At 37.0% G+C, this 60963-nt stretch overlaps 6 protein-coding genes, 1 non-coding gene and 1 pseudogene across 22 annotated transcripts; 4 read left to right on the top strand and 4 right to left on the bottom strand.

The window, feature by feature from the left end:
• The first annotated feature begins 3821 nt into the window (after positions 1 to 3821).
• Positions 3822 to 11376, top strand: LOC147551995 (Tetratricopeptide repeat (TPR)-like superfamily protein). Of its 9 annotated transcripts, none has more exons than XM_086672103.1 (6): positions 3825 to 6283; positions 6646 to 6751; positions 7402 to 7536; positions 8106 to 8174; positions 8266 to 8335; positions 9609 to 11206. In XM_086672103.1, exon 1 carries the CDS (start codon positions 4123 to 4125, stop codon positions 6094 to 6096), a length of 1974 nt encoding a protein of 657 aa, XP_086528229.1. In that variant the 5' UTR covers positions 3825 to 4122; the 3' UTR covers positions 6097 to 6283; positions 6646 to 6751; positions 7402 to 7536; positions 8106 to 8174; positions 8266 to 8335; positions 9609 to 11206. The 9 variants fall into 9 exon arrangements, with proteins under 9 accessions (XP_086528226.1, XP_086528228.1, XP_086528227.1 ...); XM_086672109.1 differs by having other exon boundaries at positions 8248 to 8335; positions 9609 to 9897; XM_086672107.1 differs by lacking the exon at positions 9609 to 11206 and adding an exon at positions 8516 to 8729 and having other exon boundaries at positions 8248 to 8335.
• Positions 9092 to 14402, bottom strand: LOC147551996 (transcription factor TGA1-like). 2 transcript variants are annotated; one of them, XM_086672112.1, is made up of 8 exons: positions 13941 to 14402; positions 12942 to 13113; positions 12786 to 12860; positions 12002 to 12061; positions 11779 to 11920; positions 10750 to 11021; positions 10412 to 10636; positions 9092 to 9735 (listed from the first exon to the last, which is right to left on the bottom strand). In XM_086672112.1, exons 2-8 carry the CDS (start codon positions 13107 to 13109, stop codon positions 9583 to 9585), a joined length of 1095 nt encoding a protein of 364 aa, XP_086528238.1. In that variant the 5' UTR covers positions 13110 to 13113; positions 13941 to 14402; the 3' UTR covers positions 9092 to 9582. The 2 variants fall into 2 exon arrangements, with proteins under 2 accessions (XP_086528238.1, XP_086528237.1); XM_086672111.1 differs by having other exon boundaries at positions 12942 to 13153; positions 13941 to 14229.
• Positions 14403 to 30606: 16204 nt separating this feature from the next.
• Positions 30607 to 34479, top strand: LOC147551997 (uncharacterized). 4 transcript variants are annotated; one of them, XM_086664921.1, is made up of 4 exons: positions 30664 to 31031; positions 31420 to 31549; positions 33752 to 34237; positions 34318 to 34479. In XM_086664921.1, the coding sequence occupies exons 2-3, from the start codon at positions 31451 to 31453 to the stop codon at positions 34214 to 34216; spliced, it is 564 nt and encodes a 187-aa protein (XP_086521047.1). In that variant the 5' UTR covers positions 30664 to 31031; positions 31420 to 31450; the 3' UTR covers positions 34217 to 34237; positions 34318 to 34479. The 4 variants fall into 4 exon arrangements, with proteins under 4 accessions (XP_086521046.1, XP_086521047.1, XP_086521045.1 ...); XM_086664919.1 differs by having other exon boundaries at positions 30748 to 31030; positions 31412 to 31549; XM_086664920.1 differs by having other exon boundaries at positions 30607 to 31031; positions 33752 to 34479.
• A 1951-nt stretch (positions 34480 to 36430) lies between these two features.
• LOC147551998 (uncharacterized) lies at positions 36431 to 41858 on the top strand. 2 transcript variants are annotated; one of them, XM_086664922.1, is made up of 8 exons: positions 36431 to 36509; positions 37229 to 37579; positions 37997 to 38082; positions 38475 to 38621; positions 38719 to 38827; positions 40360 to 40483; positions 40708 to 40978; positions 41410 to 41858. In XM_086664922.1, the coding sequence occupies exons 2-8, from the start codon at positions 37456 to 37458 to the stop codon at positions 41515 to 41517; spliced, it is 969 nt and encodes a 322-aa protein (XP_086521048.1). In that variant the 5' UTR covers positions 36431 to 36509; positions 37229 to 37455; the 3' UTR covers positions 41518 to 41858. The 2 variants fall into 2 exon arrangements, with proteins under 2 accessions (XP_086521048.1, XP_086521049.1); XM_086664923.1 differs by having other exon boundaries at positions 36441 to 36509; positions 37184 to 37579.
• On the bottom strand, positions 39619 to 39721 carry LOC147551999 (U6 spliceosomal RNA). Its single transcript, XR_015239110.1, has one exon. It is a non-coding gene; the product is annotated as a U6 spliceosomal RNA (small nuclear RNA).
• On the bottom strand, positions 39723 to 39813 carry LOC147552000 (U6 spliceosomal RNA; annotated as a pseudogene).
• Positions 41859 to 42464: 606 nt separating the features above from the next.
• On the bottom strand, positions 42465 to 54145 carry LOC147552001 (uncharacterized). Of its 3 annotated transcripts, none has more exons than XM_086664926.1 (13): positions 53733 to 54145; positions 53470 to 53557; positions 52552 to 52651; positions 52391 to 52464; positions 52157 to 52228; positions 49961 to 50038; positions 49292 to 49416; positions 49042 to 49114; positions 48887 to 48948; positions 48431 to 48811; positions 46787 to 46883; positions 43171 to 43387; positions 42465 to 42695 (listed from the first exon to the last, which is right to left on the bottom strand). In XM_086664926.1, the coding sequence occupies exons 1-12, from the start codon at positions 53813 to 53815 to the stop codon at positions 43187 to 43189; spliced, it is 1434 nt and encodes a 477-aa protein (XP_086521052.1). In that variant the 5' UTR covers positions 53816 to 54145; the 3' UTR covers positions 42465 to 42695; positions 43171 to 43186. The 3 variants fall into 3 exon arrangements, with proteins under 3 accessions (XP_086521052.1, XP_086521051.1, XP_086521053.1); XM_086664925.1 differs by having other exon boundaries at positions 46781 to 46883; XM_086664927.1 differs by lacking the exons at positions 52552 to 52651; positions 53733 to 54145 and having other exon boundaries at positions 46781 to 46883; positions 52391 to 52510; positions 53470 to 53553.
• On the top strand, positions 53760 to 57562 carry LOC147552002 (eukaryotic translation initiation factor 3 subunit D-like). Its single transcript, XM_086664924.1, has 2 exons — positions 53760 to 56033; positions 57256 to 57562. The coding sequence occupies exon 1, from the start codon at positions 54330 to 54332 to the stop codon at positions 56028 to 56030; it is 1701 nt and encodes a 566-aa protein (XP_086521050.1). The 5' UTR covers positions 53760 to 54329; the 3' UTR covers positions 56031 to 56033; positions 57256 to 57562.
• Positions 57563 to 60963: the final 3401 nt, after the last annotated feature.

A 60963-nucleotide genomic window follows, 5' to 3' on the forward strand; every position in this document is an offset into this window, starting at 1 on the left:
TGAACAATCAACTCAATCACCTACTAGAATCATTAGCAATTGAAGAAACTAATAATGAGGGGGTACATTAATGGAAGAGCTTGGTGGTTAAGAAGCTTCATTAATGGAAGAGTTTAATATTGAAGAACCCAACTACAACTCTTCATTGGACTCATATAACAACTTAGATTTCTAAGTCAACATTTTCTCCTCACTTTTATGAACAACACAGATTTTCGGTCAAATAATGCTTCAAACGATGAACATTTTCGGAGACGTTTTTTATCGAACAATTTTTGGTAAAAAAAAACAAAAACTATAAGCAAAATATGACAATAAAAAAAGATGAATTTTCGGCAGGAAAGACGTTTTTTATCAAACAATTTTCAGTGAAAAACAACAAAAACTATAAGCAACATATGGCAGCAAAAAAAAAGATAGATTTTCGGCAGGAACCACCGAATTTAAACCCAAATTTTTCGGCAAAGAGTTAACAAAAAATGTGGCAACAAAATTTCATCTTCTTCTATGACAAGATTTCTTTGAAAACTACCTAAAGAACTAAAGAGAAATCTACTTCCATGAGTATATAAATCTATAACATTTCTTTGAAAACTACCTAAAAGAAGCCATGAAATCCTAATACATCAAGATAAAAGTTGAAAGAATGGCTTTAAAATTTTTTTGAGGGAAGAGATCAAGGGTTTTAGATGGAGGGAAGGACCTATCTGTAAAATAGGGGTCTAATTTTAAATACCTAATAAGATGTGACGAAGTCAAACTATTTGTAAATAGCAACAAGTGTATCTACAAATAGTCAGCTCTCTAAATAGCTCTTAGTAGCTCTGTAAATAGCAACGACTTACTTTTATTTCTCACCACCTCTCTCTAGATCTTTCATTGTTCCTCTCTCAATCTCTCACTGTTTCTCTCCACCCCCCTTCTCACACATACACAGTTTTGTCGAAGGGAGGTGTTCCTTCGCCAGAACCAGACTTAAGGAGGATTCTTGGGGAAATCCTCCTTGAAGATTTCGTGGACGTGAAACATTTCGTCCTAACGAAATTAGAGTTCTACAGAAGTCGTAAGTAACGAGAGAGAATGTGAGGGAAGAAAGAAGGAGAAACAGAAACAAACAAATTATCTACAGAGGCATGTGTCTACGACGAGAAAGATGAAAGAGATCTACTATGAGAGAGAGTGAGCGATCTAGAGAGATACGACAGACAAATAAACAGAGAGAGGAAAAAAAAGCAGATCATGAAGAAAACAAAGTTCAAGAAAGTAAAATTTTGAGGCAAAAAATAACAGAGTAGTTTAAAGGCGCCCCTAGAAATGTTATAGGTGCCACCCTCAAGGCAAATTTGAAAGATAGTTTATGAAGGAAGGAGGCGTCTATAACACTTACGGGAGGCTCCTATAAAACTTCTCAAAATAATATTCCCCTTAAGTTAATCTTGATTGATATTTATGCCCCAGAGATTCTTTTTTTTTTTTTTGCCTAGAATCCCCACAATTTCGTAATTTTATAATTGATTGCGAGTGATTTGTGAGTGGTTGTGATCCTTATCGTAACTAGTTTAGAAAAAGGTTACAACGGGTTGCAAAAATATTGAAACTATTTGGAAAATGGTTATAAAAACTATTAAATATTTAGCCAATCAAAATAAAAGTATTTGAACTTTTTCCAAACAAATGTAAAGGAGATAATGGTTGTGGACGTGCCAGGTGTTGGTTGGGACATCCTAAAATATCCTAAATGTGTGTGTAATTGGTTTGAGACATTTTAAATGTCATGAAATATTTGTCTCATTCGTTTAAAATATCTCAAATGTCCTGAAATGTGTATTATTTGTTTGAGACATTTCAAATGTCCGAACAAAATTTCGAAATTTCCTAATAGTCTGAAATTAATAACGGAGAAACCTTTATTAGCAACAGTTACCTATTGAGCAGCCATACATCGTCGAAGGAGGAAATTTGGGACATCATAGATGGAATGAAGGTTGGTAAAGCGTCAAGAGTAGACGGCTTTTCAACAATGTTTTATAAGAAGAGTTGGAAGGTGATATGAGAGGACATTAGAGACCAAATAAGACGTATCTTCGAGATTGGCAAGTTACTAGTTAATCTTAATCACACTTTTCTTGTTCTTATTCCTAAAGTACATGCACCAAAATCACCATTTGATTTCAGACCGATCTCACTTTGCGATTTATTTCATAGAATGGTAGCAAAAAAAACTTAATAATCGGTTAAGGGCGTTATTAGAAAATATTATTTCGCATGTTCAGAATGCATTTGTTCTAGGGAGACAGATTATTGTTACCATTATTATTGCACAAGAGATTTCTTATTCTATTTCTCTTACTACGACAAAGGAAAGGGCGTTTACAATGAAGGTTGATATGGCGAAAGCCTATCATAGAATAGAGTGGATTTTCTTAGTATAGTCTCGAAGAAATATAGGATTATTACAAACACACACAAACTTATCATGCATTGTGTGAATTCCGGATCTTTCTCTATATTATTAAATGGAAGACGAAGAGATTTTTTTCTATAGCAAAAGGGGACTTTAGCAAGGATGTCCATTGAGCCTATATTTATTTTTTCTGTGCTCTTGAAACACTAACAAGTTTAATATCTCATCTCGAAAGACGTGATTTGTATTGTGGTCTTAAGGTGAACAGGTATGCTCCAAGTATAAGTCATCTCATGTTCGTAGATAACTTATTTTTTTCTTGGGAAAGCTTATGATTATAATGTGGAGCAATTCATGAAGGGATTCTAGACTTATATGCTGGATGTTCGGAACAACTAATGAATTTTCACAAATCGATTTTAGTAGCAATTGTGAGAAAGACATAAGGAAAAAAGGCTTTATATTTATTAGGTGTAAAGGAGATGAAACAAGATGAGGTCTATTGTCCGCCACTCTTTGGTGGAGACACCTCTCTTAAGTCCATGAGGTCGTAGGTTCGGGTATCAAGTATAGTTCTGCATCCAAGTATGAATCATTTTTTTATTTGTTTGTTTATGGAATCAACTCATTTATTCTTTCATATTTCAGTAGATTGTTAATATTATATTTTATATTAATCAAATATCGATATATGTATACTTGTATTTGGTCTTAATAATGTCTACAAATCTGTATTTGGTCTTAGTTATAAATCTTGTATAGATTTGTATTTGATTTACATTGAAGAAAAACACAATCTTAAGAAAGATGAACCATAGTGGATCTTGAAACAAGAGATATGAACATTGAAGTGTTTGGTACAAGAACGTTACAATACAGAAAACATTAAATCTTACAAACTAGATGACAATAAGAGATGATAAACGAAGAATGATGAGAGGAAAAGATGAAAATCCAATTGATTTCTCTCTTCGTGACTCCATTATCTTGTCAATTGTGCTTCACTTATTGAGTACTTGATAGATAAACAGAGACTCAAAGAGAAACGAGATAGAGAGAGAAAGATTAAGTAGAGTGAAAGAAATAGAAGAAAGTGAAACACCAGTAGATTAACAAAATGACAGAAAGAGAAGTGAAAAGGCAAGAGTTTAGTGGGGACGTGGGGTATATATGCTAGGTACTGGTGGATTTATTTACCCTAGGTCTAACGGATGACGAATAGTTTAGAGATCCCTCGTCTAACGACATTGTTCTCTCCGCCTTATTAAAGATTTGAAGTGGATTTCTTCTTTTGGACTTCGTAATGGACCACAAACGAATGGGTATGTATAGGCACCTTTCGGGCTTGCCCTATCAGACTCGGGTGTGGGCGTAACTTCGAGCAAGGGTTTTAACCCAAGTCCGGCCACCAAATTTCATTGGGTCGGCTCGAGATCTACCCACACTGGGTAGCGGGTGTCCGTGGTCAGTCTTGGGCTCGGGTATCTGGCCGGCGGACAACATTCCCATCCCTAATCTGGACACATTCAATTTCGCGCGCCAAACATATCTCATAAGATTTTCTCAACATCTTTGTATCTGTCCGAGAGAGCTTGAACTTCTGAAATAGACAACAGAGAGGAGGAGCCGAGTAACTAGGGTTTTATCTTAACCGGTAAAAATTGTCTTCCATTTGATCCTATTTCCTGTAAAAATTGAAAGCTTTTGGAATTTGTGACATGGTTAGCACCACAACTACTAAAACCCTAAACCGGTTTTTAGATATTTCCACAGTTACTCAATGGAACACTCTAATCAGAACTACTGTAAATGAAAACTCCCCTCATAAAGCTCTCCTTCTATTCCGCCAAATGAAGCAATCCGGCTATGAACCTAACAATCTAACATTTTCTTTCATAGCTAAAGCATCTGCCAAGCTTTCTAACATCAAATTCTCTGAAATCATTCATACCCATGTCTTAAAGTCGTGTTTTTGGTCTGATATCTTTGTACAGACTTCTATGATGGATATGTACATGAAATGCGACCAATTAGGATGTGCTACAAAGTTGTTTGATAGAATGTCTGAACGAGATGTTGCTTCTTGGAATGTCATGATTAATGGGTTTGCTCAATTGGGTCGTTTTGATAAAGTTGTAAATCTTTTCAGTCAAATGAGATTAATGGGGTTTCGACCTGATTCTATTACGGTTATAGGCTTGACACAATCAAATTATAATGAGAATGGTTTGAATTCGGTAAGAGTCATTCATTGCTTTGGGATTCAAATTGGGATAGGAGATGATGTTTCAGTTGCCAATACTTGGATTTCTGCTTATACTAAGTGCAATGATTTGATATCGGCTGAAAAGCTGTTTGAGGAGATTCCTAGTGGCATTAGAACTGTAATTTCATGGAATTCTTTGATAGCTGGATATGCTCATCTTGAGAGATTCTTTGAGGCATTCAGTTTATACCAACTAATGTGTCGTAATGGAATTAGACCGGACTTGAGTACCATTATTAGTTTAACTTCTTCATTTGTTCACCCTGAAGCGATTTTACAAGGTAAACAGATCCATTCTCACGGTATCAAGATGGGATGCGATACCGATGTTTGTTTGATTAACACCCTCATTTCTATGTACTCTAAGTGTGGAGATATTAGATCTGCTCGATACTTGTTTAACACTATGGAGAGAAGAACTTGTGTTTCCTGGACAGCGATGATTAATGGGTACGTTGAGAAAGGGGATATAGAGGAGGCACTTGAATTATATCACGCCATGGAAGAAAGTAGCGAGAAACCTGATTTAGTTACTATGGTTGCTATGCTATCTGCTTGTGGTCAAACAGGAAATCTTGAACTTGGAATGTGGATTAATAAGTATATGATTTTGAATAACTTCGAAAGGAATGTGATGGTTTGTAACACATTGATAGATATGTACTCAAAATGTGGAAGTATGGAAGATGCCCGTGAAATCTTTAAATCCATGCCTGAGAGATCAATTGTGTCTTGGACAACTATAATTTCAGGATGTGCTTTGAATGGCGAATTTAGAGAAGCTTTGGATCTTTTCCATGAAATGGTGGGTTTGGGTATTAAACCAAATCATATAACATTTCTAGCTGTCCTTCAAGCTTGTACTCATGCAGGGTTTCTCGACAAAGGGTGTGAGTATTTTGATTTGATGACAAAAGTTTATAAAACAATCCCTAGATTAGAACATTATGCTTGTATGGCTGATCTTCTTGGACGAAAGGGAAAGCTAAAAGAGGCATTGGAGTTTATTCAAAACATGCCTGTTGAACCTGATGCTGGTGTTTGGGGTGCTATGCTTGGTTCTTGTAAAATTCATAATGAGACAGAATTAGGTGAAGTTGCGGCTCGTCGACTTTTTGAGATGGAGCCCGAAACTGCTGTTTCTTATGTGGGTATGGCTAATATTTATGCTTCAGAAGGAAAATGGGAAGATGTTGCTAAAATACGTAAATTGATGAAATCCAACAAATTGAAAAAATCACCAGGTCGAAGTATTGCTCAAGTGAATGGAAAGGCTCACGTATTTACGGTTGAGGATCGATTTCATCCGGAAGGCTTACTAATATATGAAGTTTTAGATGGTTTATCTTTGCAGTTGAAGGAAGAAGTATTGCAACCATATCCATATAAAATAGAGTTACAAGTTCTTGCAAACCACGAAACTTGAAGATAGTTCTGACACGAATCGTTACGTACTTGGATTGATTTGCAAGTACTTCCAAAGTGTAATACTCAATTTGTATTTGATGTGTTACATCAAAGGAGGCCTTTCTTACATAGGGTGTAGATATCTGTTATGATATTTCAGACATGGGTTACTTAAGTTGTACATAATACCAACTGTAATCCTGAAGGTAGGCACACCTTGAATTCGATTTCACAAGGAAGTTGTTAATATTATGTAAACTCAAATTTATTAGTAGATTAATTAAGTAATTAGTGGGTCTATTAGTGGTAAGGTATTTTCTTTAGTGGGATTAATGGCTAAGTTAGTGGGGTTAATAAATAAGTTACAGGGATTATGTTAGTAGTGGTCGTAGTTAGTGGGCAAATTTTGGTCTATATATAGACCAGTCTTTGTAGTTTATTTTTCCATCAAGTTAAGTGAAGTATCAAAGTGAAGTTTAATCTTCTTAATTCTTCTTTGTCTGTGCAAAATTAAATTTCCTTCATTATTCGGAAATTGAAGTCTTTTAATTTCTAACAAAATATGTAGGCTATCTTCAAGTCTTCACTTGGAATTGGAAGGGTATTCTTGCAGCAAAATTACAAGGATATATTAATGACTCCGAAGTTATGAGGCTAATTTTAAGGTCCTCCAGGTACTAACTGATAATCACACGGTTACTTTTATAAAGATCAATAATATGCTTAACAGTGGTTTTGGTTGAGTTTCTGTTCTAGTGATTGGAGTTCAGAAGTTAATTTTGTTTTAGGGCTACAAACTTTATTGCACTAGATATTCTTACTTTGTTAACAATCTCATTTACAGATAATGTTTATGTTGCTTTTCTCCTAGGAATGGATACTTGAGACATCTTGTTTGAATTCGGAAAGTAGTAATGCCTGCGCATTTTAGCACGGACTTAACTGCACCCCATAACATCATAATTGGACCTCAGACACAAATTTTCGCTTTTGTTTCACTGGAACTCAAAATGAAAAACATATAGGATATCCGCATTGATAAAATTTAGTATATTTTATTATTGAATGCCAGCCCCGTTTTGTATCAAACACTTCTTTTTACTGAATTTTGATGGCTTGTATTTGTAGCACAAAATTTGCAATTAGGATGCATGCATCGCATGGCTCAAAAGTAAAGAGAGTAAAAATCACAAAATGAATGTAGTCATAAGGTACAATAGTAGAATAATCTGTGTTTCAAATAGCACTTTGAGAGAAAGAAATCATTCAACCACATTAGAAATGCATGGTTGTAATTCGAGTCATTTTTTTTCTATCTATATAGATTCCGAAGACTTTGAAGGCAGCACCCCCCTTTTCATACTTGCTCGCCACCACCTTGCTCTCAATTAGTCTCATCTTTGATGTTCATCCCAATCATTTCGTTCTTCTAACCACAAATTCACATCTTGTCTCTATGGTGAGCTTTTTGGTTAGTTGATAACATCGGTTACTTTTTTTGTCATTATATTTCTACGTCTAATCTCACTTCTGTTGAATTCACTCCTCTTGTTTACTTTCTTCTGTTCAAGCAATAGTAGTGAGCAGAACTTACTATTGACCTAATGTGGATTGAACTGGAATAGGCAACTACTTTGGCCTTGAACAAATTTATCACAGGCATCATTGTGGATTTTTCTAGTTCTTTAAAATCTAACTACTAGAATCAGTTTGTTTTTCATGGTTAGAGCTTCTTATTAGATGATAGGTGGGTAATTCTGGGACCTGTACTTAACGTTTAAACTTTCAATATTTGCTCGGTTGAACTGTGGTACTCTCAAGAATGTCGATGATAAATGTCCAACAGAGTTCATATGCCAATTTCAGCATGACTCATCTTTTATTTGAATTGGCTAGTGACTGTACTAGTAGTACATTGGTGATAATCGACATTGACTTAAATGCAACAGTTGGATTTATATGGTAAGTTCTCTTTACTTAGTTTTGTTTATGAGATATATTAACTTGTTAAATTTGAGTCTTTTCCAGGTCCGTTGTCCGGTGATTGTTTTTTGCATTCTTCTAGTTCTTTCATGCCGAAACTCCCCACTAAAATAGGTATTACACTGTGTCTGATCTTCTAATTTAATGTTTTTGGGTAATTGAGGGGATTTGTAACTTGAAATACCAGCCTTGCCTGGTTGTATAGGAAGTAATTTTTCAAAGTCACAACCAGACTAAAGCCATGGTTCTACATCCTCTATTTGCTTATACGATCGGTGAGTTTGTATCTTCTTGTTATCGTTTCTTTTGATCTGATAATGTTATGCTGAATTAATCATAAACATGATTTCCTTGTTGCATTACATATTCTGAAACTGGTCATATTGGAAAGGTTTTATAAGCTAAGAAGCTTAAAACTTCAGAACCATCTGCCTGTCTAATGGTTTTCTTGTCAGATTGATATTAAAGGTTGCTGGAACTAGGCTTAAAGCCATATCAGGTAGAGTACTTGGTTGGATAAATCAGCCTAATTGAAGGCAGGAAACTTACACTGATCTCAGAAATGAAATGGGTAGAAAGTGGTTTAGGTTTGTTAATAGATATATACAAGCCTTGGTTATGCTGTCTGAAGACTTTATGATAGTAAAAAGAATTTTGGTTTTACTGGTCTAGCTGGATTATCGATATTCTTGATTGTGGTAATTTGGCGATCTTGACGAGTGGAGGTTCACATGGTTCAAGAGTTGGAATATGTATTAGATATGGTTGCTCCGTCAATAGTATTTACACACGTAAATGTTTCCCTTGGCTTCAAAAAAAAAAAAAAAAAGTATTACACACACGTATGCATCTCGTTGTTTTGAGCTTGTTATATTCCTTTAGGTGAAATAAATAGAGAACCTCGTCTTGTTTAATCACTGAACGCTATCAAGTCTTACATATTGTACCTACCTTCGACCTTGAATCCCTCAACCTAGTTATATCTAAATGAAGTGACTAGTGAATACAAGTGCTTTACACGACTATCCATATGAAGAAAAAAAAATCAAAAGAAGAATTTTTTCCCAATTACATTACAATATGTTTTTTTTTTTTTTTTTTTTTTTGTTGAAGGCATTACAATATGTTACTCTCTTGATACAAACCCAAAACAAAATGCAGACAAATCACCACATTACCAATTTTATACACACAAGTGCATACTCTTTCCTAGTTAAATATCAGAACCCATGATTTCAACCATATCCCCTTTTTTAGCAAGATACCATACAATTGTGCATCTAGGGTCAATTATACCTAAATAGAAAGAGCAAAAGCAAGAAAAAGATTTATATATACAATTCCCTATCTGAGGAAAAAAAAAAGCTTCAAAAATTTCAGCAGCATTATTTCATGTTCTTTAGATCTGAATAACCTAGGGTGACTTTGATAAGACAACTATGCTTTATTTGCTGCTCAAGTTCTACGTGTTCCCGTGATTATATTCCAAAATATTCTATGATTTATTTTCTCTTTTATGAAATTATGCTGGTTCACGTGGTCGTGCAGCCCAGAGGGAGCTCAATGCTCGAAGTCTTTGGAAGTAATCTCCTAAAGCAAGTAAACCTCGAGCTGCCTGACGAGTCGTTAATATACGAAGCATTTGTTGCAGGGTCTGCTGACGAAGATGATCGGCCTATATCCAGATTATAAACATCAATTATCAGTCTCTTCGATCAACGTGGACCTCATTTACTGGTATATATGAAAAATCAATAAATTCATTCAGATATTGATAAAGAGCTTCTTCTCTCTTGGGTGCAAGTACTAGTAAACAATAATCAATTTATTCTGGAAAGTACCCGAAACGAACTAGGGTAATCCTTGATGATTCTGTAAGACTGTAACATTGCGGCCGATAGATTAAAGGTAAGACAATTCCAAGGGTTACTGGGTTAGTACAAGTGTTGTTACGAGACTGTGCTTTATTTTGGCCAATCTAAGAGGAAGCGTTGGCTCTCCTATGTCTTAAGTCTTAACAGGGAATTAATTGCTAATCCTCTAAGGAATTGATCTATAGTAGCTGCTATAAAAAGAGCTTGAGACTCCCCACACGAAGATAGGAACACCTGACCAAGCTTGAACTGGCATGTCCCGGAATCAGCTCCGACATTTTCATCTCTTCAATCAAAATTGACCGCTTATGCTATTTGTCCCACATAGACTTTTTAACTAATGGAAGGAAAAATTCTTGAAGTGAAGGAATAACCAAGAAACGTCTCATGAAAAAGAATGCAAACAGAGCCGTCACCTAAGATTCAGAATGTAAGTGTGCATGGCGGACTTATTGATAGCAGGAGGAAATAAGATACCTGGTTCGCAAAGCTCACAAGAGCTTCCAACTTCCCAATAGAGGCAGCCATTTGCGACATATAATTTGTACCCAATAAATCATATGCCAGAGAATCAGCAACATTCTCCTGGAGCTTATTCATTCCTTGCGAGAGTGCCTCCTCGGCTTGCTGAGATGATTGTTGTAGACTGCACACGTTCACAAATTGTTGCTCCGACAATGGATCCAATTGTGGGGTGAGAACCTATATGGATCGCATATTAGAAGCTCAATACCAGAACAAGCGTTAATGGCTTCTTATAAGGGTATATCTATTGGTGGACTCTTAAAAAGCACAGGTTGCATAGAAAAGCTCACTTTTAAAAGCTCTGATGGTCGAAACCCTCCAATCCACTGAAAAAAACGCTCAGCTGAAGTTTTCCACATGCCCGACATCAAGTAAAAGATGTCAGCCTTTGCAGCAGCCGATTTCATGCGGAAAAGATCATTATAGTGATTCATCACGCCATCAACAAGAATCCGAAGCTCTATATCAGCTATATTAGCTTGCAAGGCTGTTCTTAGTTCACGAATTTGTTTGTTTTGTTCTTCAATCCAATGGCCATACTCCATTTCAAATGTCGCAATCCCTACAAGAAATTACCAGTAAGGATTAGTATAAGAAAACAAGAAAATCAAAGTTCAAGAAAGCAATAACGTGGAAAAGAATAATTTCAAGGCTGAAAACTATCATAAGAAGTCATATGTCGCAAACCCTCCTTAGTCGATTTCTATATAAAGGTTAAGCTCTCTTGGTATTTCATTTATTAAACCCACTCGACTGTTAGTTTCTCTCTTTCTTTTCAGTTTCTTTACCATTCTTCGTATTTCAAATCTTTTGCCTAGTATCCCATCTAACAATATCAGGAACTTATGTATTGCAATAAGTCGAAAGACTCGAAACAAGACATAGATTGTTTGAATTGTAAATTCCACAACAATTGAGAAGTCACAAGTGTCGAATATTCTCAAGGATCTCAACGTAAAAAAACCTGCACTATCTCAAATTCAGTTGTTGAAAAAGAGAAAATGTAGGAACCCGGATGTTTCTATATAACACAACTTGTTGGTTTTCATTAAATGGCAAACACAAGGTTTTCCAAGGTGTGCTTCATAGACAGCCCAATGAGATGACCGACTAAACAGAACTTCGAGAGAGAAGAGGTAAAATGATACCCATTTGACGCAGGGGAAAATATGATACGAAGCTAGAGGGACAACTAAATCTTATGTACCAATAAAATTTCTCAGCTACAGAGAAATTTAGAAAAGATGAATTTTTTTTACTCAACAAGACTTGTAGAAGTAGAATACTTTTAGTAGCAACTGGCACATTTAGCAACGTACCTGAGTTAACAGGTCCAGCAAACCCTAGATGACTACTATCTAAGCCACCGCCAAGGTATGTACCCTGCTGTCTAGCACGCTCTAGGTCTTGCTCTATTTGTGACAGCTTTAAACGACTCGTTTCAAGTTGTTGGACATATGCCTACAAGCGAAATTCAAAATCAATATCCAAATCTGAAAATGAAGCTCCCCTTTTGGTTGATATCTAGTTGCTCCTTCCTACCTTTTTACGTAGACGACTTTTCCGTGCAGCTTCTCGATTTTGAGCAAGACGCCTTAATACCTGTACATGATTTCATGCATTTATAAGGAAACTGATTTTCATAGCAAGGGGGAAAAACCAGGGAACCTAGCTCCCAGACTGGATAACACCAAAACTGAAACCAACAAATCTGTCTTGAGCCATGGGCTTGTTAGCCTAGTAGAGGTTGTGCAACAACCCCTCCGATACCCAGAAGGTCGTGGGATTGATCCCTGGGAGTTGGGATTTACCCACCTGATTTTCCTAGTACATTAAAGGTATAGGTATAGATAAAAGTAAAAATAGTATGTTATGTCATTTAGGGAACCGGTATCCTGAACTTTAGGGTCGTCACCACTCACCAATATGTCGTGTCGTTTCCGTGACAGTTTATGTGAATTGTGATGCATCAATGTAATACGATCTAGTGCTGACTAAACATGTTATGCTGATAACGCAGTGATATATATAACGATCCTTCAAAATAACGTGAATACAAAATAAAACTGCCTAGGCAGAGAAAATGTTACTGCCAGTGTATGATACTGGCGTATTAGAACGACAGACGAAGAAAGAGGACAGACATTAGCTTATCATAATAAAAATCAAGGATGTCACTACTGCTTGTCGAGGGGAAAGGACCTAAGAAGAGACTAGAGAGGTAACATAGATCCTAAAACAAAACGCACTCCTCCTCAAGGAAATTATCGTTGGATAATAGCTTAAAAAGAAACCAAGGCACGCAACAAATATACCAGGTGTGTACCTTCTCAATAGGTTTGCTCGATTCCTGATCATATTTCTTCGACGATCCTACTGTTCCTTGAGATGTGTCATCAGACTGGAGAAATTGAACAAGATTTAGCATAGACACATTTATATATATAATAAGTATGTTGGCCCTTACTACTTGGATGCTCACCTTGTTGCTGTCCTGATTTTTGTCGACCTCTATAATAATGGATGCACCTGTATTTGGACCACTATGAGCGGCTCTATAGGATTCTGCCCACATGACCTGGTGGGGTGGTTCGTACATGCCCATCCTTCTTGAAGTGGCAAACTGTGTTGATGGAGAGCTCATACTCATAGAACTGCAAACATAATATGTGAACTTATTTGATGAATTTGAGTCTGCAGCATGTCAAAAACTATCTCTATAAAAACTATGTGAACCCTATGAAACTACAAATATAAAACATAATAACCCGTCGAAGTAGAAAGGAAGAACTAATATTGCTTGAAACATTTTCAACATTTATATCTATCATCTGCCTTATATTCATTTGGTCCCTATAGATTTATCGGCAACTTATAAAACGGAGTTTATTGAGATATGAGACTGATCAATGCGACATGGGGCTGAATCTCAGTGGATCGTGGCAACAAGACCACTCTGCCACTTACAATACCCCATTGCATAATTAAGTCGTTTGCAAAGGATTCTACCCGCTGCCCATATCATTTATATCTTTCAATATCTTGGACTCATCTTGATCGTCGGATTTTTTCATCTTGATCTGTCTCATATCTCAATAGAGTTACTATTATCTGGATACCTTTTCAATATCTCTCTCCTAATTCAAGAACCTATTATTGCCAGCATTCGTTTATTGGTCTAAGATAGAATTAGACTACCTTTCACATCTAAACAAACAAAATAAGCCTTCTCCTTGATAATGAAAAATCAGCAAAACTTATTTGATTCATCAAATTTCTAGTTTTTATGTTTTATTCTGTCAACCAAAACATCTTTATACCCCTTTAATGAATCCATAACTCAATCAAGTAAAAAATATCAATAAAAACCAATAAATTCAATAACAAAAAACACAAGTAAAACTTGATAATTTGGTAGCTTAAAGATCATCATCAAATATGGAATTGAAACCAAGAAACTCTTGGAGAAATAATATGATACCTTTAAGTTAGTAGGAGAAGAACTTCCAGTTTAAATCTCAAGTAATCAGCCATTCAAGCAAATCCAACAATCTCAAAACTTCCTACTAAAAGTTATTAAAATCCTTGTTATACAAAGTATAATTATTTTTAAAAAAACAAAAAAAAATTTGTTTGTCTTGGGAAATCCCCCAAACAATAAACACTCTTTTGACTTGAGAGAGAGAATCAATACAAAACTGAAGATCAGGATAGAAAATTTAGATAGATAGAGAGGGGGAGAGAGAGATTATAAAAAAAAAAAAGTGAATAATAACAAGGGGGTTTGGGGTTACACTTCTACCACACCATCTACAGTCAACCAATTAAACTTTTGTCATACTTCCACTTAATTCTTCTATTTTTTTTTTATTTTAAAAAAAATGGAAGTGCACACCAGGTCACTCCACTGTCTATTATCTCCCTCAACGTTAGCACCACCTGTATATTTTAACCTTCGCCACCTACCTTCTTACTTCTACCCCCACCACTGGTATCAGTTCCAGTCGTGATATTTGACATTTGATACATCGTAGATGTGATAAGTTCGATAACCGTCCACTCAAACACTAACAAGATCGGGCCTATAGCCCAACAAGATAATGATCTGAAGTCCAACAACCTTATTTATACCTTCATAATACCAACTCAAGTAACCAAATATTCTACCTTCTCTGGGATTCGAACCTGAGACCTTCAGGACTTTCTAGAGTTTATGTCAATAACGTGGAATCACTTGGTCTACCAACTGTTTATGTTAATTTAATCAAAATCAAATGCGTGCATGAGAAGAAAAATTTTGGAATTCGAAAATGTTACAAAACTAACTTAATAACTTTTTGAGTCATAGTTAACTATTTTGTCATATTTTTCACTAATTTAAAGGAAGAGGAATTCTACTAGAATTTGAATTTCCGCTCTCTCTCACTCTCTAACAAACCTAAACTGGTTTTTCTACATTGCAACCTAAATCTGGGTTTTGAGGAAATTGATTAGGTTTTTTTGATAGCTCAACAAAAAAAAAATCTGGGTTTTGAGGAAATTGATTAGGTTTTAGTGATCTTCGTTGAACCCATAGATCAGAATTTTCGGTCTCTCACAATTGAAGGATGAGTTGCTCATTCTATTTCTCGTTGTCATTTTGAGGCCCTCAATTACTTCAACACATGCATGAATTTGCAGCAACAACGGGTAACTTGTAACCAAAAAAGTTGTGTGTACCTGTGTTGATTGTTGAGGCTATCTAGGATTAAAAAATAGTTGTGAGTCAAGCCTTAACGCTAACTATGATTAAAAAAAGAAAATATGCGTGAGAAATTTAATGTTTCCTTTACACACTACACTATACTCATATGTAGTAAAAAGCTCTGACAAGTGATGGGTTTCAACATTTTTGTTAGTTTGAACTTCAAAGTTTAAATAAGTATTAAGTTAGTTCCTATTCGGCCCCTTGCATTGTGATCAGCTTCTTTTATGGCCTCCTATTTTCTATAAATTCAAATATGACCCATTTTTTTGAAGTAAATGTCTTAAATACCCTTCCTTTAATATTTTCTCAAAATAATATTAAAAAGAAAATATAAATTCCACCTCACTTCCCTCTCCACCACTTATCTCTCTTCAACTCACCTCTCTCTCTCTCTTCAACTCACCTCTCTCTCTCTCTTCAACTCACCTCTCTCTCTCTTTTTCGGCCGGAGACCTTCATCGGAGAAAAGAGTGGTGAGTTGGAGAAGAGAGTAGTGAGTTGGAGAGAGAGAGAGAGAGAGAGAGAGGTGAGTTGAAGAGAGAGAGAGGGGTAAGTTGGAGAGAGATAAGTAGCGAAGAGGGAAGTGAGGTGGAAATTATGTTTTCTTTTAATATTATTTTGAAAAAATATTTAAAGGAAGTGTAGTTAGGACATTTTCATAAAAATAGGGGGTCATACTTGAATTTACAGAAAATAGTGAGCCATAAAAGAAGCTGGTCATAAAATAGGGGGCCAAATAGAAATTAACTCATAAATATTTGCTCCTCTGTTAGTTTTTTTTTTTTTTTTGTTAAGAAGCCTCCTCTATTAGTTAGTAACAGGACTTTAGCAATGGAATGATAATAAAATAGTTTTGTGGGAGAAGAAAGTATGAAAATTAAATTATTATCCAAAAGGTTAAATCCAAGATTTAAATTATTGAAAATACTTGACTTCCAATATAAAACTCTTTTTATTCTGATTAAAAGTTTGAGCACCTACCTATTCGATATATGGAAGGGTTGCTTTTCATTATTTTTGTCTTGATTTGTTCATTAAACTAACATAGAAAAGGACTTTAAAAGGCCAATCTAGCATTTGGCTCTTGGGATGTATTCCAACCAACATTATCTTTTTTTTTTTTTTTTTTGTTGAACTCCAACCAGCATTATCTCATTTTGGGTTTCTTAAAGAATTTCCTCAATGCAAATTCAAGTTGAACCTTTAAGATGACTACTTAATTGTCCCCTTTAAGATAAACTCTAATTGTCCAATTTTAAATGTTTAAACTAACACAAATCAAGTCTTCAGATATCTTTAAATACTAAATACTATTTTTTAACAAATTAAAATGATCATATCACACAATGAAGAAAACAATTTTTTCGATTTGCATTGAAGATACAAAAAATATAGAATGTCTCAATTTTGTCACATAAAATTGAGAATCTTAATTGAGACCTGAAAACAAAACTACTAAACTTTTTTATGCGATTTGAACTAGAGATGCTCCTAGATCTATAGAATATAAAACAGAATCAAATATTAAAGTACCTGGTTTAATGTGTAAGTGAGCCTTTTCACTCGTAAAATACGTGGCTCTATTTATTAGACCACTCTTTCTCTCCTCACTTATTGGTTTTTAATTGCTTGTTTCGGCCTATATCCAGTATAATGTTTTTCTTTCTTCTTTTGCAGAAAGATTTTAGCGTTTTTCTCAAAATCAGTTCTTGTTTGCTTTAAAGATGTAAAGAGAAGGAGTCACGATTACCGTTAAGATGTCGTTTGGCAACACAAAAATTAATTATTTATTTGTTTATTTAAGTTGCAAGATAATAAAATTAATCCAGTAACGTAAAAATGTTCGACTTCAGTTGAGTTAAAAATTGATTTTCTTTTAAAGTTTATACATCTTGCTTTTGACTTTAAAGTTAAGTTACTTAAGTTCAACAAATTTGCTTAACCAACTTTTTTCTTATTTACTTTCGTTGCAACACAACAAAACTTCCACCACACTTCCACCGCCATAATCACCATCACAACTAAATCTCAAGCACACTTTTACCACCACCACTACCACGCCAACACCACCACAACAACCGCCTCATTTCCATCATTTTGCGCCCAGCACCACGCCCATCACACTTGATTATCTTAACCAAAATAGAGTAACATGAGGTGACGATGTTCTTGAGGATTTACCAACATACATTTTCTTTCAGCACAGAGGAGGTAGCAGAGATAGGCGCCTATGTGATCTCCTATAAATTAAATCAGAAGCAAGAACACTAAGCGATCTAGCAAAAGAAGCGGAATTTCGCCCCGAAATAACATGCAAAGATCGCCAAACAAGTGAAGAATGGTTGGGCCTGTGACGCCCCGTGTTCCGAGACACGGTTTGCCCGGCAGTTTATAAAAGAAACTAAGTCTCAGTCTCGCTTAAACAGAGTTTCTAAAATAAACCAAAGCCAACACACTTATCTCTGTTATCAAACAAATAAAATGAAGCAGCGGAAATCTAATAAGAAATCATAGTTTTTGAAAACGAACTAAAAGTCAAAAAGACGAGACTAAATTTCGGCAGAGTTTCCTCTGTAAATTGAGTCTATAAAACCTGTAAAACCTGCCAAAACATACATATATACATGCACATAAACTCATATCACGACAAAACAAACTACAAACCCCAAACATCTCGCACCTACTATATACTACAGTGATACATATATATTCTTCGTTCTGATAATATACATAACTTCAAAATATACAAAAAACAAATCGATCTCACATCACCAGTTGCTCACAAGCAAGATTAGATCGATCTGGAACTATAGTACCTGAACAAAAACAAATGAAGGAGTGAGATAACTCGAAAGTTAGCTCAGTAGGATACCTAGACATCCTACCCGCACCACACATCAACATTTTAATAAAACAATAGTTTAGGTGATACAATAGTACAAATAGATATTATGCACATCAAGCAAGGCAATACAGCAAGATAATTTTTCTAGCTTACCAAGATCACGACTGAATACGCCCTCAGTCGGGGTCACCTACTATTCGGCTAGGAAGAACCGTTAGGCCTTTGTTAGTACGTAGGCAGGCGGCGCCTTATCGAACAGTTGACTACTGCAGTGTACACATGGATCCACGTAATACCCCGGTAAGAGCTTCCGTAACTCTCCCTTCGTCATCATCGCCCATCGGGCTAACTTGTGATCTCAATACGCATCGAATAATAAATCCCACTCAAACAACGATACGCTTAGAATATGCTATGACTTACCCAGACGACTATAAGAGTATCGTCGTGAAGTAGAGCCATATACCCACGGCGATACAATTATCTCGTCTTGAGGCGCGTCCTACCTCCGGCCAGATCTGACGCTCCCTCGCAAGGTAACTCATTAACCATTCGAAGAATACCCAAACATATGCATGAACCTATAATAATATTAAATGATCTGAGTGACTCCCAAAGCTACAAGAACAGAGCTCTCCTAACAGGTAACATCCACCAAAGGAGAAGAGCGTTCTCGCATCTCAAGGTAGGGTAAACCCTGTTTAAAGCCAAGCTTTTACAAGTTTCCACTTACAGGGATTAAGTATTTTCTTATTACGAAAACTCGGGTAAGCACCCTATTTCATTTCGGTGAAAATGTTGTAAGTATCAATCACATATCATACAGAATTCAAACCACAAACACCAGTGGCTTAGCAGAATAAATAAACAAACATGGCACTGGTCAGTCCCCTAATCACTCCAAGGGTCGGAATACCCCAACTCCCAATCTCTCTCGGACCCCATTCCGGGTAAACAAGAATGGTCGTTACCAAACGGCTGGCCACACGCACCGAGTGTAACCCTTAACATGAATTCATGGCTAATCCATAACAGAAATATAAACAAGGGGACCAACCAATGCCCGACGTCAAACAATCAATACACGTAACACAGATCAAGCGATTCCGCCTCCATGTTATACACGCAGCTCAAGCGATTCCGCCACCACGTGTTTACAATTCACACAAAACGATCACACAGATCAAGCGATCCCGCCTCTATGTGATTATTTTTCAGAAAAACCAATTTGTTTTGAAAAGAAATACATCCATAACATATAGCACACCACTACATTCATATCATACCATATCATATCATAAATTGAACTAGAAAACCATAAAGAGAAGAAAATGGCTATATATATATAATGGTGAAACGGGGAATACCCGTGCTCCAAGTAAGATTCATAGGATCCTACCTCAGATGTAGTACACTTCCGGTTCGTTGTCGTCCACCTGAGATTCGGACTCCTCGGGTCTCTCTTCTACGTAGTATTCGCTTCCTGCTGAAAGTACAAGGAACAAGACGGTCAATTGATAGTCAGAAAACTGTCTGAGGAGATCTTGCAAACTAAGAAGACAATATATCTGAAGAACCCATAAACGATATAACATTCATTACTTAGCTTGCGTCCTAAACCATTGGACGATTCCATAAAGTCTATTATGTGATTCCGAGGTCACAAGAGTCACCTTCACTCTGACAACACGAATATCTTATTCACACCCTTAATATACAAATCCAACCTATATTAGGTTCCGTTATAAACCAAACTATTCCGAAGTTGTTCCTTGTAACGAAATCGACTATACCGAGTACTTTCGACCATTTAAAAACTTTCGTTGTCATACTCAATTAAGTTGAATCATATATCGCTTAAAGTATATTTATGCCCTTAACATGTTCTATCGGTTCTCTTTGCTAAAATCCGAATGAACCGTATCCAAAATGCATAAACACACAAAGTAGTCTTAATTGCGCACTGCGCACTCAAACAAACAATACTCTTTAGTCCTTAATCCGATTCAACTGATTCTTAAGTTTTCGGAAAGTTAACTTCACTCCTAGCGTTTCATTCTCAGGTGTCTTCTCCTAATTACGACTAAAACATACCGGAAAAACGTAAAAGATACGCAGCAGTGCATCAGTTTTACTGCTCGTATGCTGCATACTCTAACCATCATATCATCCTCATCCGAACTCCGAATAATCATTATAATATGTTTCTGGAATCGGAACGAGACGAGCTATAATATATATGAAGACTCGAAATTCTTCCGAAGCCTCTACGACTGCCTAAACACTCAAAAACAGTAGCAGTTATGTTCTTAATTTACTGTTTTCATCAAGTCTCAACCTATTCATCCACTTGATTCTTCATACATAACTTCATAACTCTTTAAGTTAACTAACATCATAGAATCACACATAAAGGTAAGGAAATACCCTTAAAAATTCATTATACAATCATAGGGATCAAAATTCCTTACCTTGATTCCAATAAAATTGATTTAGATAGTTTCCTCTTGATTAGTCTCTTGTAATTCCTCCTCAATTCACCAAGTTCTTCAAATCATGAAGAAAACTACCATTAAAACTCAATTCAACATCATAGAGAGAGAAAATTAAGTTTCCATCAAAAACCTAAACAAAAAAGCTTAAGAACAACACTTACTTCTTGATTGAACTCAAAATTTCTCTTTAAAATTCACCCAAACTCTCAATCTTAATCAATTTCTTCCCTTGAGCTTAAGCCCTAATCTAGTCGGTTTAAAGAGAGAAAGAAAATCTGATTTTTTTGGTTTACATCTTATCCACTCGAATTTACAGTTTAGTCCCTCAATTTCTATCAACTTGCAAAGCAGCCCCTAAATATTTCCTGGTCGCAGAAAACATCCTAAATTCTGCACCAGTTGTTTATTTGGTCCTTGTCCTAACTTTCTCTAAACTTCAAATGGCCCTTCGCCTAACCTTAGTCTTATATTTTCTGAATCGAAAGCACGGGACGTTACAATTCTCTCCCCCTAAATGAAATTTCGTCCTCGAAATTGAACGTAGAGAAGGAAAACCAAAAGAAGTACATACCTCGGTATCAAACAGTTGCGGGTGATGTGCTCTCATATCTGCTTCTGTCTCCCAAGTAGATTCGTCTACGTTATTATGTCGCCATAAAACTCGAACCAAAGGTATAACCTTACTCCGAAGTATTTTATCCTTTCGACCCTCTATTCGTACTGGGTGGATTTCATAGGTAGCATCTTCATCTAAACTTAAATTCTCCCATCTGATTATCTGACTTGGCTCTGGCTCGCACTTCCGCAATTGAGATACGTGAAACACATTGTGCATCCTGTCTAAATGTGGGGGCAAGGCTAACCTGTAAGCTACTTGACCAATGCGCTCTAAAATAGAGAAGGGACCAACATATCTTGGTGCTAACTTTCCTCGTAGTCCGAACCTTCGAATCCCCTTCCTTGGTGATACTCTCACATAGACATGATCGTCTACCTCAAAAGTCAGTAATCTTCTTCGATGATCTGCATAACTCTTCTGTCTGCTTTGTGCTCGCAAAATTCTTTCCCTTATCAATTTCACTTTCTCAGTAGTCTCCTCCACCATTTCTGGCCCAAGCAAAGATCTTACTCCAACCTCTGACCAACAAACTGGTGATCGGCATGGTCTACCATATAACGCCTCAAAAGGTGCCATTCCGATGCTTGACTGTGTACTATTGTTGTAAGCAAACTCTACCAAATGTAAATATCTTTGCCATGGTCCTCCAAAATCTAAAACACAAGCACGAAGCATATCTTCCAAAATCTGAATAGTCCGCTCCGACTGCCCATCTGTCTGAGGATGATACGCTGTACTCAAATTCAATTTAGTACCAAGAGCTCTCTGCAAACTATCCCACCATCTAGAAGTAAATCTCGGATCTCTGTCTGAGGTAATGGATACTGGAACTCCGTGAAGTCTAACAATCTGTTCCGAATATAGCCAACCGAGCTTCTCTGGTGTAAACTTCATACTGATAGGTACAAAATGGGCTGATTTGGTTAATCTATCAACTATAACCCACACAGCATCAAATCCTTCCTTGCTCCGTGGCAAATCAGTTACGAAGTCCATCGTGATATGCTCCCATTTCCATTCTGGTATTTGAAGTGGTTGTAACTCTCCTGCTTGTTTCTGATGTTCCGCCTTAACTTGCAGACAAGTGTTACACCTGCTTACATATAGTGCAATATCCTTCTTCATACCTGGCCACCAAAAATTTCTTCGTAGATCTCGATACATCTTTGTTCCTCCTGGATGCACCGTATACTTTGACTTATGTGCCTCAGCCAAAATATCATTCCTTAATACTGAATCTGCAGGAATCCAAAGCCGTCTCTGAAATTGCAATGCCCCATCCTCAGTCAAACGCCAATCAGGTTGATCTTCTTTGTCTGCAATGGCTTTCAGTTTTGCGTATTCACAGTCTTTATGTTGAGCCTCTATTATTAAAGGGTGAAGACGAGGATAAACCCTAATATGTGAAACCATAATTTTTGATGGGACCACTGTTGCTTCTTGTCTCACATCAAACTCATAATCGGAAACAAAATGTAACATAGAAAATAGTTGAGTGATCGAGTTAACCAGATTATCTTCTCGTTTCCTACTCAAAGCATCCGCTACAACGTTAGCCTTTCCAGGATGATAATGCATATCAAAGTCATAGTCCTTCAAATACTCCATCCACCTTCTCTGTCTCATATTCAACTCTTTCTGTGAAAATAGATATTTGAGGCTTTTATGATCAGTATACAACTCGAATCTTTCCCCATAAAGATAATGACGCCATATTTTCAGAGCAAATACAACTGCTGCTAACTCCAAATCATGAACTGGGTAGTTACGTTCATGTATCTTCAGCTGCCTCGAACCATATGCTACTACACGACCATCCTGCATCAGAACACAACCTAATCCACTATAAGAAGCATCGGTATATAACACATATCCTTGCCCGGGAGTAGGTAAGACCAAAATAGGTGCTGTGGTAAGCTTCATTTTCAATTCATCAAATGCTTTCTGGCACACCGGAGTCCACACAAAAGGAACATCTTTTTGAGTCAGCTTAGTCAATGGTGAAGCGACTTTCGAGAATCCTTCTACAAACCTCCTATAGTATCCGGCTAAGCCCAGGAAACTCCTAACATCAAATACTGTCTTTGGTTGAGTCCATTTCGTCACTGCCTCGATCTTAGCTGGATCGACTGAAATACCTGTCTGAGACACTACATGACCAAGAAATTGCACTTCTTTAAGCCAAAACTCACATTTTGATAACTTACCATATAATTTCTGATCTCGAAGTATTTGGAGTGTGATCCTCAAATGTTCTTCATGTTCTTCCTTGGTCTTCGAGTAGATTAATATATCATCGATGAAGACCACCACAAACTTATCAAGAAAATCTCTGAAAATTCCATTCATCAATGACATAAACGCTGCTGGAGCATTGGTCAAACCAAATGACATAACTAAGAACTCGTAATGCCCATATCTCGTTCTAAAAGCTGTCTTGGGAATGTCTTCCTCCTTAATTCTCAACTGATGATAGCCGGACCGTAAATCAATTTTAGAAAACCATTGTGCCCCACTTAGTTGATCAAATAAATCATCGATTCTAGGCAATGGATATTTGTTCTTGATAGTCACTTGATTTAATCTTCTGTAATCAATACATAGCCTGAGAGTACCATCTTTCTTCCTCACGAACAAAACTGGAGCTCCCCACGGTGATACACTTGGTCGAATGAATCCTTTTTCCAACATATCTTCAATTTGTATCTTAAGTTCCTTAAGTTCCGTCGGAGCCATCCTGTATGGTGCAGCTGAAATAGGAGAAGTACCTGGTAACAAATCAATAGTAAAATCTATCTCCCTCACTGGAGGTAACCCTGGTAATTCTTCTGGAAACACATCTGCAAATTCAGATACAACCATATGTGTCATTGACGTAGCCCCTTTATCTACCTCTATAACCTGAGCTTGATTAGCCACCATCAATTGTTTTTGCGGAGTAGTCTCTATCCCATAGTCTCTCAATCTATGTCGAATTCCTCTAAATCTCACTACTGGGAACCCTGGTTGTCTGAAAGTAATTATCTTTGCATAACAATCTATATTAGCATGGTTATACTCCAACCAGTTCATTCCCAAAATCAGATCGAAATCATGCATGTTAAACACAATCAAATCGATGGCCATCTCAACTTCTTCTATACGAACAACTTGATTCCGACACATCACCAACGGAATATGATGCACCTGACCTGGGGTCTTCATGAGTAAAGTGCGACTCATTCTCTCCACTGGCAATTCTAACTCTTGCACTAAACCCTCTCTTACAAGACAATGAGATGAACCTGAATCTATTAATGCATGAGCCCAAAAATTACAGAGAAGAATATTACCTTCTACTACGTTGGGTGCGGCATTAACTTCCTCCGTGGTAATGTTATAAGCACGAGCTCGCATCGGCTCTGCCTGACGTTGTCCTTTCAAAGGACAATTACGAGATACATGACCCTGTACACCACAATCCCAACAATGAATCACTGGAGCTGGTCTCTGTGGTGGCGGTGGTGCCAACGGACGTTGTTGTTGTGGTTGATGTTGATGCTGATGTTGTGGGGGTGGAGGTCTTGGAGCAAAAGAACTAGTCTGAGGCCTGATATTACCCGGAGGTCTCATAGCCGTTTGATGACCTGGAAACCTGCCTGCAGATGGTTGACCCTTCAAAAACTGCTTCACCACAAATCTAGGCCTCTTTTCCTGGTTCTGCCCTGGCCACGATACATCACTACTAGCTCTGTATGAACTATCTCGTTTCCTCTGCACAACAAGTAACCCCCTCTCTATATTTTGGGCATCTGTCACAACTCGTGAATATGAAGATGTATCTCCTGTTAACATTTTCTCGTAAATCGCTGGAGTCAACCCATCCATAAATCTCTGAATTCTGTCTTGCTCATTCTGAATGAGTCCTCGAGCGAATCGAGATAAGCTGGTAAACTGAGTCTCATATTCGTCAACTGACATCCGACCCTGCTGAAGATTTTTGAACTCTTCAAACTTTGAAGCTTTAAATGCTGGAGTGTAATACTTCCTCAAAAAGGCTTCTTTGAACTGCTCCCATGTTGGTGGACCTGCCATTTTAGCTCTTTCTGTTACCCACCAATCCCAAGCACTACCAGAAAGTTTGAAAGCAGCCAACTGTGCTTTGTACATCTCATCACAGTCCATCATAGCTATATATTTGTCTAGCTCTACAATCCACCGTTCAGCAACTGCTGGATCTGATGCTCCGTCAAACCCTCTGATGCTCCACTTGAGAAAGTCCCTCAATACTCTACTGTAACCTTGGTCGTGATCAAAATTTCTGTATTCTCTAGGAGCGATCCCACCATGAGGTATCTCTGGATGTTCAACACGTTGTGTAGGAGATGGTGGTGGAACTGATGTAGCTTGTGCCAATCTTTCTCTACTCAAGGCTTCAAAGCTATCCGCCATGCGTTTCATGGAGGCTACTATTTCATCGAAGCGTGAGTCTGATCCCGACGAAGATGGATTTTCCCGTTCAGACGACATACTAGTCTGCAAAACCCAACTAACAATGTAAGTGACTTACCGCACAAGAATCTTACTCACATATAATACATGAGTGGTTCTCATACAAGTAAATCAAGATAGCCGAAATAACAACCATAAAATCAAAAACATAGATAAGAAAACAAATAAGATTATTATCTTCTCAAAATTTTATCCTGAAGCTTTTACGAAATTATCAAGCCTTGAAAACTTTTAGTTAACTATACCATTAACGCACAGAACTCAAATTCTGATGCTAGCAGGCCCAATGCACGTACTCATGCTCTGATACCAACTGTGACGCCCCGTGTTCCGAGACACGGTTTGCCCGGCAGTTTATAAAAGAAACTAAGTCTCAGTCTCGCTTAAACAGAGTTTCTAAAATAAACCAAAGCCAACACACTTATCTCTGTTATCAAACAAATAAAATGAAGCAGCGGAAATCTAATAAGAAATCATAGTTTTTGAAAACGAACTAAAAGTCAAAAAGACGAGACTAAATTTCGGCAGAGTTTCCTCTGTAAATTGAGTCTATAAAACCTGTAAAACCTGCCAAAACATACATATATACATGCACATAAACTCATATCACGACAAAACAAACTACAAACCCCAAACATCTCGCACCTACTATATACTACAGTGATACATATATATTCTTCGTTCTGATAATATACATAACTTCAAAATATACAAAAAACAAATCGATCTCACATCACCAGTTGCTCACAAGCAAGATTAGATCGATCTGGAACTATAGTACCTGAACAAAAACAAATGAAGGAGTGAGATAACTCGAAAGTTAGCTCAGTAGGATACCTAGACATCCTACCCGCACCACACATCAACATTTTAATAAAACAATAGTTTAGGTGATACAATAGTACAAATAGATATTATGCACATCAAGCAAGGCAATACAGCAAGATAATTTTTCTAGCTTACCAAGATCACGACTGAATACGCCCTCAGTCGGGGTCACCTACTATTCGGCTAGGAAGAACCGTTAGGCCTTTGTTAGTACGTAGGCAGGCGGCGCCTTATCGAACAGTTGACTACTGCAGTGTACACATGGATCCACGTAATACCCCGGTAAGAGCTTCCGTAACTCTCCCTTCGTCATCATCGCCCATCGGGCTAACTTGTGATCTCAATACGCATCGAATAATAAATCCCACTCAAACAACGATACGCTTAGAATATGCTATGACTTACCCAGACGACTATAAGAGTATCGTCGTGAAGTAGAGCCATATACCCACGGCGATACAATTATCTCGTCTTGAGGCGCGTCCTACCTCCGGCCAGATCTGACGCTCCCTCGCAAGGTAACTCATTAACCATTCGAAGAATACCCAAACATATGCATGAACCTATAATAATATTAAATGATCTGAGTGACTCCCAAAGCTACAAGAACAGAGCTCTCCTAACAGGTAACATCCACCAAAGGAGAAGAGCGTTCTCGCATCTCAAGGTAGGGTAAACCCTGTTTAAAGCCAAGCTTTTACAAGTTTCCACTTACAGGGATTAAGTATTTTCTTATTACGAAAACTCGGGTAAGCACCCTATTTCATTTCGGTGAAAATGTTGTAAGTATCAATCACATATCATACAGAATTCAAACCACAAACACCAGTGGCTTAGCAGAATAAATAAACAAACATGGCACTGGTCAGTCCCCTAATCACTCCAAGGGTCGGAATACCCCAACTCCCAATCTCTCTCGGACCCCATTCCGGGTAAACAAGAATGGTCGTTACCAAACGGCTGGCCACACGCACCGAGTGTAACCCTTAACATGAATTCATGGCTAATCCATAACAGAAATATAAACAAGGGGACCAACCAATGCCCGACGTCAAACAATCAATACACGTAACACAGATCAAGCGATTCCGCCTCCATGTTATACACGCAGCTCAAGCGATTCCGCCACCACGTGTTTACAATTCACACAAAACGATCACACAGATCAAGCGATCCCGCCTCTATGTGATTATTTTTCAGAAAAACCAATTTGTTTTGAAAAGAAATACATCCATAACATATAGCACACCACTACATTCATATCATACCATATCATATCATAAATTGAACTAGAAAACCATAAAGAGAAGAAAATGGCTATATATATATAATGGTGAAACGGGGAATACCCGTGCTCCAAGTAAGATTCATAGGATCCTACCTCAGATGTAGTACACTTCCGGTTCGTTGTCGTCCACCTGAGATTCGGACTCCTCGGGTCTCTCTTCTACGTAGTATTCGCTTCCTGCTGAAAGTACAAGGAACAAGACGGTCAATTGATAGTCAGAAAACTGTCTGAGGAGATCTTGCAAACTAAGAAGACAATATATCTGAAGAACCCATAAACGATATAACATTCATTACTTAGCTTGCGTCCTAAACCATTGGACGATTCCATAAAGTCTATTATGTGATTCCGAGGTCACAAGAGTCACCTTCACTCTGACAACACGAATATCTTATTCACACCCTTAATATACAAATCCAACCTATATTAGGTTCCGTTATAAACCAAACTATTCCGAAGTTGTTCCTTGTAACGAAATCGACTATACCGAGTACTTTCGACCATTTAAAAACTTTCGTTGTCATACTCAATTAAGTTGAATCATATATCGCTTAAAGTATATTTATGCCCTTAACATGTTCTATCGGTTCTCTTTGCTAAAATCCGAATGAACCGTATCCAAAATGCATAAACACACAAAGTAGTCTTAATTGCGCACTGCGCACTCAAACAAACAATACTCTTTAGTCCTTAATCCGATTCAACTGATTCTTAAGTTTTCGGAAAGTTAACTTCACTCCTAGCGTTTCATTCTCAGGTGTCTTCTCCTAATTACGACTAAAACATACCGGAAAAACGTAAAAGATACGCAGCAGTGCATCAGTTTTACTGCTCGTATGCTGCATACTCTAACCATCATATCATCCTCATCCGAACTCCGAATAATCATTATAATATGTTTCTGGAATCGGAACGAGACGAGCTATAATATATATGAAGACTCGAAATTCTTCCGAAGCCTCTACGACTGCCTAAACACTCAAAAACAGTAGCAGTTATGTTCTTAATTTACTGTTTTCATCAAGTCTCAACCTATTCATCCACTTGATTCTTCATACATAACTTCATAACTCTTTAAGTTAACTAACATCATAGAATCACACATAAAGGTAAGGAAATACCCTTAAAAATTCATTATACAATCATAGGGATCAAAATTCCTTACCTTGATTCCAATAAAATTGATTTAGATAGTTTCCTCTTGATTAGTCTCTTGTAATTCCTCCTCAATTCACCAAGTTCTTCAAATCATGAAGAAAACTACCATTAAAACTCAATTCAACATCATAGAGAGAGAAAATTAAGTTTCCATCAAAAACCTAAACAAAAAAGCTTAAGAACAACACTTACTTCTTGATTGAACTCAAAATTTCTCTTTAAAATTCACCCAAACTCTCAATCTTAATCAATTTCTTCCCTTGAGCTTAAGCCCTAATCTAGTCGGTTTAAAGAGAGAAAGAAAATCTGATTTTTTTGGTTTACATCTTATCCACTCGAATTTACAGTTTAGTCCCTCAATTTCTATCAACTTGCAAAGCAGCCCCTAAATATTTCCTGGTCGCAGAAAACATCCTAAATTCTGCACCAGTTGTTTATTTGGTCCTTGTCCTAACTTTCTCTAAACTTCAAATGGCCCTTCGCCTAACCTTAGTCTTATATTTTCTGAATCGAAAGCACGGGACGTTACAGGGCCCATGAGTGATGAGAGAGACCCGTTACCCTTATTGGTTAGTCAACTTAGTGTTGGTTACAGAAAATAACAATACTGTGAGAATGTGGGTGGATTAAAGCAACCTTAACAAAGCTTGCCCTAGTCAACCGTTGGTAGCCCAAGTAGGTTCAAGGTGTTGACATGAACTCCAGAAAGTCCTGGAGGCCCCAGATTCGAATCCCAGAGAAGATGAAATCTTTGGTTATTTGAAGTGAGATTATTAGGGTATAAATAACTTATCACATCTTTGCTTGTTGGGAACTCATGTCAAAAATTAAAGTAATGAACAAGATCAACCAGATAAGAATTATCTTAATTCAGCCTTTGCATGTAGGGGTGTTCGTTGGTTCGGTATCCGGTACTTTGGTGTCATCCGTTACCAAACCACTCTAGTGATTTTTCAAACCGTTACCAAACCAGTCAGAGTTTGGTTCGGTTACTAACCAAACCATCATAAGCGGTTTGGATACTACTGGATACCAAACCATCCATAAAACGCAATTTGTTCTCTATGAAAATCGGCGAATCGAGTTACTTTCTTCATACATTGACGTATAAAATCAAGAAAACACTCCTGAAAAACCTGGAGAAACAATCAAACTAACATAATGCATCAAAAAACATTTGAAACATGAAAGACATGTGCAGGTGCCCCGCCGAAATATTATATAATAGCTAGTAACATTGATGATACATGAATTGTTTTAATCTAATACTAGCTAGCTAGTAACATTATATTGTAGTAGTGTTGTTGTTTTGTAAGGGTAGTAGTTATTCTTATTTATAGCAACTTGATGAAAGATATGTATTTGTATAAAATTATAGAGATACGATAGATGTATTTTAGAAAAAATTATGTAAATATATAATTATATATATTAATTGAACTTGACTGGTTCGGTTTGGTTTTAATGGTTCCTAAAAAGTGCATCCACTTACCGAACCAAACCAGTTGGTTTTTGGAAATCTACAACCGTACCAAACCACTTGTTGTTTGGTTTGGTTTGAAAACCAACTGGACCGGTTTGGATTGGTTTGGTTTGATTGGTTCGGTCTATTTTTGCACACCCCTATTTGCATGTTGCTATCAATCATAACCGAGTGTAAAGAAAATCACATTGTGTTGGATTGAAAGTGAAGCACCATAAATTACAAACATGACTCACAAATCATTTTTAAATTTCTTATCCTTTCAGTAATTTCTTTTTTTTTTTTATCCATGTGACAACTTTTTGGCATTAATATATTGGCAAGGAGCAAGCTAGCTTTGATGATTTTCGTTGAATGAGGCTGCCCAAACTGCCCGTAAAGAGTGACTGAAAGATCACGGGCAGTTTCTCTCACTAGGGCTGCTCTCACTTCGACACCTCTCCCCGTCTCACCCGTCCTCTCAGCTCACTTTCTCTCTCTACTATATATCTCCTCTGCTTACTCTACGATCAAAATCGTACGGTCCACAATGAAAGAGAATTTTGATTCTTCATTCTTTACGTTTGAGACCTAAAAAATCTCAGATCTACGAATCATCCCTTCAGATCTTCACTCTAGGTACTTTCTTCTTCAGCGATTTTCCATTTAAACTATCTTTCTAGTGAAACTAGGGTTTCTATGTTCGATTGAGCTGGGTTCCTTGCACTTTGAGTCGGATCTGACCTTTTCTCAGTCTTCGATAAATAAAATTCTCTTTGTTATTCTTTTCATGTTTGATTTTACATATTTTAGTTCTCATGCTTGAGTTTACTGAATTAATTACTTATTGCTCTTCTGACTATCTCTGAAATTTTAGTTTTCTTATTTTATATATCTTTTCCTGACAATACTTTCTTCAAAACCCTAGTTTTCAACCGTTTTAATTTCCTTTTATGGTTCAAGATCTAAAGGATGAGCTTATCTGTTAACAGATCTAACGGTTATTTTATTATAATATTGTGTTTAGGTGTTGGGAAAGAAGAGATCCAGACCGTACGATGAAAACTAACGAGGATCAAATTGAGATTATGGTTGTTAACCAGGGTTCATTACTTTACGCCAAGGAAAAACTTGCTTCTTTGCTAATTTTAGCTCTGGTAAGTTCTTCTGGTTATATTTTGAATATTTAGGTTTCTGCTTTAGCTTATAGTTTCAGATATGAAAATTTTCCATTAACTTTCAAAACAGTTTTATTGGTTATATTTAATGTGGAGATCTCGTTTCGGGTTATTGTCGAAGTCCTGTTAACCGGTTAACTTGGAAGTCCGGCTAACTTGTTAACTTGGAAGTCCGGCTAACTTGGAAGCCCGGTTAACCGGTTAACTTGGAAGTCCGGCTAACTTGGAAGCCCGGTTAACCGGTTAACTTGGAAGTCCGGTTACCCGGTTAACTTGGAAGTCCGGTTACCCGGTTAACTTGGAAGTCCGATTACCCGGGTAACTTGGAAGTGCGATTACACGGTTAACTTGGAAGTGCGATTACCCGGTTAACTTGGAAGTCTGTTACCCCGTTAACTTGGAAGTCTGGTTTCCGTCAGAGCAAACCCAATGTGATGAGGCTGGGAGCCCCTGAACCTTTCAATTCCATTGTTGGGCTCCTAAATCAGAGGCACCCAACTCGAATGTATGTGTGCAGAATTTTAATTTTATTTTTCAACTATAAATTATTTTATAAGTTTAAAATTTAAATTTGATGTAATTTTCCATAGAGAGAATTTTAAAAAGTAAAAAATAATAAATTGATAAGAACTTAAAAAAGGATTAACAATGAATTAAAAAGATAAAAAATAACATTAATTTTTTTTTTAAAAAAATAATGGGGTGGATCCCCTTAAAATAGGGGATCCACCCCAATATAGCCCCCAACAGCTATCATTGGGTCTGGGTGCCCGGAAGGGAGGCTCCCCGGTTGGAACACCCAAGGCTGGGAAGAATTTTGAGAGCCCCAGACCCAACATTGGGCTTGTTGAGTTATAGAGAACTTAGTATTCCAAGTTAGAAGGAATTACAAGCCTAATAACTCCTAATGATTTCCAGCTGAAATTTGGTCGGATGCTTCTTGGCTTGATTGATGTAAGTAAATAGCCAATTCCCACTCGTAAACAAATAAATAAAGATAAAATTTCGATGTTGGTTGTTACGAGTGGGACCTCTTTGTATTATAAAGATTTTGTATTATTGTTTTGTCCATTTAGAAATATGTCCTTTCCGAAGCCTAAAGGGTCAGGTTGGGAATTTGGGATTGCTGTGGTGGGTCTGTTTGTTTGGTAAAAACAAAAGGAAAACTAATTTTATTTATTTAAATATTTGCTTATTTTTTTGTCTGATTGAGCGATTTTCTAATGGGAGACCTTAAATATGGTCTATGGTGGTATCATCTTTTGTTTCCTACTAGTAATTAGTTATTAGGACATCAAAATTATATTTTGAAACCAAAGCGTTTCTTTCTTGAAGTGACGTGGTCAGCCGATGCTTGAGAGGATGGCTTGAGAGTGAGATTGGTCTTGGGTGGGGAGTCATTTAGTTAGTGGGTTAAGTTGAAGTAAATTATGTTATTCTCGATTTGCCATTCTGTATATTGCGAGACACCTTAGTTAGCAGTAATTCCGTTGAGCCCTTCCATTCAAATTTTCAAAAAAAAATTAAAAATTAAAATTCCGTTGAGCCCAAGTGAGCTTTCGAGGTCGATCGCTAACTTCTGGCTCGGCATGCATCTTGATTGGTTATTTTGTAAAACTCTTTATGTCTCTCTAGGGGGTCTGAAAAGAGTAATTGTAGCAACTTCGGAGGAGATTTACAGAAGCAGTTGCAGAGATGTTTTTCAAACTTCTTCATTTCAAAACTAGTTATCTGAAAAGAAAGTTGAAGTAAATTTAGAAAACCTTACATCAATACCAAATTAAGTGTAAATGTTGCATTTCCACATCAATTTTCTAGTTTTTGTTTAGGTTTTTACATAGTGTCGTTAAGTTTTATTTGAGGCCCAAGTGCTCGGGCTCTGGACTAGCCCGAGGAATAACTCCGGAGTCCACCCACTTAGCATTATTATATGTGAGAAAAACCTGCATGGGTTCCGAACTTAGTGAATTACATTTATTTGTCAGACACTTGACTAAACCCTGGAACCAAGCATGACTCAAATAATAATCTCGATAATGGGTTTTTAACTTTTTTCTTTTGAAGTGCATTGTTTATGATCAGAATTAGATAGTTAGCTTAGATCGGCAGTGCTTATGGATAGATGTGTACTCTCTCAAGTTATAATCTGATTAACGAGTTGTACCTTTCATTATAAAATAGTTGCAGGATCTATTTGGGTTAATGATGCCTAACAAAGCTGAAAGCAAAGGAGACCAACAAAACCAATCGAAACCTGTTGATGCTGATGGAGAAGATGACGACGACGATGAAGATGCCGATGGGGATGGTGACTTCCAAGAAGGTGAAGAAGAAATCTCTTCAGAAGATGGTGAAGGTTATGAAGAAAACCCCAACAGCAACAACGGCAGTTCAAAGAAAGGAGGAGCTGGTGGAGCAGGAGAAGAGAATGGAGAAGACGAAGAACAAGATGATGAAGAAGGTGATGAAGAAGGTGAAGATCCTAATGAAGAAGACAATGATGATGATGATGATGATGACGATGATGATGATGACGACGATGGTGGAGATGAAGAAGAAGAAGTTGTAGAGGAAGAAGAACCAGAAGATGAAGACGAAGATGAAGAAGAAGAAGCTCTTCAACCACCTAAGAAAAGGAAGAAGTAGAAGAAAGATAGGCAAGATAAAGTCTGTTAACTACTAACATTTTTACTTGTATAAGTTATTTAGCCTAAAAAGTACCCACTTCGATTCGGTTTGTTTTGTAGGTAGGTACATTAGTTGCTGTCTTTTGCATTGGTACTTAAGACAGGAACTTGAAAAAGAAGTGTTGGATGAGAGTGATCTGACTGAAACAGATGTGGTTTTCTATATTCAGGGTCCTGATAATCATAAAATCTTCAATGAAAAATTATAAAAGCTTATGTTTAGCAGGTTGATTCATCATTGGAATATCCATACATTAGGATATCAATTGGCACCTGATATTGCTTCCTAATTGAACAGATACTGACCTTCCTTGGCGGCTCTACAAGGTGTGGACTCTAATGTAATGGTTTGGTATGGTAAAGAAGCAACTAATCTCTTTCTGAAGTGGTTTTGTGATTCAGAGGGAGCGTCTAAAGATGCCTCCAAAACTGTTGTAGGCACCTCCCAAGAGCGTTTGACTTGACCGGACAACTGTAGACACTGCAGGCTCTCCCCCACATTGATCTCCCCCGAAGTCCTTCTCCTACTCATCCCAACCTAAGATTCTCTTTTCTAATGTGGACACTCTAATTTTTGTTGATCTCCAATGGAGATCTCTAAAATCTCTCTACTTATTACACCTGTCCCTCTTCAATCCAATAGATAAAAAGTAGTTGAAAAACAAGGTTTTCTATTGGTTGGAATTATAAAGGAACACTTAGAGTGTCCACCTCATATTAGAGTGTCTAACAAAGTGTTCCATTGGAGATTGTTTTTTATTAAAAATTCCAAAAATCATATGTGGCATTCTAAGTGTTAGAGATTGAGTGTCCCATTAGAGATGCTCTAAGTCCCCCATTGATCTTGCCCTTCTCCCACTCACTAAAACGTCCCTCGTCAAGAGGGACAAGGTCCATCATCGCTTGTCCCTCCTCACAGCAGGCACTTTTCTCACTCTTCGTCGGGAATATCACTAATATCTTTCGCACACATTGTTTGGCTACCTCCTCTTCCCTTATCGAAGCAACTACACCCCAAAAATCATTACCTTTAAAAGTTTCATAGAAAAATGAGGATGGCGATAAAGGTAATAGGCAAAGAATTGAACCAACAAACCCTTTCTCTCGCACCAGGTCGAATGATGTTCAAGCTCCTCTCAAGGGTGGTGGTGACTGACCCACAATAGCTGCAAGGTCTTTCATGGGACTCTCATTTTAGAGTTTTTCTCTCTAGACACTCTATAATAAATGTGTCCACCTCATATTGTTCCATTGGAGATTGTTTTTTAACAAAAACTCCAAAAAATCATATGTGGCATCCTAGTGTTAGAGATTGAGTGTCCCATTAGAGATGCTCTAAGTCCCCCATTGATCTTGCCCTTCTGCCACTCACTAAAACGTCCCTCGTCAAGAGGGACAAGTTCCATCATCACTTGTCCCTCCTCACAGCAGGCACTTTTCTCACTCTTCGTCGGGAATATCACTAATATCTTTAGCACACATTGTTAGGCTACCTCCTCTTCCCTTATCGAAGCAACCACACCCCAAAAATCATTACCTTTAAAAGTTTCATAGAAAAATGAGGATGGCGATAAAGGTAATAGGCAAAGAATTGAACCAACAAACCCTTTCTCTCACACCAGGTCGAATGATGTTCAAGCTCCTCTCAAGGGTGGTGGTGGCTGACCCACAATAGCCGCAAGGTCTTTCATGGGACTTTCGAGGATTGGGTTACTCTTCGATGGTCAATATATTAAGAGTGTTCGTATGTTTGACTTCCCGGACATTGTGTTTCTTTCAGAAAAATGCCTCTCTTCTGTAGAAAAGATGTCATCACTGTTTCGTCACGGTTATACATCATCATGTGTCATCCGTTTACGTGCATAAGCAGTGGTTTATCGTTATTGTGGAAACACTTGGTGGATGCTTCAATACAAAGACAGACTTCAAATTTCATCACTCTGGAAATACAAGCAACAAGACTGGCAACCAACATTGAAGTTAATATTGTATATATGGTCCATCGAATATTTCAAGAAGACAAGTTTTAGGATTCCTTCTCACACATTTGATCGAATTCTTTCTCAATATTAAATAGCTTTTGTATTTAATGTTGAACGCATAATTGAGATCCTCAAATGTTGAATTTTTAAAAAACATCTCGCTATTAAATATTGTCACATCGTCTTAGTCGTCTTAAGATCTAAATTGAATGTTGCCTCAATTCTTTTTTCATGAAAAGGTTGAAAACAAAATTATGAAAAACTAAGAGGGTGTTTGATTTTTTAGCACTTGTAAGTGCTAGCACTTACTAAGTGATTATCACTTAGTAAGTGATATCACTTGTAAGTGCTATGGCGTTTGTTTTCCATCGTTTCTAAGTGTTTGATTTTTGTTTTTATGTTAATTTAAATGTCATAAAAATGAGAAATTGTCTATTTTGACCTTAAAGTAGTTACATTTTAGCATTTCATGCTAATTCATTATGCTCGCGAGTTTGGATACAAGATAATTACGATTTATAAATACTTTGTGTTGAAAAATATTAACCTCAAATAATTAAGAATTGTGAACGAGAAAAAACTTACGTTGCGTTATGGAGTTTGGGTGGTTCCGTGATTAATGAAGGAAGAGATGCGAAAAAATTAGAAGAAAAGCTTAGGTGCAGGATGAATGAAGAAGGAAAAGAGTCGTCGCTAAAGTCATAAAAAGATTTTTTACTTATCAATTGTTTAAGATTTTTTCTTTAGTTATAATTATATTGGTAATTATTATATTCGGAGAAGGATAAAAATATCTTTTTTAGCACTTAGAAAGTAAGTGCAAAAAAATAAGCTCCAAGTTGGAGCTTACTTTTTTGCACTTACTTTGACCCCACTTACAAGTGATATTCACTTATTAAGTGAAAAATCAAACAGCCTAAAATTGCCGTCCCGCACTTATTAAGTGAAAATCACTTAATGAGTGCGAAAATCAAACACCCTCTAAAAAGAAAAATCGTAGGTGTGACTGAGGAGTTTTTGCAATTTAAGTCTGCGTCGGAGATCCTCTAGAGTTGAGAGTCTTGTTTCACCAACCGAAGTCAAAAAACGTAGAGAGAGAGAGAGAAATAGAAGAGAGGGAGAGAGAGAGAATTAGGGTTTAATTTGCATGGAGTTTATTCAATTTCCATCTCAACTGTGAATTCGACTCCTTTAACTTCTCTCTCCTCTGGATTCCATGGCGGATCACGCCTCTTCTGATCCTTTGGTTGCTCCTACGCCGATCAAAGAACCAGATGATATCGACCTTGAAGCAGGTCCTACCGAACAAATTCAATGCAGAATCTGTCTTGAAACTGACGGTATATAAATTTCTCTCACATTCAATTCGATTGTTAACATCCGCAGGGATATTTGTTTGAGTTCTTCTGAATTGGGGGTGATGTCAAAGCCCTAGTTATCATTTTAGTTTTACAAAATGCAATTGTAATCTAGTTATTTTCAAAATGAAATAAAAAGTTCTTTCCTTTTTTTGTTGAGTTGTTTGTTAAATTTTTTTTATTTCTTTCCAGAAAGACTAATTAGTTGGCGATCTGATTTGGGTGTAATTCAATGTTGAAGTTGAAAATTCTGTGTATAGAGAATTAGAGAAACAAGAGGCCTCAAATGTTTTAGCAGCATTTAGAGTCTATGTTATAGCTCAACTTTCACGAAAAGACTGTTCTTTTACCAACTTCAATTAAATTTAATCTTTGTTTTCGTCCCCTTTGTGGTATCAGGTAGGGATTTTATTGCTCCTTGCAAGTGTAAAGGAACCTCAAAGTATGTTCATCGCGAATGTTTGGATCACTGGCGGTCTGTTAAGGTATATATGCTAGCTTTACGATATGCAACCGTCAATTGGTAGGCTTGTTTTATATACCCAGGTCTCTAACTAAAGTTCTTTAATTGTAGTCTGTTCACTTCCTTCTAATAATTAAATAAGTAATTCATTTGTAATGGAAATTGGTTTTACTTAAAATTACCTAGGATTGGTTTATCGGTGAGATGGGTTAACCAGTGGTTTCTTGAGATGGTTTCAAATTTTCAATAGGAAAGAATGAGAGATAAATGAAACATGGTATTTGCTTAGTTCTGATTATCAACCAACGTGCAACTAGTAAATGTAATGGATAAATGAACCAGTTCACTTTGAATATTGGTAGGTCTTGTGTACTTAGGTCTTCTAAACTGATCGATCGTGTTTAATTTCTTCAGGAAGGATTTGCATTTGCTCATTGCACAACATGCAAGGTCCCCTATCATTTGAGAGTTCATGTAGCCGCAGATAGGAAATGGCGAACCATGAAATTTCGTTTCTTTGTAACAAGAGATATCTTATTTATATTCGCAGCTGTTCAACTTGTAGGTTACTAGTCCTTCATATGTTAATTCTCTTTTGCTCTAATGGCTTGTAAATGCAGTTATCTGACTTTTGTTTCTTCAAAAATTTTGTGTGAAGGTAATTGCTTTATTAGCGTACTTGATGTACTTAATTGATGGTTACCAGCAATTCTGGCTTCGTTTGGCTTGGGGTTTTGTAAGTGAGATCAGTTTCTACTACATATGCGGTAAGTATCGACTATTGACAATCTGATGTAAGTCTTAACTGAATTTTTTTATCAAATTTTCTCATCCCAACGTTTCACTAAATGATGGTGGTACTCAGACAGTGATTTGTCTTAAGTCCATCTTATTCTTACTGAATGGCATGAATGAATGAGTTACAGAATAATTCGAATCAGTATCTACTTTTTTTAAAATTTAATCTTTAAATGACCTGAAAACCAAAAAACTTTGATGTCTGCTTCTCTTGATATAGAGCTAAGTTGCGTCTGTGGTTTGAGCTTTTGTCTCACTTCTAAAGAACTTGCTTTAATGGTGTTAATTTATTCTTTAGGATTTTTATACGCACTCGGTTTAAGTGGTTTACATTGATGGCATTTTGGTGCTAGGGACAGATTACATTATTGGTGATATATCTTGATTTTGTAATTTGCTGATTGGGCTGATAAGCATGTGTTTACTTTTCTTTCTCTCACATTGTTAAAGTCGTGGTGTTTCTATTTTTTGCAGTAGTACTATTTGTTTGTTCTTTCACACTAATACATTATCAGTATGATATAATATCTGGATTACAATATTTTGGTCTTACCTTGCTTATATAAATGGCCTAGAATGGTTACTTGCAACAGACTTACTTAAACTGTTCACTTCTAAGAATTTAATAAGTCTCCGAAAAGTTTTTTTTAGACTCCTTACTCTGTTCAACCAATGGAGTGCTGGGTTTTAGAATTAAAGTTCGCTGTAAGAAGTTGAGATCGTTCTCACGATATGTTGTCAATGAAAATGCCCAAAACGCTATTTCTTGGACCATTTCCCGGTTTGTCTGTGTCGTCCTTGCTCAGGGGCCACGCTAATCTTCTTTATATTGTTCTAATTTTGTCGAATGTCTCTGAAGAGACAAAAAAGTTGGACCATTTCTCGATTTGTGCTCGTCATCCTTGTGCAGGAGCCGCGCTAATCTTCATAAATTGAATAAGCACTGTAACTGTCTGATTTGAGCCCTAAAGGATATATACATCTGTCCTCAAAGGGGCCTAAAGCCCATCTAATCTACCTCTACTTTATTTATACCTTAAGTTCAATAAATCCTGGATTTGCACTTTCATGAGATCGAACGTCGGACCTCCGTGTTGCGGAGTGGGAGTCCAACCACCTCACCAAGAGGTGGTGGACCATTTAGATCTTTCTTATATAAGTTAGTTAGATCAATCTCCGCCATATAAATTATGTAACCAATTTTGTTCAAAATTGAAACGATAAAGGATAAAAAATTTCTCAACATTTTCTCTATAGCTTAAGTAACTTACAAAAAAACTTTTACACAACTTCCAATTTTATCTTTTCGAAATATTTGTAGCAAAATAGTTTATCTTAAAGTGTCTTTTATTTATCCATAAATTAATTGAATGTTTAAAATCATTTTTGACCGTCTCAAACACACGGCCTATGCCTAGTACATATACATCTGATTCATCCTTCACATCATTTATAATTTAAGAAATGAAACAAATATCTTTATCTTTGTTGGTTACTGCAGGAGCCTTACTGTTTTTTGCTTTGCTTGGACTCTCTGGGTGCTTCATTACTTGTTATGATCGAAGAGTACGTAATGATCTAGCTCAGCCATGTAGAGAATTATGTCTCTGTTGCTGTCAGCCTGGGTATGTTCTATTGTTTTCCAACGTGGCACTCTTAAACACACTTGAATTTTAGGTTTCAACTAGACTTGGATAGAAGGACTATGCTTATACCATGATGCAGTGATTCTAACAGCAGCACTTTCAATTGTTCGCTCATAAACTGAAACTATGCTTGTCTTATAAATCGTGTACTTTCTGGAACGTTCTTTTTTTTTTACCTCAGAATTCCTTGGTTGTTTTTGTAGAATGTGTGCGGACTGCCATTTACCTGGAACACTGTGTATGTGGACTGACTGTACTACATGCTTTGAAGGTTGTGCGAGTACGGCAGGTGAATGTGGTTGCTTGGCAGGTGCTGGTGAAGCTGGTCTGCCATTATTATTTATAATGGGATTAATTGTAGTGGGACTCTTCACTGTGATCGGTATATTCTACAGTGTACTTGTAGCTACAATGGTTGGACAAAGGATTTGGCAACGCCATTATCACATACTTGCAAAAAGGATGCTTACCAAAGTAAGTCACTGTTTGCGTACTCATTTATTTTTCGCATTTTAGGTGGTGGGCGTTTATTTCAATTGTCTGAATTTGACTCGTGTGAATCTGACTTATTTGAACCTAAGTAGTCCGAGTCCCACTTGTTTTAGTGAGAGGCGCAATAGTTATTCCAAGTTATATCTGAGAACGGCTTCATGTTCGAACTTGTTTTATGCATGACTCAAATGTACCCAAAATTAAGCCGGATGGGCCATTCAGATGAACTAGACATACTAAAGATCAAAAGACAAACTTAATGACTCAAGTCAATCCAAATATGAATTTGAAAGAAAACAAACACCATCTTAGAATGCAGTAGTTATTCTAACACACGTCCTCAGAATTTCATCTTTTTGTGGCTAACGATTTACATCAGTAAGTTGGATTGAACTTTTGAACTGTGTGATTAGGAGTACGTTGTGGAAGATGTTGATGGTGAGATGGCAGATTCTAACTGGTCCCCTCCGCCTCTCCCACCCGAGCACATTCAACAATTGAAGTCACTTGGTCTCCTGTAAATTCAGATCGGTGGTTCTATTCTTTCCTGACTCCCCACAAGTAATGAGCAGCTTTCCTTATAGAGCTTCATTGAGATACAATTTTTTATTGTGTACACTTGCCAACTGTCTACTCGTCGATGATGGTATTCCAAACTGTGAGCAGAAGTGAAATTAGTCTTGTTTCTTTCTCCTCTTCAATCAATGTAAAAAATTTAAATACAGGTATATGGAGCGATGAAGTCAGGTTACTGGACATAATCCTTCCTACTCTTTTAGTGGTGGATTCTTCTGTCTGTTGCTTTCTTCTTTGAAATTGGAATTTGGGTTCTGCTTGTGAAATTGAGAAAAGTTCTAAACCAGTGTATGGTTATGTTATGTTAGATTTCTACAAAATAAAACATAAAAATTTTAGGCAGATGTCTTGGAAAAATAATGAAATTTTCCAGGGTACAAAATTTTGGGTGGAAATAATTTTCTTTTGTTTCTTCCAAGCAGTGCTAAGTTTTCGGAAAATAAAAAAAATTTCTTCCTCCTTCCCTTCACACCACCATAAACTCAGGGACCATGAACTCCGACGACCCTTCAACATTAATTCCGGTCTCTATATTGCGGAGTAGATGCACTACCAAATAGACGGACTACCTGGTGCAACTTTCTTATCAAAACCATCGAAAATTTATTACTTCTTTCCATTAACATGTGGCTTTATTTTCCAAAATTCAACTTTTTATGGAGACTTCATTAATATGTCACACTAAAAGCAAAATAAGAAGTCCATCACAAAGAAAAAGTCAAGGATAAATTGGAAAATTATTTTGCTTTTAATGTGACATATTGGGTATTATTGGAAAGAATAAAAGCTTTTATATATTACTTTGGGCCATTTCATTTTAAATTTAAATACTAAATAATAATACAAGCAAAATCTTGTGTCCATTGTTCCCTCATCCAATAGAGATATGCTGTGAGTTGATCAAAGATAAATTCCTCAAATGTACTAATTCAAAAATGTACATAGATTCCTGCATGGGTAACAATCTTATCTATAAGTGCCTGGGTAACTTATTTTTGTATCAAGCATGAACCTTGGTTTATTATATGCATAAAATACGAACAACACTACTAAAATTTACAAGAAATTGTAGAATTCGTTATTTGTTTGCCAATGACTGTTCCCCTGAATCACTATCTCCGACCTGTTGTCCAAGAAATTATTGAAAAGAAATGATTAGCCTGTTTTCATAACATGAAGCCCTTTTATCATTAATCCAGTACCGAACCTAAGAAGACGTTTTTTCTCATCATGAAGGGTGTTAAATTTGTGGTCATCCAACTCAAAACTAATAGGCAATGAGTAGAGAGGACCTATAAATTATATTCTTGGTTGCTAGATGCCCCTTCTCCCATGTGGGGCTATTCTCACAAAGGGAACCATTAGTTATGCGGGCCAAAGCGTACATGTATAGATGTCTAGAAGCCATGAGAAGAAGTGTTTGGAAGTTCATACAAAGAAGGGACCGAGCTGATCTCAGCAGTCACCCACCCTGTTTTTTGTAAGAGTTCTCATATGCTCATCAGAAATACAGTATGACATCCTAACCAATTTACCGCTACAAGAGGCGCAAATGTAAGCATAACTGATGACAAATAGTAAAAGAAAAAGTAACTTACAGAATTAAGTGAGAGTTCATCTCTTTGTAGCATCATAAAACATGGCTCGAGTCCAATGCTCAATGTCCTCAGTCTGTGAAGGTGGTGGTGGAGTTGGACGCTCTACAAAATCCCACTCCCAACCTCCTTCGGCAACGTTATCTGTGTTTCTACTATCTTTCATTTCGAAAAGAGAACTGACTGCTGAATTTGAAAAGTTATTTTCACCAGCACTCCACTGCCAAAGAAGAGAACACAGCTAATAAGAGAACTTGATCAAGTGGTTTGATCACATTGTCCGAATCAGGAAAGTGCAAGGAAAAGACGGTGGACAACATCAAAAAGAGAAGAAATTAAACCCGAGCCCTCCAGCACTAGAGAAAGTATGAGCTTTATAACAAATAACAGATTCATGGTCGAGTAATTCATACCATGTATAACTGATAAATCTAGCAATAACTTTCGAGTTTCTATATACTTTATGTTTCTTGACATTTATTTTGTTCTGAAAAATTGCGAGTAATTGAAAAGTTTATGGCTTTTACCATTAGTCCCATGCAAGTGGATAATATACTAGATAATAATAAAACTTTGAGTTTCCATTGATCTCCACAATCCATTTGAAGAATACTTTGAAACTTCATCGCTTCATTTTTTTTTTTTTTTTTTTCTGAAACTTTGAATTAATATCAAAATAGAGGAAAAATGTACATAGTGAGAAAAAAAATACAAATGCAAGAATCGTGTCTTTTTTCTAATCTAAATGTTACGTCATTGGAGCCTCTCAATTAGAAACAAAATCAGAATAGGTTTTATCCTTTGCCCATCCAGTGTTCCTACTCCAATGAATAGCGAAGTCTAGCTATCCTCCACTGCGAGTACACTATTCAGGTTAAATTCTTTAAAAAAATTATCCTTTGTCCTTCCATATCGACCATATAATTGCTGTTGGAATTATAGTCCAAAGCTCTCTTCTGGATCTACTTTGAGGGATTGCCATAGTCTTATAGCTTGAGTGATCGACCTAGGTATGCACCATTGATACCTGACTCGGATGTGAAGAAGTCTCAAAGAACACAGGCTTTCTAGCAATGCAGAAAAAGGTGCTCAGTTGTTTCTTCTTCCCTCTTGCATCTTATACATCTATTTGGCATAGACATCCCACAGATTTTAATCATGTCGACTGTTGGAATTTATTTTTCGAGGCTGCCCATACTATAAAGCCGACCCTGGTTGGATAATCGAGTTCCAAATGAATTTTTGTACTTCCTCGGATGGGGATTGATCTGACCTCATCATCCTCTTGTAACACTATTTAACTGATCAGGCTTAATTTCCTTCATCTTTCCATACCCTACTGTCTTCTTCTCCCACTTTTGGTTGTGTATTATCTATGGTTTCCAGTAGTGTGTTAAAATTGGGATCTCCCTATCATTAAGAGAAGTGGAATATCGTCGGAATCTCTCCTTCAGAGATGTGTTAAGACAACAAGTATCCTGCCGGAAACTAATTGTTTTTCCATCTTCTAACTTCCATCTAGTATTTGACTTGAAGGTATTGTACCTGCTCTTGATCCCTTTCCAAACTCCACAACCATAGGGTTCTTTAGTGACTTGGTGCAGTCATCCTCCTTTGTCCTCTCCATGTTTTCCATTATGCTTCTCCCAAGCATCATTTTCTCCTTTGTAAACCTCCAAATGCATTGGGTAGCAGTGCATCTTTCATAATTCTCATACTTTTGATCCCCAGACCTCTTGGCTTTATATCCTGGCATAGTGGCATATCAAGTGCCAAGCAACCCAGTAGATCCTTTTGTCTTCCCTGTCATCCCAAAGGAAATCGCATAACCTCTTATCCATTTGCTTCAAAATGCTTGCTGGAATAGCAAACACAGACAGGAAGTATAGAGGTAAAGCCGAAAGGACCGCCTTTATTAGTGTTAGCTTCCCTCCATGAGATAGGGTTCTAGGTTTCCAAGATGAAACTTTTTTTGTTGATTTTCTCTAAAACTGGATTACAAAGTAATTTGCACCTATAACCTTGTCCTAGAGGTAACCCCAGGTAGGTAGTTGGAAGAGTTTCCAAGGTGCACCCCAATATGCTCGTGTCTGCTAGCACTCTGTCCCCTTTGGAGAGTGGTAAGGCCGCTTAGATTTTTTTATTCAGAGTAATTTACCTCAAGTCCTGAAGATAATTCGAGCCAGATCAGTATGTCTTTGAGTTTCCTTAATTGTTCTTTGTCAGCAAATTGAAGAGGATTGACTAGAGTACCTACATCATTTTCTTTGAACCTTGAAATCCATCTCTTCTCCTTGCCCTTTCTAAAGCAATAGCTAAGAGTTTCTGCTACCATAAGGAAGAGGAGTGGTGATACGGATCTCCTTGTCTTATGCCCCTCGAGCTTTGGAAGGATCTAGTAGGATTACCATTCACCAACACTGAATAGGAGGCTGATGATATGAACCCATCGGTCCATGATCTCCACTTACTCTGTCGTAGACTTTCTCAATGCCTATCTTGATCACTTGCATGCCTTTCTTCTGGACTATTAGTTTATTTGCAATTAAAACCCCATCTTAAATCTGTCTTTTAGCTACGAATGCTCCCTGGAATGAGGATATAAGGCTATTGAGGGCTTGTTTCAATCTGGTAGCTAGTACTTCTGTAATTACTTTATAAGGGCCTCCGACCAGGCTGATCGGTCTAAAATATGAGAGGGCTTCTGCTTCGTCAAATTGGGTACAAGGACTATGAAGGTCTGGTTTAATCTCCAATCCATTTGTGCTGTTCAAAGGAATTCATGTACCATACTCATGAAGTCCAATTTTATGATGTCCACATCTATGATAGAAAAGAATTGGAAACCCATCTGGTTGAGGGGCTTTGTCCTTTACCTGATCCTCGATTGCACGCAAACCCTCTTCCTCCGTGCATATTGCTTCGAACAGGCTGGAGGTTTCAGGGGCCATCCTTGGCAGATCCATATTATCTATTCGTGGTTACCAAATTGTTGGTTTAGTATACAAATTGCTGAAATAATTAATTGCTGAAGTTTGGATGTCCTGCTCTTCCGTTGTAACCTTTCCTTCTTCAATAATGATGCTGATTCTGTTGGCTATAGCTCTACAGTTGATAACTTTATGGAACTAAGAGGAGTTCCAATCCCCTGCCTTAGCCGCTGGATTTCTGCCTGAGACTGATTTCCTCCAAACAAATTTTAAAAAAGGAGTTTGATTAAGTTGAGCAAAGGAGCTCACGTTTAGAGAGAGAAAGGTTCAAAACAACCAAAACAAGCTGAAATCTAGAAAGAGAAAGCTAGGGTTCATTTGATTTGTAGCTCTGACGCCATGTTGTAGATTTAGAGTAGACCAGATAGCGAAGAAAAGTTGATCTGAGTTGAACTTCTTCATTGATTATTTTCTAACTAGTCTCTTACGAGGAAGTACCCTAGATAAATACAAAGAATCTATAAAACTATAAAACCCTTAGGTTAACTACACACACACACACACACACATATATATATAGACAACTCATAACTCCAGCAATATCACTGATAATGAGAGTTGTGAAACTTCAATTAAATGATTCTAAAACTTCTTAAAATGAAGGTTAGGCTCGATTTTTATACCATTACCGGCGTCAGATATGCACTCTCCAGTAAAGTGCTCGATGCACCTGCTGAATTTACATTGCATACAGATTTATTCAATTGTTGGACTTGCTTGCAGGATCTGCGAGAAGAAAGGAAAAGTGTGATTAAGTAGTTGATATCTTATTGTTACTTCTAATATGTGATCCTCATGCCATATATTTATTTTAATTTTTGAAGTGGTAGTACTTCTTAGCTGAAGTTTGAGAATTTTTTTTAGATGATTTTTAGGGTTTTAATTTCACTTCTTTCTCTCCTGGTCAAATTTCGTTGAAGTAAGATCAAGGAATGAAATTTCACAGGAATTTCACGAAACGTTTCCTAAATTTAGATTAGCGGCACGAAATAACAGTTGCAACTATTTCCTGCATAATTTCCACCGACATGATCGAAATTTCCACCGAAATTGTTGGAAGTTTCGAATTTTCCACCAACATTATGGAAATTTTCCAGTGGAAATTTCAACCGACATAATAACAATCTAACAAAAAAATCGGAGAAACTAATAATAGAAACATATCTCTTCCTTTATCATTTTCATCTTCATTTCTCAAAGATATCTCTTGATTTTTTTTATGTTGCTCAATGTTTTTTAAATCTATTTGAATGATTTACGGCCTGACTTAATTACCTAAATTGATTTTGTCTTAGTAACACCCCTGATGTAACTGTGTAATTGGATACCTTATTAAACTAACATAGTTTGTTAACTATTAGTCTATTAATATTATCAACAAGAATGTTATCTTTGGGTCTTATAGCCAAATAGTTATTCAATTTACCACGGAGTAACTGTGTAATTTGTTATAACTCCCTCAAACTAATAGATAATGGTTATTCCGTTAGACACATCAATTATATGCTTCATTATGGTTAATAATTTTGTTATACATAATTGCATCATATTTCTATCATTTAATATAGAATTGTAAGATTTCCACACTGACCGAAACGTTTCCTCTTTTGGACCCACCGAAATTTCCACCGAAACCGAAATTTCCACCGAAACCGAAATTTCATTCCTTGAGTAAGATTTGTGTTGGTAAAACGGGTTTTTGAGATGATTTATAGCTGATTCTAAGCTAGGAGTTCCCCTGTTTATAGTACTTCATTTACACCCCTTAACCTCCCCTAGACTGCTACTAGACACTTCTTCGTAACTCTATTACATTCCTAGGCAACAACTAGTAATGACTATATAAAAATAGGTGGATGAGTGCTGACTGAGACAAAAAAGCACAAAGAATGAGATAAATCTAGTTAATTATTAAAACTTATACTATTTGACTAATTGGTTCTTTCTAGACACTTCAGAAAAACATTTCCTATTATATTCTAGAACTAATAATCAATTTGCATCACAGACACTACCTTAATTAGGCACTTTTTCTCAACCATGGTGCATCAAATTGAAAATTTCATTAGACCTGACAAGTTTTAATGTTGATATGTCATTTAATGACAAGTCTTTAACAAGTTCAAGGAGCAGCTTGCATTTGAACATATAGAAGTACAATTGGTGCTTAGATCATTGTTCAGAAAATTCAGATATCTAATGTTCATTCATGAAACTGACGAAGGATTCATACATAAAGGTAAATTATGTGCAAAAGGGTAGAGAATATATACCTCGAACATGCCATTCTCAGAGAGAAAACAGATCGAACCTCCTTCGAAGAAGACAGCATGCCCAACAACTTAGCAAGTGCCTCAAAAGTAGAGACTTCAGATGGCACATCTAGACCTAGAGAATTGTAGGAATATGTCGTAATGCATGCCACACTTTTCTTCAAAAGTGATATGCCTTTCTGCAAATCCTTGTGAGTTTGAACTGAATGTGGGGAAGCAGATTTGTAATTAAAGCTACTGCTTGCAGAAACGTCGAGATGTGGTTTCTTCACTGATTCAATTGAATCAACACCAAAATTACCTGAGCTTCTATCAGCCCATTCATTTTCACCACTCGTTGAGCAAAAATTCTGACGCGGTATAAAAAGCGGGTACTCGTTGCTGCATCAAACATATTATAACTCACTGTCAATGAGCCGAACCAAATATTATAATCAAGTTTCAAAACAGAAATACCTTCGGGATGATGGGCGTGCATCCCAATACGAATCCCTTTGCCATGTGCGTGACGATGAACCCTGTAACACATAAATACAAGGAAACATGAGCCCAGGGCCCTCCTCATTCTGAGTGACACTCAAGGTTCTAGCAGAAAATGCAATAAACCTTACCGCAAAACCCGAAATATGAAGTGCAGGAGCACCTAAGGCTTGGACAACAAGATTAAGAAGTTGCACCATATATCTGTTTTACGCTACTAATAATTAGTAAGTGCACGTAGGAGTTACATTTTTATTCACAATCATACAGAATTATCTTCTACCAAAATAAATTAAATTATTTTTAACAGCAAACTACATTTGCATGCTCATGTGAAAGTATTCCAAACATGTGATTCTGATGTTTCTAAAAGATAATTACCCCAGAGAAGCTGCAAGTTCTTCTGATGGAACAGAATGGGGATCAAGACCTCTGGGCAATCGTGCATTGCAAATTTGATCATATGGACAGCTAGACCCGTCTTTCAACTCTCCATCCAAGTTCACCTTGCAACAGAAAAAACAACATAACAAAACTGTAAGAGATTACTCCGTCAAACCCATATAGAACTCTAATCAGTGTCAATGGACAATCACAATCAAAATTGATGTAATTTAACAAAAAGCAGCGAAAAAAGAAGTCCGATCATAACTTTCTTAAGCACATAAAATAAGTTGACCGTGAAACATTTGAACTATATCCTTTCCTACTCACGCAGTATAGTCACCCTTGAAGATCTTCACTGACTATTTACATAAGCAGAATACCCTTACTCTTTATTTAATCCTAATCAAATTCGTAGACAGTCCATCAGTCCAATAATTCAAATAACTGCTAAGATAAGTTGGAAACTAGTGTCGATCGCAACTTAACTATTTATAACTATGACACTCATCACTTATTTCACTGACCACTTTCAAAATGAATATTAAGAAGCAGAGCCTGGATGCCTGCCGCTGTTAAGTGTATATATGCATGAACAACCGTAGAGTCGTAGACTGCCTAGTACCTAGTTCCAATGAATCTGCTCACAATTACTGAAGTGCTTACCTTACGCTGTGGAAACAGCTTGCAGATCTGTTTTATAACCACTGATTGTTTATGAAGACGTTCAGAGGTAATCGCCATCTGCAGTGCAACAACACTAGCTTTTACCAAATGTATTATATAAACCGAAATAGATCAATACAAAGATTATGGAAATACCCTTTTCCTTCAATTGCTTATTTTGAGCATTTAACAATGCGGACATGTGATAGTGTACTGTATCAATTTCGGCATGAAGATTCTTGAGACACGTCTAACTTGAACAAGTTGAGGGACGTCTAACTCTAAAAGTTGAGACACGCCTAACTCGGACAAGTTAAAACTTGAGACACGTCTAACTCAGACAAGTTGAAAGTTGAAACACGTCTAGCTCAGACAAGTTGAAAGTGAAACATGTCCAACTCGAATAAGTTTTTTTTTTTGAAACTTTGAATGAATATATTAAAAGTAAGAAAACTATACAAAGGGAAACCACAATGGGAGTGGTAATGTGACTGGAACTGACTCCTCACATCATCCAAGCCTCCCAATTCACTACAACATCATGAAAAGAGACAGTCCTATAGGCTTTCGAGTTTTTTATCCACAGGACAACTGTTCCTTTTACGTCCTCCACATCCACTTTAGTCGAAAGGTTTTTCTTCTTTGAAGATCTTGTTCTTTCTATCCTTTCCAGATGTTCCATATAATCGCTGCCGGCACCAAACTCCAGACTTTGTTCCTATGATTGTTCCTCCAAAGACCCTCCCATTGGTTCATCATGGAGGAAATACTATCAGCGTTGCACCATTGGATATTCAGAGAATAGGTAAAGTAATCCCAAAGTGAGGCTGCTACTTTACATCGCATCAAGAGATGGTCCGAAGTCTCTTCTTCGTGCAGGCATAAAATACACCTATTGGGGTGAACAAAACCTTTATGCCTAAGGTTCTCAATAGTGGGGACTCTATTAAGAGCTACTGTCCACAGGAATACCCCAATTCTTGGAGGGATATCATTCTTCCAAATCGAATTTATATTGCTAGGATCCAAGAGAAACTCATTGATAAGGCGAGAGTAGCAATGGCTAACCGATAAGCTGTCTGTCTGCTTATGCTTCCAAAGCCTAGTATCATAACCCTCTGACAAATTAACTGAGTGGAGCTCTTCCATCATCGACATATACTGCTCAATCTCCCAATCATTAAGGTTTCTTCTAGACCTTATGGACCACGCTTTGTTGTCCTGATCATAACTGCTTTCCACAGAAGCTTCCTTATCTACCGCCACAGCATACACATCTGGGTATCTGTCCTTAAGAGGGGAATCTCCTAAGTCCTAACCATAAATCCGACCAGAAACTAATGCTTTGACGGTTCCTCACCTCCCACCTCGAAATCCTCTTGAAGTTCTCACATAAACTCGGACAAGTTGAAACACAAGTTGAGACATGTATAACTCGGACAAATTGAGACATGTCTAACTCGAACAAGTTGATACACACGAATCTACTACAAAAACTTTCCCACTTGGTATCATATCTGATACACTTGTACAGTTGTACAACTAAAGGTATGTTACCTTTTTATGTGGTTAGCAAGTTAGCATCGATGCACCAACATATAAGAATTTATTTCTTGGATACTAGAGGCTCCAATTTATGCCTTTTCTCTAAGTTGACCATCATATTTGATATGCTTGTAGTATTAAGGAACTTTAAAATCATTTTATTCACGTGGTTGGAACCAATGCACCAGACTCACATTATATTTATGCCCTTCTCGTACAACTAAATGTATTCTAGTAACAACGTTTGATGTTGTTACAATGAAGCTGCTGACATTGATCCAACAATGTTACAATAAATAGTTTCTTTTATCATATAGACATACATCAATCCGAGATCCCTATTCACTCTCTTAGTAAAAACATACAAAATAACAAAATCCACAACATTTATTTTAGTTATCACCTAGTGTCATCGCCTTGCAGTGGTGTAATTGATCTATGAAATATAAATACCTGAAGTCTGAGTAATAAATCTATTTTTTGATCATTTATCGTTGTTGAGATACTGATTTGTCTTACTAGCCTTGTTGGTTTCCACTTTTTTTAGACTTATGTGCTTACTGGATGGACATATGTAGACAATTGCTACTAAAAATGAGGGCATAAAGTTCATGAGTATCTTCAAGAATGGGTACATGAAAATAAACATACGTCTCCTAAACTCTGTGTGCATATAAGGTTGGGGTAGAACTTCTCCAGCTTCTCCTCCTGATTCTTTTGCAACTGCACAGAGCAAGTCATTATATAAGACAACAGAGAAAGTCATTAAATAAGAAAAGCCCAAAATTAAAAGATAAAAAAGAAAACAACAAAGTAGACAGTAATAACAACCAAAAGGATCTTAATAAGTTCTGATGGCCAATATTAAACAGGAACAAATCATACCGTTTGCATTACAGACGTGACCTCCCCGTATCTAAGATTCAAATCATTAGACATGCGTTCAAGCTTGATCTTCCCTGTGAATCATCAATTCATTAAAGACATAAGCTTCAAAGTGGATCCCTGCAAATATAACCATTCTAGGAGAGCATGAGCGGACAAACCATGTAAATGTTGTTTCTCTACAAGATGAAGTTTTTCTCTCAACTTCGCAAGTTTCTCATCTTGGAGCACTTTCCAAGTGAGTTGCTCATCTGCTTTACTCTGGTTAAAATAGATGTAAATGGAAACATAAATTACATAAGTTATATACTATATCCTATGATAAGAAACATAAAGTCGCTCGTGGATCAGTTATCAGAAAATGAGATTGGGCCAGAAGGGAACTAAGAAATCAAATTTCAAATGCATAACATTTGGTTTGAGTTCAAGGTGGTACGGGGTCATCCTTTCTTGGACCAGAATGCCGTATAAGTATGGAGTCAGGAGAACATATGTATAAGTTATTGAAGCTGGTATTTATATGACCTGTGCTTTATAACCCTTCAACTCATACAGAGATTAAACATAAATAGTCTAATAATCACTAAGCCACTAATATCTACTTTATGGTCTCTCTGTTTATTTCCATACTAGATATACAAACTATTTCCAATTTATTATTGTATACATAGCTTATGGCAAGATAACCTGTGAGTATTGTATTATATCAAGCTCTAAACCTTATCTGACTCCAACGACACACCCACTGACAAGGGAGAAAATAAACCGTATGTTGGACGTCGCCAAACCTTGCTTAACGGACAGGAGTAGCGCTGTTTGCTTCACAAAAATGTCTTCCCAAAAAAACCAGAGAAATCTTATATAGTAATTTGGTAACTAAAGTTGGGATCCATTTCAGTTTGTAATTCTAATAAGTGTTACACATATAACATACTGAAACAACATTCATTTCATGACTTGAAATGGTATGCCCAACTTGCCAAAACCCAGTAAACAGACTCCTTCTCAGCTTTTCGCCATTGACATTATTGAGCATAACAAGCAACAAAACCTTAATTGAAAGGAGTATTGAATCAAACCTTGGCCGAAAGCTCTGCACTCAATCTAAAATATAAAGAATCACGAACACTCTTCAATGATTTCAAAGTTGTGTTGTATTCATTTATTCTGAAAAGAGAAAACCGCATATTATCAACCAACACTATATGATGGGACAAGAAACTAATTGCATTTTCCGCTTATCATTTTTCAAACAAATATAATAGTATCCAATGTTTAAAATTGAGACAAGAAACTATTAAGATTAATATTGAGTTGTGACCAAAATTGAGAATGATTTTACCTGTAATTAACACAAAGAGAGCAGATAGAAGCAAGATTTGAGTTCTCACATATTCCACATCTAGTACTTTTACGTCCCATCATATCCTCCTCTATCTACTCCCCTACTATAACAACACTAGAAGAATTCCCCCAAATACTAATATTTATTTACAGTCGTCAAAACAACTCCAAATTGTTGATCAATTCAAACTCAAGCAACCGATGGAAACTCTTATCTAGTTCGATAGTGACCTAGCTAACATCTTCTTCTTGTGTTCACAGAGTAATAAATAAACTTCCGAAAAATGACATTCGATTTGAACTGGAAGAAGAGGAGAGAGAGAGATTGGGAGAGTTGTCACAGCAAAATTCGAAGTCCGAAGAAGGTACCTAAAATAATCCATGGGTCGGTCATATGGATGATGGGCCTCATATGTTACCGGGAACAGTTCGGCCCATTTGATTTGGGCGCTTTGGCTAACCACCGGCACCGTCTAGGGTTTCTTCCTCTTATCTTCCTCTCGCAAAACCCTTTGAAGCCAACTTTTGGAAAAAACTGCCTCGGCGCTCCCTCTGCAGAATTTTCATTCTTCTACCAGATTCACCAGCGAAGACGATGGTCGGATTCGAGGTAGGAGCCGTTCCTTTCAACTCCGATGGATGGGGACCTCCAGATACTCCGGCACAACTTATCTCAAATCACCCCACCAACGTTCCATTCGCTCCATTCAATCGATCAGAAAAACTAGGTCGAATAGCAGATTGGACTAGAAATTACAACAATCAATCTAGAAATTCCAGAAATCCATCTGATGCTGTTTTTGATTTTGCACTTGATGATTCTTCTGCTGCTGTCATCGCTGATGATGATACAACTTTCCGCCTTGTTGATGGTAAACCAGCACCACGCCCTAAATTTGGTCCTAAGTGGAGATTTCAGCAACGACATCAACTTCCTCAACGTCGTGATGAAGAAGTTGAAGCGAAGAAACGTGAACAGGAGAAAGAACGAGCTCGTCGTGATCGACATTATAATATGAATAGATCTGGTGGAAATATGCCTCGTCGTGAAGCTGCTGCTTTCAAATCATCAGTCGATATTCAACCGGAATGGACGATGTTGGATCAAATTCTATTTTCAAGTTTCTCAAAACTTACGTTTTCAGTTCCTGAACCAGAAGATTTGCTCATATGTGGTAATCTTGAAACTTATGATCGTTCATACGATCGTATAAACCCTAAAAACGAGAAACGTCTTGAAAGGTTTAAAAATCGAAACTTTTTCAAAGTTACTACTACTGATGATCCTGTTATTCGTCGTCTTGCTAATGAAGATAAAGCTACTGTTTTTGCTACTGAATCAATTTTATCTACTTTAATGTGTTCACCTAGATCTGTTTATTCTTGGGATATTGTTGTTCAGAGAGTTGGAAATAAGTTGTTTTTTGATAAAAGAGATGGATCTCAACTTGATCTTCTATCTGTGAATGAAACTTCACAAGAACCATTGCCTGAGGCGAAAGAAGATATTAATTCTGCTTATTCATTGAGTGTTGAAGCTGCTTACATTAATCAGAATTTCTCTCAGCAAGTTTTGGTTAGGGATGGTAATAAGGTAACTTTTGATGAATCAAACCCCTTTGCTAGTGAAGGAGAAGAAGTTGCTTCTGTTGCTTATCGTTATAGAAGGTGGAAAATCGATAATGAAATGTATCTTATTGCTAGATGTGAAGTTCAGAGTGTTTCAGAAGTGAAAGGGCAACAATCTTTCATGACTTTGAATGCACTTAATGAGTTTGATCCTAAATATTCTGGTGTTGATTGGAGGAAGAAGTTAGAAACCCAGAGAGGAGCAGTTTTAGCTACTGAGCTTAAGAATAATGCAAACAAGATAGCTAAATGGACTGCCCAAGCTCTTTTAGCTAGTGCAGATTTGATGAAATTAGGGTATGTTTCTAGGGTTCATCCAAAGGATCACTTTAACCATACTATTTTATCTGTGGTTGGGTATAAACCAAAGGAATTCGCAACCCAAATTAATTTGAACACTTCAAATATGTGGGGAATCGTCAAGCATATTATTGATATTTGTATGAAATTGAAGGAAGGGAAGTATGTGCTAGTGAAGGATCCCTCAAAGCCCCAAGTGAGGATTTATGAGGTTCCTGTAGATGCATTTGAGAACGATTATGTTGAGGAGCCATTGCCAGAGGATGAACAGGTAAAACCACCTACCGAAGAAGAAGAAGCTATTGGAGGAGAGGCAATTGAGACTGTGACTGATGTGGAAGATAAGCCGATCGAGTCTGTGATTTAAAGGGTAAGCATTTCATAAACTTATTCAAGTTAGTAGATTGAATTGGTTTAATCATTGCTTTAAAGAACTTTGTTTAGGGTTTTCCATTTCTTTGTAAGTTTTCAGTACCTTCTTTTTATGCTTGAGGTTAATTGGAAATGCTGCACTAGAATTTAAACACATAGATTTGGATGTATTTGGCTCTCTTTCTTACATACCATTTCAGGATCTTTTGCTGTTACATGTGTAACATCTGATGTCATGTTAGCTTATTTATTTCAGAGTTTGTTTGATTTGTCAATAACATAGAAATGATTATTCGGGATCGGAGGGTTGGGCTAGCCGGTGGGTTAGACATAGTTAGCCGGAGTTCAAATTACAGTTTATTGTTAAAGGGTGACGGAAATCATGGGCTGGGCATCTATCATACTAGACCTCAGTTAGGATGCTATATGGCATTTGGCAACAATGTAGTTCTCATGTTACTTTTAGTGGATGTGACTTCGATTTTTATGTATTATGGTCTATTGTATGATCAAATTTATCATGTAATCTATGGCAAATTAGTTTTTGTTCGAGCATTAGTTTGGTTTGCATGTTGTCCAGTTGTTTAGGCTGTCTGTTTACTTATTCATGGATTTCCTCATCTGTTGCAAGAAATATATTTTTGAATGGAAAATATTTAGATTACCAGTACTTGTTCATTGTTTGAGAAAACACCCATCCCAAATGAGAGTAGCTAACATGATACATCAACTGATTAATGCTTCTTTGATGCTTTTCCATGAATAATTTCTAGTTGATTAATATCTATAATCATCTCGAAATATTCCCAAGTATCTTTATCAGAAGAGTTTGTTTCAAAATATTCCCATTGAATGAATAGCTTATACGTAGTTTTGCATATTGTCACTAGTGTTTTCTTAGGTTAACTGTATACGTATGTTGTGTTTCCAAATTCTATTTGCTATTTTGGCACGATAAACTTACGTTATCTAATGCTGCCCATATTTCTTGGAGTAAGCTTCGGATTTTCGTCTTTCAATTGACAGCTATTCCGTAGGCAGATATGAGACCATGATGCATGATACTTTGCTTGTGAGATCGAATCATCTTAAAGTGAATCGTTCTGGGACCCTTAATGGCCATTAGACACTCTATCTGATCTATGTATTGATATGTTGACTCAGATGGAATTGCTTTCAAGTTTTGATTTCAACTGATTATTCTGGTTGGTGTTGTGCAGGAAAACTACTAGGAAATCAGAACGTAAAGCCATCACAGAACATGGAGTTAATTTTCACGTAAATTTTGACCCCATGGTTCTTTTTTCTTGGTGTTTGTGAAATCAGAGAAATAATAATTAGGTTTACAGTGTTCACTACATTTTAATTTTAAGAGTTATGTTGAGACTTTTTAACAGGTTACTTCTGAAACACTTAGGTTGGGTTTGTTTTTTTTATTTTTTCAGATCTGAAATCTAAAAATTGGGATATTATCCAAATGTCGGATGTTTGATTTTTAATTTACGAAAATCTGAAACTTTAGTTGAATTGGATCTTTGTGCTCAAAAGTAGCCCAATAATTTCGGACTTCAAAAGAAGTTTGAAATAAGGTTCTTATCTTTTATAATAAAACAACTCATTCCGTTATGGGAAGATATGTCTCTCGGTCTATTTTTGTTGTGCCCCTGCATTTAAGAAAAAATATTTCAACTTTCACCACCAAAGACCACCACCACAAGTACACCACCACACATCACATATACACCACCACCACCACAAATACACCAATGTAGAAAACCCTAAACAAAAACAAAATTATCAGGAGCACCAAATTCCAAATCCGTAAGGACAAACAGGTGAAACACATCTACCACAACTAGCTGCATTATAATAGACATAAATCCTCTCAAAAGTTGAAGTACTGAATCTCCTTCATATCTTTCTGATTGGGGTGAAGTATCTGATCTGGTATCGGCTCGTCAGTGAGGGTTATTTTCGACTCTTAACGCTTGCCCGATCTGGCGAGGGTTAAACTTTGGGTTAAACTTTCTCATCTTTGTCTGTTGAGGGAGAGAGAAGGAGAGAGGCAGCAAGCATTTGGGAATTCTTATGAAGGTTGAACACTGAAAGGATCTTGCTGCTCAATTTTGTTAGTTCACAGACCATGTCGAAACATAAGCTGTTATATGATTTAGATCTTTCAGATTCTTAGTCAAGAAAAGGAACCTATACACTTAGGTGGTGTTTGTTTTTTTATATGCTTCTGAATCTGAATTGGCTGAATCTGAATTGGCTGAACTGAATTGGCTGAATCTGAATTAGCTTAACCATTTTGTGAATTAGATGTTTGTTTTTTATGTCTGAATAGTTGGGGCTGAATTAAGAATTTGTCAATTATACCCCTCATTACATATATGGCCAAACAAACCCTAAGGTTGGTTGGGAATAAAAATATTAGAAACCCTAGGTAGGGTTTCATTATACTCCTCTTCCACAAGTCTGCCTCTCCTCTTTTCAACAAAAAAAAAAGTCTGCCTCTCCTCTCTCTCTCCCCCCGCCGGAAACCTCTCGCCGGAACTCCAACCTCCCGCCTACTCTCTCACTTCCTGGATGCCTCTCGCCGACTCTCCTTCTCTCTCTCTTGAAACATGTCGCCATCTCTCTCTCTAACCGATTGTAAGTTGTCGGATCTCTTTCACCTTCTCTGGTTCTCTCTCTATCTTTCTCTCAACAATAAGCCAAACCACGGTGATGTTGTTTGTGGTGGTTGTGGCGTCCGACTGTTTGTGATGGTGGTGGTGGTCCGACTGTTTGTGATGGTGGTGAGATGGTGTGCTGGTTTGTGTTGATGGTGTGCCGGTGGTGCTTTGTTGTTGTTTGGTTTGGTGGTGTTGCCGGTGGTGGTTTTGGTGGTGGTTTTGGTGGTGTTTTTGGTGGTCGTTTTGGTGGTGGTTTTGGTGGTGTTTTTGGTGGTGTTGACGGTGGTGTTGCCGGTGGTGTTGACGGTGGTGTTGCCGGTGGTGGTTTTGGTGGTGTTGCCGGCGGGAGAAAAAAAATCTAAAATACAGGGGCAGAAACGTCATTTGTCGAATTTCAGATGTTGGACTTATTTTTCAGACTTGTTTTAAAGTCTGAAACATATGGACTCTTTTTCAGCCCATTCAGACCATCACCCAATTCAGCAAAAATTTCAGATTTCTTTAAATCCAAAAACAAACATCTGAAATCTGAATTGGTGTCCAATTCAGATTTCAGATCTGAAAAAAACAAAAAACAAACACAACCTTACTGAATTTAGGTTGTCTTTGTTTTTCTTTTTCACTTGTTATTTACAGTACTTTCTGTCGGTATAGTGAACTAGAAAATCTTCCTCGGATGGAAAATTAAGTATTTGTAATTGGAGGGGAATCGGTTGCCCATTCTTTCGAGCATATAGACCCATTCGGAGGACCTTACTATTGTCAAAAAACATGGTAGGAATTCAGTAACCACCTCATGAAATTGGACAAGTCGAGGTGTCCCAAATTCAACGGTATTTTAGTTTTTGACCATTTCAGTCTAAGACTAGAAATCCTTGTCGGATAGGGCAAGACGATTGTAAGTTTGATTAGACAAGACTCGCGATACAACATAAAGAAGTCCATAGTTTGTCTTTCTGTTCCCTTGCGAAGTTCTAAAATCGGCGACCATTTCAGTCTAAGACTAGAAATCCTTGTCGGATAGGGCAAGACGATTGGAAGTTTGATCAGACAAGACTCACGATGAACAATTGAAAGAAAAAAAAAAGACAAGACAAGACTCACGATACAACATAAAGAAGTCCATAGTTTGTCTTTCTGTTTCGTTGCGAAGTTCTAAAATCGGTGAAGGTCGGGGAGCTTATCATCTCATATGGAGATGTTGTAGCAGATTTGCTACAGTTTTTCTTGGTCCTTGTTATAGTGTTTCTGCTTGGTCCTAGGTCATGTTATGCCAGATAGTTGAAATCAATCATTTTCTATTATTGCTGGTCAAACAGGTAAAGAACACAATAGGAGGATTCAATATATGATTTTGACTATGATCACATGCTGGTGGTCAAACCTGACCACAGCCAAGTCCACTACTTCGGCTAAACAAGAAAGGTCAAGTTGCAACTCCAAGTTGCACGTCTTTGTCACAATTGTTAGGGAGTTGCTATTTCTCTATCTGCGCTAGTAAAAAAAACAATAATAAAAAAGAACTGTGTGATAAATCTTTCTTTTTTTTTTTATTTGTGTTGTACACAGGGCGAGCCCACATAGGGGCCCGTGGGGGCGCAGGCCCCCACGACCCTAATGTGACTCGCCTATATTATACTTCATGTGCTACTATATTATATATGTGTATTTCCATTATGAAATATCATCCTTTCTTAGCTTAGGTGGTGAAACAGTGGAGTTACATCACAAAGGTCAAGGGAACGAAAACCATGCAAACCACATTTTTTTCTAGAATTTCTACCAACACATTTTTATCTAGAATGTCTACTACTTAGATTGGTTGAAATTGTTCATTAAAAATATATTATGAAGGGCATGTTCCGCTTAAAATTGGTTCTTATTAATTGAGATAACTCAATTTTGACCTACTCAAAGTCACCAACTAAATAAAATGGCATCCAAGAGATGATGAGTATTTTAAACAACCCCTTTAATATTGATTTTGTGTGATTTTTTCGTGATTTGTATTTTGGACTTCAAAATTGTCTTTTTTACATTTTTTTGTCATAGTAAATATGTTAATAGAAAGAAAACTTGATCTTCATCTTTTCTTCCATTACGATCACTTCCTCTTCATCATCTTTTCTACCATCGTTTCTTCTTAATCTTCACCAATATCTTTCCATCCCCTCTGTTTTTTATTTCAATATCTTTTGGGAATCCAGTTGGGGGAAGATCCTTGAACCATATTGATGAGAAATTTTGAGA

The sequence above is a fragment of the Eschscholzia californica genome, unplaced genomic scaffold, assembly GCF_041429995.1.
Source record: "Eschscholzia californica isolate CP2 unplaced genomic scaffold, dmEscCali1.0.p SCAF_3, whole genome shotgun sequence".
NCBI classification, from domain to species: Eukaryota; Viridiplantae; Streptophyta; class Magnoliopsida; order Ranunculales; family Papaveraceae; genus Eschscholzia; species Eschscholzia californica.

Excerpts from the sequence above, each read along its gene's own strand:
- LOC147551995 (XM_086672100.1), top strand. The coding sequence starts at position 4,123 with ATGGTTAGCACCACAACTACTAAAACCCTAAACCGGTTTTTAGATATT.
- LOC147552002 (XM_086664924.1), top strand. The coding sequence starts at position 54,330 with ATGGTCGGATTCGAGGTAGGAGCCGTTCCTTTCAACTCCGATGGATGG.
- LOC147552001 (XM_086664925.1), bottom strand. The coding sequence starts at position 53,815 with ATGATGGGACGTAAAAGTACTAGATGTGGAATATGTGAGAACTCAAAT. Across the intron at positions 52,652-53,469 it reads GTGCAGAGCTTTCGGCCAAG|AGTAAAGCAGATGAGCAACT; the intron begins GTTTGATTCAAT and ends TATTTTAACCAG. Across the intron at positions 52,465-52,551 it reads AGAGAAACAACATTTACATG|GGAAGATCAAGCTTGAACGC; the intron begins GTTTGTCCGCTC and ends GATGATTCACAG.
- LOC147551998 (XM_086664922.1), top strand. The coding sequence starts at position 37,456 with ATGGCGGATCACGCCTCTTCTGATCCTTTGGTTGCTCCTACGCCGATC. Across the intron at positions 38,083-38,474 it reads ATCACTGGCGGTCTGTTAAG|GAAGGATTTGCATTTGCTCA; the intron begins GTATATATGCTA and ends TAATTTCTTCAG. Across the intron at positions 40,484-40,707 it reads CTCTGTTGCTGTCAGCCTGG|AATGTGTGCGGACTGCCATT; the intron begins GTATGTTCTATT and ends TTGTTTTTGTAG.
- LOC147551996 (XM_086672112.1), bottom strand. The coding sequence starts at position 13,109 with ATGAGTATGAGCTCTCCATCAACACAGTTTGCCACTTCAAGAAGGATG. Across the intron at positions 12,861-12,941 it reads AAAATCAGGACAGCAACAAG|TCTGATGACACATCTCAAGG; the intron begins GTGAGCATCCAA and ends CAATTTCTCCAG. Across the intron at positions 11,921-12,001 it reads AAAGTCGTCTACGTAAAAAG|GCATATGTCCAACAACTTGA; the intron begins GTAGGAAGGAGC and ends TTTCGCTTGTAG.
- LOC147551997 (XM_086664920.1), top strand. The coding sequence starts at position 31,451 with ATGAAAACTAACGAGGATCAAATTGAGATTATGGTTGTTAACCAGGGT. Across the intron at positions 31,550-33,751 it reads CTTTGCTAATTTTAGCTCTG|TTGCAGGATCTATTTGGGTT; the intron begins GTAAGTTCTTCT and ends ATTATAAAATAG.